This window comes from Triticum urartu, chromosome 7A, assembly GCF_056163025.1.
Source record: "Triticum urartu cultivar PI428250 chromosome 7A, HENAU_Tu73, whole genome shotgun sequence".
In the NCBI taxonomy this organism is placed as follows: Eukaryota; Viridiplantae; Streptophyta; class Magnoliopsida; order Poales; family Poaceae; genus Triticum; species Triticum urartu.
Window position 1 is genome coordinate 405,484,917 of NC_141879.1, and position 72,089 is coordinate 405,557,005.

The 72,089-nt window shown below is 46.9% G+C and overlaps 1 long non-coding RNA gene across 1 annotated transcript; it reads right to left on the reverse strand.

Annotated features, from left to right (window-relative positions):
• Positions 1-14,842: 14,842 nt before the first annotated feature.
• On the reverse strand, positions 14,843-44,537 carry LOC147959760 (uncharacterized). Its single transcript, XR_015609653.1, has 2 exons — positions 44,195-44,537; positions 14,843-15,460 (listed from the first exon to the last, which is right to left on the reverse strand). It is a non-coding gene; the product is annotated as an uncharacterized LOC147959760 (long non-coding RNA).
• Positions 44,538-72,089: the final 27,552 nt, after the last annotated feature.

Here is a 72,089-nt window from a genome sequence, read left to right on the forward strand (position 1 = left end):
TCAACACTAAAGAAAGTTATCCCTAGCCCATCTAGCCCAATCATTGATCCATTCACAGAACACACTCGCATATTAGCTATATCCAATGCTCAAGTATGATCACAGTGCTCCCTAGTTGGTGCTTCATAAGAGAAGATGGAGACTGAAATAAAAATAAAAATTGCATGAAGGTAAATAGGTAGGCCCTTCGTAGAGGGAAGCAGAGATTTGTTGAGGTGCCAGAGCTCAAAGCTAAAATTGAGAGATAAAAATATTTTGAGAGGCATACTTTTCCCGTCAATGAAAACGACCGAGTAGTTCCCAATACTTTCCATGCTAGATACATCATAGGCGGTTGCCAAACAAGAAAAAAAATCAAATTTATTCCTTTTTCCACCATTCTTTCACATTCCACGGCTAGTCGTATCCACAGGTATCGTCCATACCAACACTTTCCTAGGATTTTATTATTTGACAACATAAAGTATTTTTTTTATTTCGGGACTGGGCATCCTATTACCACCACACTCTCGTGCAATGACAAGTGAATAAACACTCATCTTGAGAATAACACATCTAGCATCAAAATATTTGTCACTCCCTACCGCTGTATGAGCGGTATGAGCACACAACACTACTAGGAAAAGGGCTATAGATGAAATTGACACTAATGGCGCACCAGAGAAGTGGTGCGCCACTACTATATACTAATGGCGCACCATGTGGTGATGCGCCATTAGTGTGGAAGACACTAATGGCGCACCAGGCACAAGGTGCACCACAAGTAACAATTTTTTTTTCATTTTTCCAAACATACTAATGGCGCATCCGGGCAAAGTGCGCCATTAGTAGTTCTAACTAGTAATGGCGCACCAGCCATAGAGTGCGCCACTACTGTATTTTTTTATTCTGTTTTTTGCAAAACTACTAATGGTGCACCATTGCAAAGTGCGCCATTACTAGTTTAAACTAGTAATGGCGCACTCTACCATGGTGCGCCATTACTAGTTTAAACTAGTAATGGCGCACTCTGCCATGGTGCGCCATTAGTATATATATTTTTTACTTTTTTGCAAAACTGCTAATGGTGCACGGCCAGCAGGTGCGCCATTAGTATGTTGGGTTACTAATGGCGCATGGTTGTATGGTGCGCCATTATTAACCTGGGACCAGCTAGATATTTTGGACAGCCACACCTACACACTCACTTTGCCCACTTCATTTCCTCCACCTCCTTCTCCAAGCTTGTCGGCTGCCTCCTCCTCCTCACCTCATTTGCACCATAGATTCATCAAAATTAAGTGGTGAAATAACCTTTTTTGATAGGTAAGTAAGGGGAAAGCTATCTTCATGTTGTAGATCTACTTTTTTCTCCCTAGCTCGCTCCAACAACGTGCACATTCACTTTTTGTGGCCTAGCTAGATCTATGTATGTTTGTGGTGTTGCATATATGTTTGTGTTTGCCAGTACCGGTATTTCAAATGCGATAGTTGCCAATATCTTCATTTCCATTTCGGCGAGAATTTTGGCACTATGCATTCTTTTTGGTCCTATTTTTAGGGAAAGTCATGCCAAATTTTTTCTTGGTTCTAAAATATCGTTTTGCTCTACCACGCAGACGACCATGGTCCACACGATGACCGAAGGCATCGTGCATAGGTTTTTGAGCTCCATGAAGGCCGATATGCTTCAAAAGAACGAGACGGAGATAAGATATCTGTGTCGAAGATGCAAGCTGAAGAGCCTTTGGCAAGGTGATGAAGATGACTATGAAGTCGTCCATGGGGGCCGGGCAAGAAATGAGGAAGGGCTGCAAGACAACCACCGCGGCTCGGGCGGGCGAGAAGACGAAGAGTCTCCAGGACATGATCACGACGGTGATGCTGTACATAGTCATCATGTAGAAGATGCCGGACATGATGATGAGGAAGATGTCGGAGCAGACGAAGGGCATGATCGTGAAGATGAAGATGCCGGCGGAGCAGACGATGATGGACCATCGATGGGCTAGGTGCAGGACCCTCATATTCAAGAGCTGCTTCTCAAGAAGACGGATAACGCAAGATCTGCCGCCCGAGAGAAAGCCAAGCTGGATCAACTGGAGATAGACGCGGTTACTCCATTGTATGCAGGATGCAGACCCGAGGATACCCGCCTGAAAGTAACACTCATGGCTTTGGAGATGAAGGTAAAACACAAAATGACCGACGCATGCTTCGACGAGAACATGCCATTCTGGCACGAATGTCTTCCCAAGGGGAACAAGTGCCCAACCAGTTTCGAGGAGGTGAAGAAAGTCGTGTGTCCTCTGGATTTACCGCACGTGAAATACGATGTGTGCATGAACTATTGCATCATTTATCGGGGAGAGCACGCGGAGTCTACCATATGTCCGGTGTGCGGCGTCACTCGATACAAGAAGAGGAAGAAAGCTCCTCAAAAAGTGGTGTGGTACTTTCCGATCACTCCTCGTCTGCGGCGGTATTTCGCGGGCCCTAAGGTAGCAAAGCTCCTACGTTAGCACGCGGATAGGGAGGAGAAGAAGCGAGAAGATGACGCAAATGATCCGGAGATAAATAAAAAAGACAAGATGCTAAGTCACCCTAAGGATGGGAGCCAGTGGCAACCGTTGAACTTCGAACACCCAGAATTTGGGAAGGATCCAAGGAACATCGTGCTGGGCGCGAGCACCGATGGAGTCAATCCGTTTGGCAGCCAGAGAAGCACACATAGCACCTGGCCTGTGTTTGTGTGGATGTACAACCTTCCCCCTGGTTGTGCATGAAGAGGAAGTACATTCACATGAGTATGCTAATTGAAGGGCCGAAACAACCAGGGAAAGACATCAATCTGTATCTGGGGCTGCTGAAAGAGGAGTTAGACACACTGTGGAAAACGCCAGCCAATACGTGGGACGCCGCAGAAAAAGAATATTTCCCTATGAGAGCCGCACTGCTCACGACGGTGCACGACTATCTCGGTTTCACGCATTTCACAACTCATGTTTCACGCTTTGGTTCAAGCAGAAGCTTCTATCGTACCCTTTACATGAGGATTCTTCCGCGGAAGAACAACTCATATTCGCCTTGTCACAGGGCGCCGAGCGCAACCTAATGACCTATGAGGCGTACGATATCAACGGCTACACATTCTACACCGAGGACAAGGACATGAAGAGCGATGGTTATCAGAACTCCGGGGTAACGATGGAATCCTACACCAGTAACGACAAGGACAGATACTACGGAAGGATCGAGGAGATCTGGGAGCTGAGCTACGCTGGAGAGAAGGTCTCGATGTTCCGTGTCAGATGGGCCAAGAGCGTCCTAAAAGAAGACCGGTATTTCACCACCATGGTTATACCCGAAGCCAAATACAAGACCGCAGGCGCAAACGTCACCACGAAAAATGAGCCATGGGTACTAGCTTCCCAAGTGGGCCAATGCTTCTTCATTACCGACCCGTCAAAGCCCAGTCGTGTTGTCGTGAGGAGAGGCAAAAGGAAGATCATCAGAATGGATGGAGTAGACAATGAGCAAGACTTTGACAAGTACGGCGACCTGAAGATCGAACATGACGACGACGATCAAGTAGCAGCATACACCACAAGAAGAAGCAGGACCACCCTACCTAAAGGACGTCCATTCCACAGAAGAACTCCATTTGCGAAAAAGAAGGGCAAGAAGATTGTGAACAGATAGCTAGCTAAGATCGATTGTATTTAAATCGTAGTCTTCATTTCTCGATTGTATTTCATGGGCACTTTTTGATATCATGAATTTTTTAAATTTCATGGGCACTTTTTGAATTCATGAGGACACTCGATCTCGATCCCCCTCCATCTCGATCTCGATTCCACCCGCACCCTCCCCCGCTAGCTCCACCGCCGCCGACGACCCACCGCACCCTCCCCCGCTCCACCTCCGCCGACGAGCACCCCCCACACCCTCCATCTCGATCTCGATTCCACCCGCACCCTCCCCCGCTAGCTCCACCGCCACCGACGACCCACCACACCCTCCCCCGCTCCACCGCCGCCGACGAGCACCCCCCGCACCCTCCCCCGCTCCACCGCCGCCGCCGATGATATTTTCAAATAACAAATTTGATGATATTTTTAAAAAAATTATTACTGTTTTTTAAAAAATTATTACTGTTTCATATTCATATTCATTTTCTAAAAAAAATTGTAGACTACAATTGTTGTTAAACAACAATTATTACTGTTTTTATAAAAAATATTACTGTTTCATATTCATATTCATTTATTAAAAAATAATAATAATAATAAATATACTAATGGCGCACCGGCCTGGTGGTGCGCCATTGCTATCTAAAAAAAGATTTCTAATGGCGCACCGGCGGTGGGTGCGCCATTGCTATCTAAAAAACGATTTCTAATGGCGCACCGACAGGTGGTGCGCCATTAGTAAGCTTCCCCCCTATAGCTAAGTCCTCCCTCTCCCTCGCCAGATCCCATTCGTCCCTCTCTCCCTCGCCAGACCCACGACGTCGCCGCCCCGACCCTCGCTGGACTCCACCCCCGCCGCCCCCACGCCCCCGCGCCCCCACCCCCGCCGCCCCCGCACCCCCGCGCCCCCCACCACCGAACTCCACCCCCGCCGGACTCCACCCCCGCCGCCCCCGCGCCCCCACCCTCGCCACCCCGACCCTAAAAGTCTTCGCCTTCCTCCTCGCCGTCGGCGTCGAGCAGCGACGCAGCACCGTATGCCCCCCCGACCCTCCTCCTCCCCTTCCCCCTCCTCCTCTTCCCCTTGCCCCGCGCCTGCGCTGGGCTGACGGCCCCTTCTCTGTCTCACAGGGCAAGGTCTCCGGCGCCTCTACGACACCGACGCCTCACCGTCGATCCGCGTCACCTCATCAACCCCGGCCCCGCACGAGCTCGCCATTGTCTTCCTCTCGGTGAGCTGCACCGGTTCCCCTCCCCCCCTTTCTGTTAACTGAACATTGTCAGGTGGTCCTTTTCATTTTGGTCAAAGAGGCCCCGAGTTCTCTCTTCACTTGTGTGGTGATTGTCTTGGTCCTTTTCATTTTTGTCATGGCATTCTTGAGGTGCTGATGTGTCTGAGGGCATGAACCATGATCAGGTTGAGTTCAGATTTCATTAGATTAGGTCGATTATCATGCCTTGTGTCCTGATAGTTGGATATTTGAGTAGTATTGTCAACAGTAATAACTTTTACATGTTTGCATTGCTTCCAAGAGTAACAGTAGGTGCTTAGGACACCTTTAGGAGATCTACTCATCTCTAATCATGCTACTCAAGGATAGGAACCGTAGGCTTCTCTATATATTTTTTCAGTGTCCTTTATTAGTGGTTCTATGATGTAGTCCAGATGAAACGAATTGCATGCATTGAGAAATAGAGTATTAAAACAGAACTTGACGTGGTTTTCCACTTAGCTATCTGAATTGAGAAAAAACATAGCGTTTGCGGTCTCTGAGGCAAAACTTGCTACTCCATATACAACTAATACTACTACTAGACAAGATACTACTCCATATACTACTAATACTACTACTGTATTTCATTTCAAAGGTCAAAATGCTGGTACTGAGATTTTCATTTCCAATGAGTGATGTTTTTCCTAGCAGTAGAAAAAACATAGCAACTTCTCTGATTTTATAAAGTTGTTCTTATATGGGTGAAACTTCACTTGTTTTTAGGCTAGTGCAGGGTGTTGCTTCTTCTGTATGGGCCAACTATGTCACAAATAAATTGTTCCTTCTTCTGTATTTGACAAGTAATGACTTGCAAAGATGATGATCATCTTGCTAGTTTGCTGGGTTTTGTCTCCGACCATTGTGTCGTGATGAATTTGCAGGTACCCCGAGAGGCCCTTGAGTTTGCCGGAATGTCGATTAATTTCTGTTCCGGCAAATTCGGGTACTCCATATGTCCTATTTTCACCAAAGGTCATGCCGAAATTTTCCGTGAATTTTAGCATGACTTTGCTAAAAATAGGACATATGGGGTTCTTGCGACTAATGCATGGGCAGGGGTATCTTAGTACTTAGTTAAGTAGGATCAACTGCCCCGCCATTCTTGCTGCATTAAACCATAGGTGGCAATAGAGCCAAGTGATTAGGCCCAACTTAGAATTCTCCTTAGCATCGATAAACCCTAGATGATAAACCCAACATAGGTGGCAATAGAGCCAAGTGATTAGTGCCAAGTGATTAGGCCCAACGTAGGGTGCCTCGGCATCGATAAACCCTAAATGATGAAAACATAACTTGGCTTCTATAGGGTGCCTCGGTGTCGATGAGAACCTAAATGATGTACTCTAAGGCTTTTAGGGTGCCTCGGCATCGACAAACCCTAAATGATAAAAGCTTAGCTTTTAGGATGCCTCGGTGTCGACAAACCCTATATGATGAGACCATGATCTTGTTCCTTGACAATAACCAACTTTTTGACCAAACTTTTTTCCTATTTAGAGCAAAACATGGCCCACAATGATGAGGCTGGCGATTCAGGCGGCAAGCAATTCTGGGAGCTGTCCCAGGAGTTGGAGGAAGAACCTCGCCGCTATGAGGACGCCGCGGAAGACACCGATCCTGACTACACAACCCCTAGTGGTGTCGGGGATGACACCATTGATGATGGCACCACGGATGCCACCATTGATGATGGTGGCGCACGCACAGATGGAAGCCAACCGAAGAGGCAACAGAAGGACCGGCGCCCGAGCGTGCTCGGCACCATCAGGGAGGAATTTACTGAAGTGAACTCCGACAGGAATCCGATGGCGCCCAAACACGTAGTCAAGGGGTACTCGGTTCAGCTCGGGTGCATTCTCCCGAGCACCGTCTCGATCAACACCGAGAACCTAAGGCATAAGGACCGAGGGGATTTGCGCAGCCTCCTCTTCACGAAGCTGCACGAACGATATAAGTTCCCCGCTGAGTTTGCAAACACACGCCTCTCAGGGAATAAAGTGAACGGTGCCGCCCTCACGAGGATGAGCACGACCCTGTCTACTTGGAAAAGCACGGTGAAGGCAATGATTGAAAAAGGTGATAGTTACGAGAAGATCAAGGCGAAATATCCTTTGATGAGCGAAGATGACTACAAGGAGTTCAAGATCAAGTGCGAGAGCCCTGCAACCTCCGAATCAAGTCAGTGTGGGAAAGAAATGCGGCAGTTGAACTTAGGGGTCCACCAACTCGGTCCCGGCGGTTACAGAGTGGCGGAGCCTATATGGGACAAGGAGGACGCGGAGCGTGCCGAGCAAGGCCTACCGCCCCGCTTCGAGAAACACCGTGACAAGCAGACCAGGAACTTTCTCAGGGCCCGGTACAAGGAGGACCCAGTAACAAAGGAGCTTACCACGGATCCGAAGACCAAGGCGCTTGAGCTTGTTTTGGTAAGGAATACACCCCCGCGTAATTAGCTCCATATGGTTGCATTCTAATTAATCCCCAATATTTCTAAATGGTTCACGTTCCTTCCGCAGGACAAAGAAAGCAGTAGCGCGGGGTCGTCTCAGAGCTCCCCTTTCGACACCCCTTTGAATAGGGCGTTGAACGTAATGAAAAACAAGGATAAGCTTAGTAAGCCGACATCAGCTGGTCGTGTGGCCGGCAAAGGCTTGTCCACAAAATGGTCGTCATACTATACCGCTGGTGGGCGAAAGGAGAAAAAGACCAGCTCGGAAAGCTAGCCGCGCGAGGTTGAAGCACTCAAGGCACAAGTGGCGCGGATTCCGGAGCTTGTCCAAGAGCAAGTGGAACAACAACTGGGAACGAAGCTCAACGCCATGGTGCCTACATTGATTCATGGGCTGGCGACATGGATTGCGGGCGACCAATAGGGGCCTCCCCCAGTTCCCAGCTTCATGGCCAGCAACTCGCACAGCGCGCAGGCGGCGCCATTGGTGTCTCCAGTGGCGCCATTGGTGTCTCTGGCGGAGGCAGTATTCGTGTCTCCGGCGCCGCCACGGGCATTGGAGCTTAATGCACCCGGGTGTACGCCGGCCAGCACCTCGCCAGCAAGCGGCCCCTCCGTCAGTTGCACGTATGCCGTTGGCGGTGCCTCGACATTAGCCGAGCTCGACGACATCATGGTAACTAAGACTCTCGGCCGATGACTTCATCTCCTTGCCTTTGACTGGGCATCCCTGACGCCCTACATGTTTTCGCAGGGCGCCGCCGACGTTCCTTGCACTCTCCTGCACTTCGTGGGTGGCGAGTTGGTCGATGTCGCCAAGGGCAGAATCGTTCAACCGGGCAACCCCGTGTTCCACGGTAATTCGATGCCACCCACAGTGTATATGGTTGAAGTGGTTCGGGTGCTGCCAGGCTGTGACGAGCTGTTACCTCCGCAACGCTACCGGACAGGCCGAACATCCCTATGGCACAGGATCCGGACATGCATATGGCACAGGATCCGGACGACGACGACGACAACAACGACGGTACATTTACCAACGTCGATAAGTACTTTGCCAAACATGGGTACGGTGACGAGTTCTGCAGGCCTCCTTCTTAAGAACCCAACCAAGACGACCGCGATCTAGCTGGTACGGCAGAGAAACCCAGTTGCAACAGGCGTCGTCTGGCGTTCAGTTCTTAGGAGACGCCTCCAGCTGCCGCCTTCACCGAGCCTTAGATAGCTGAGGTGTGAAATATTATCAGCCCCAACACGCTCAAGAAGGCGGTCTGTGAGCAGAACTCGGTCCCATTACAGTAGATCAAGAAGAAGAGCCGGAAACGGAAGACTAAAAAGGGCGCCGGTGCAAGCCAGCCGACACCGAGTACGATCCGTGCTCAGGACGGGCCACCTTCACCTAAGGATATCTCGAGGAGGCTGCATGTGGCGGGTAGGGTGATGCTACCGACAAATATGCTCAATGCTGCAACCGGTGCTATGCGGAGTCTGCACGACAGTGTTCTTTCTTTGGAGAAGCGGCGTCTCACAGAGAGTGATGTGGCATACCCAGTTTTCGTGGCCAAGGTGCCAGAGGGCAAGGGCTTTATGGATGGTGACAGGGGGTACGATCGTCCTGCGGTTTGATGACATCTTTGCTATGTTTAACCTTCATCCGCTGCACTACACCTTCGTTCGGCTGTTTTCGCTGAGTATGGAGATGCGGATCATTAGAGACAAGACCCCGGACATCGTGATAGTCGACCCCTTCTACATGCGTGCCAAGCTCTTGAGCAGCACTAGGGACCGCCAAGTCGTGAGTTCACACCTCGAAGGCGTCATTCTGGCAAACCCAGATAAGGATAACTTCGTTGTGGCTTACTTTCCCAAGTAAGTCATCCCCTAACCGCCCCGTAACATATGATTTCTTAGATTTTGATCGTTCTTTTTTTTCTAACATTCCTTGTTCTGTGCAGTGACACACATTGCACACTCATCCTCTTAAGCCTGAAATATTCCATGGCCACGTATTTCGACCCGAACCGTGACTCCAAGATAGACTACACAAATATCAAGAAAGTTCTTGATGATGTTCTCCCCGGCTACGCCAAATCTGGAGGCACCTTCACGAGGGCAGTTCGTAAGTACGGCAAGCACGTGTTCGCCCACAATACGACGTTCTGCTGCGTCAAGCAGCCGCTTGGCGGTCAGAAGGATGCCTACTACGCCCTCCATCACATGCGGGCGATTGTAAGGGACCTTCATCACCTTCTGCTACCAGATAATCTCAAAGATTGGGCCGGGAGCTTGTCGGCAATCCAGGACGCGGACATCAGACAAGAATTCTTTCGCATCTAGTCGGAGTTTGCAGACATCATCCATCAAGATGTCCTTCATACCTCGGGGCAGTTCTTCCTCAGATATCAACCGTCCAACAGTGAGATAGACGGAACGCTACAAATGCAGGCTGACAACGCCCGCGATTTCATGACCATCACGACATACAGCGGCTTCATCCACGCTCCTGTCCCATGAGTCGAGTCGAAAGTAGTGATGTGTAGTTCTGAAACATTGATTGGCTCATGTTGTAATTAAACTTTAATGAATTGTATGTCTCTTTGGTTTGGACAGTCATTCAACATAGATGTAATCGATGCTATTTATTAGTAGGACCATGAATCGTGCTATTAATGTCTTGCTTTTCTCTTCCGATCCTTTTGTTGCATACTAATATATTGCTTATGTATGTATTGTCTGTTGTTTGGCTTGTGCATAGACATGCCGTCGTATGTTGTGTACAAGGGTAAGGTTCCCAGAGTCTACGACGACTGGGAGGAGTGTCGGAGACAGGTTCATCGTTTCAGCAGTAATAGTTACAAAGGGTACACCACAAGGGCGGAGGCGGAATCTAGATATGCCCGCTATCTAGTGGGAGAGAGGAGGGAGCGTTGGAGGAACCGGATGAAGACCAGTTTCATCGCGATGATGCTCATGGTGATGACCGCAGCTCTCTTCTATGTGATGGTAGTTTAGATGACCGATATCGACTTGTAATGTGAATAAAAACTCGATACTCACGGTCTCGAGACTTGTAATGTTTTATCTTTGTTCGGTATTTTGAATTCGGAGACTAATATGATGAATTGTATTCGGAGACTAATCTTCTATTGTATTTGATGAATCTGCTGTTGCTATGTGTTGTTGTCTATATTCTGTCAAATAATATATTTTGTAACCTGTGCAAAAATCAGAAAAGTAAAAAAATAAATTAAACCTAATATTCATACTAATGGTGCATCACTACAGAGTGCGCCATTAGTATGCCAAAGTATACTAATGGCGCATCACCCAACATTGCGCCATTAGTATGCCAAAGCACATGGTTAAATGTGGCCCCCTGGGAGGCATACTAATGGCACATGGTGTTCTATACTAATGGCGCACTGCGTGGTGCGCCATTAGTAAGAAATACTAGTGGCGTGATACTAATGGCGCACCAGTAGTGCGCCATTAGTAGGCAAAACTGGTGCGCCATTAGTAGCCCTTTTCCTAGTAGTGCAAAAAGGAAATTCATTTTGAAAATTAGATATGGCACATATAAATTTAGTTAGAACGGCACGGAAATACCGCATATAGGTAGGTATGTTGGACTCATATGGCAAAACTGGGTTTAATGATTTTGGATGCACAAGTAGTATTCCCACTTAGTACAAATGGAGGCTAGAAAATAGATTGAGAAGCAACCAACCAAGAAACGGAAGTTCACGTAACCAAGCATTGAGCATAACTAACACCGAATAATGCACCACAAGTAAGATGTTGCATAACTATTGACTTTTGTGCTTGCATAGGGAATCACAAACCTTAACACCAATATTCTTACTAAAGCATAATTACTCACCAACATAACTCACATATTACAATCATTATATCTCAAAACTATTACAAAGAATCAAGTTTATTTTGTCCAATGATCTTCATGGAAGTTTTTATTATATCCCTCTTGAATATCCATCACTTTGGGACTAATTTCATATGTTGCAATTGCTTTTGATAAGCTCGAACAAATTTAAGTGAAGAACATGAGCATAAAAATTTTCATCCCTCAAAATAATTTAAGTGAAGCATGAGGGAATTTCTTAAAAAAATTACTAAGGCTCAAATAAATCTAAGTGAAGCATGAGAGTAGTTCTTCAAAAATATTAAAGCAGACCGTGCTAAAAAATATATAAGTGAAGCATTAGAGCAATTCCATAGCTCAAAAAATTAAGTGAAGCATATAGAGCAATTCTAACAAATCATGGCATAATTTGGCTCTCTCAAATAGGTGTGTCCAGCAAGGATCATTGGGACAAACTAAAAAGAAAAACAATCAAAGACTATAATAATACAAGACGCTCCAAGCAAAACTCATGATATGTGACGAATAAAATTATAGCTCCAAGTAAAATTGCCGATGGTTGTTAGAAGAAAGAGGGGATGCCTTTCGGGGCATCCCCAGACTTAGTTGCTTGGTTCTCCTTGAATATTTACTTGGGGTGCCATGGGCATCGCCAAGCTTAGGCTATTTTCACTCCTTATTCTTTCATCCATCATGATCTCCCCCAAAACTTGAAAACTTCAATCACATAAAACTTAACAAAACCTTCGTGAGATCCGTTAGTATAATAAAGAAAATCACCACTCTAAGTGTTGTCGCAAACCCATTCATGTTTTATTCTTGCATTATACCTACTATATTCCACCTTTTCCATGGCTTATACCCACCAATACAATCCATAAATTCATCAAAATAAGCACACAATGCAAATAAAATAGAATCTGTCAAAACAGAACAATCTGTAGTAATCTTGACTTTGTCCATACTTCTATAATTCCAAAAATTGTGAGACATTAGGACAATGTATGCAATTTGTATATCAATCTTGTGTAAAAAAATCAGAAATTTTTGTCGCTTCTGTAAATTTCAACAATTCTATTACTGGATGCAAAAGTGTCTGTTTTCAACAAGATCAAATCAACTATCACCCAAAGCTATCCCAAGGGCTTTACTTGGAAGAAACACTAATTAAAACATAAAAAACACAATCATAACAGTAACATAATTTTGCAAACACTCAGGAATAGAAAGAAAAAGGCAAAAATAAATTTTATTCATTGGGTTGCCTCCCAACAAGCGCTATAGTTTTATGCCCCTAGCTAGGCATAATGCAAAGATTCAAGTATTGTCATCTTTAGTTTCATTTTCTACATATGTGTTTTTGTCAGGAGGTTTTGCAAATATGACTTGAAACACATTATCCATAGAAATTTTAGCATTATCAATTTGTCCATTTTTGTATCCCCTTTGATTCCCGGCTACAATCCAAGAGTATTGTTGATTAACATCAATAATAACTTGTTGGATGACATCTAAAACTAGGATTTCTTTTTAAAGGATCTCATAATTTTTTTAATTATTTCCAAGAAAATTTCTGAACTTATAGTCACTATTGTAATGGATCTCATCTATTACCGGTTTTCACAGTGCATACCATAAAAATCAAAAAATTCTCTAGCTTCCCGTACTATGTGATCAAATTCATTCATAAGAACAAGGGTAGCTAGCTTTTCAGCTTCCGGTTCCTTTAGAATGGGTAGCTCATAAAACAATATTTACAAGGTAGGATGAGTACGGATAAATCTATCCTGAAGTTTCAGAACTAGCGCTGAAATAGCTTTAGTTCTTTTAGTTCTTTTAAGTATAGGAGCATCATCACAAGTCAAAGTTCCAACACAATTGAAGAATTCTTGGATAGTTTCTTTTCCTATAACGTTCCCTTGCCCCAAAACAGAAGTTTTAGCATCCAGATTGCTAGATCATCCAATTTTAGGAGTCAAGCCATCATCTATTTCTGCCATACCAAAGTCACTCATGATGATAAGTTCAAGCAAACAAGAGATCTGAGAAGGAAAAGGCGAACGAAAAATAAGGCGAATAAATAGGCAAATTTTTGTGAAGTGGGGGAGATGAAAAAGGGAGGAAAATGGCAAATAATGTAAATTGCAAGGAGATGAGATTTGTGATTAGGAACCCGATAGATGTTGATGATATCTCTCCAGCAACGGAGCTAGAAATTCCTTTGACGTGGCTAGAGTGCATCATATTTCCCCAAGGAGGAAGGGGTGATGAAACACAGCTACGGTAAGTATTTCCCTCAGTTGTGAAACCAAGGTATCAATCCAGTAGGAGAACCAAGCAACACTATGTAAACGGTACCTACACAAAAGAACAAATACTTGCAACCTGACGTGTAAGAGGGATTGTCAATCCCTCCTCGGGAAAAAGACTGATTAGTTTGTATGAGTTTGGGTAAATAGATCTCACAAAAACACAAAAGAAAATAAGTAAAGAAAAAGCACAACAAGGTATTTTTGGGGTTTTGGAATAATAGATCTGAAAACAAATGCGGCAAAAAATATATCGGAAAGCAAATATGATAAAAGATAGATCCGGGGGGCGTAGATTTCACTAGTGCTTTCTCTAGAGATAATAGCACATGATGGGCAAACAAATTACTATTGGGAAATCGATAGAAGAACAAATAATTATGACTATATCCAAGGAAATGATTATGAACATTGGCATCACGTCCAAGATTAGTAGACCGACTCCTACATGCATCTACTACTATTACTCCACACATTGACTACCCACTCAATTTTTCAGAAAAGTATGCAAGAGGTTGGCCATCTTGTAATAACACACCTCCTAATCCAATTCCACTAGGATCACATTCAAGCTCAAAAGTATTATTAAAATCTGGAAGTTGGAGTAAAGGAGCATGTGTCAACTTATCTGTCAATACCATGAAGGCTTTTTCCTCTGTTGTACCCCAAACAAAAGGCACATCCTTCTTAGTAAGCTCATTGAGAGGTGCAGCAATGGTGCTGAAATCTCTCACAAAATGCCTATAGAAACCTGCGAGGCCAAGGAAACTCCTCACTTTTGTGACCGTTTTGGGCTACAGCCAACTCTCAGTAGCTTCAATCTTGGCTTTATCAACTTCAATTCCCTGTGGAGTAACAACATAGCCAAGAAAAGATACTCGGTCGGGGCAAAAGGTGCACTTCCCAAAGTTACCAAAAAAATGTGCATCACGTAGAGCAATAAAAGCAACACGTAAATGCTCCAAATGTTCCTCCCAAGATCCACTATAAATCAGTATATCATCAAAGTAAACTACCACAAATCGTCCAATGAAACACGTAAAACTTCGTTCATTAATCTCCTGAAAGTACTAGGCGCATTAGTTAACCCAAAAGTCATGACTAACCACTCATATAATCCAAACATAATTTTAAATTTCTTTTTCCATTCATCCACCAATTTCATACAAATTTGATGGTTTCCATTATGCAAATCAACTTTGGAGAATATTGTAGAGCCACTCAATTTATCAAGCATATCATCTAGCCTAGGAATAGGATGACGATAATGAATAGCAATATTATTAATGCCTCTATAATCAACAAGCATACACAATGTACCATCCTTTTTTGGCACCAGTATAATAGGAACAACACAAGGACTAAGAGATTCATGTATATAACCCTTGTCGAGTAGCTCATGTACTTGACGCATAATCTTCTTCGTCTCCTCAGGATTGGTACGGTATGACGCACGGTTTGGCAGTGACGCACCGGGAATTAACTTGTGACGCCCCCGATTCAATCATACACTAATCATACACGCAAACGTGTACGATCAAGATCAGGGAGTCACGAGATGATATCACAACACAACTCTAGACACAAATAAAATAATACAAGCTTCATATTACAAGCCAGAGGGCTCGAATACATAGCTCGATACACAAGAGTCAGCGAAAGCAAGAATATCTGAGTACAGACATAAGTTAAACAAGTTTGGCCTTAAGAAGGCTAGCACAAAAGCAACAACGATCGAAGAGGCAAGGCCTCCTGCCTGGGACCTCCTAACTACTCCTGGCCGTCGACGGTCTCCATGTAGTAGTAGGCACCCTCGAGGAGTAGTAGACGTCAGTGGTGGCATCTAGCTCATGGGATCCACCATCTGGTTGCAACAACTGGAAAGAAGAAAGCATGGGGAAAAGGGGTAGCAAAGCAACCGTGAGTACTCATCCAAAGCACTCGCAAGCATCAGATCTACACTAAGTATGCATTGGTATCAAATGGAAGGGTTGTATCTGTGGACTGAACTGCAGAATGCCAGAATAGAAGGGAAGGCCTAGCCAATCACAAACTAGCATCTTCAAGCATCTTGCAGCATGTAGAAGAGTAAAGAATAGCATTTTAATATTAAACAAGCATGTTGTTACATTAATGCCCAGAGATCCTTCCACGACTCCCTATGAGAAAGCAATCCTGGAGCCAACATATCCATCACATGTCTCAAGTAATTAGTTCTAGTTGTGATAGATCAGGATACAAGTCTGAACGTCCATTACCAAGGACACGATATTTGAATAGATAAATTCCCTGCAGGGGTGCACCATGTTACCCAACACGCTTGATTACTCTGGTCGGACACACTTTTCTGAGTCAATGCCTAGCCTCGGAAGATCAACATGTCACAGCCCTACCGGGGTTCAATAGAGAGGTCCCCGCCGGTCTACATCCTAAGCACTCCGGGGTCTTGGGCCCATCGCCTATTGCACTCTGGGTCGTTGTGTGTAGGGTGGATACCACCACCGCCTCGGATGGCCAGCACGATCCGACCGTGCCACAATGCTGAACTCGACGTCTGACAAAGCCTCGGCTGATACTACGATGTCGAGGCCCATAACTATTCCCGCATGGTGGTTAGTGCGTAAAGGCCAAAGGCCAACTTAGAACTAATACCCAAACCTATTAGCGCACTGGGGACTCGCGAAGACGAGTAGAGACTCATGATAATGTGACCCCGTCGCCCTGTCTCGTGGACTTACAGCAAGGGCCTAGAATGCACAGGCGTGCCTCATTGAAAACTCACGGGTGATCTACGGGCCCTCCCCACTTTCACATCAACTCGCGAGTACCCCTCCGGGCCGAGCCGACTTCAACAATGGTCTCAAGTAAAGTCCAGGTAACCGTGTGTCCAAAACATCAAGGGGAAAACATGAGGAATCACCCTCGATGGATTCCACTAGATGTAATCATCAAGGTGAACATAGGAGGAATCACCCTCGAGGTCCACACTTGAGGGGTTGCACGACAGAGTCGTATCGGGAGTGCTGAAGGAGGAATTACCCTCAATGATCACGACCGAATAGCTACACTATAGAGTTATCATCAGGAATGTGTTACTAGGTATCACCCTCGGCACTCGATAGTATCTCTGTAGAGTCGAGCAACAAAGGGGGTGTGATGTGATGTGAGGTGTCGGTTGTGGTCGTCGATCACGTTGATCGAGTCGTCGATGATGAAGCAGGGGCAACAAGGACAAGGTGGGGGTCACTGATGGATCACTAACCAACCTGTACTAAGCAGATTAGGATAAGAAGGTAAGGTACAACAACAGGTACAAAAGCAGGCTATGAATCATAATAGGAGCAATCAATTACAGTAGAAAAATCTAATGCAAGCATGAGAAAATGGAATGGGCAATATCGGGATGATCAAAGGGGGGGTTTGCCTGGAAGCTCCACTGAAACGGAAGAAGGGGTAGTCGATGATGTAGCCGATCACAGCGGCATCAACAACGGTCTCGGGGTCTACCGGAGAGAAGAGCGGAAGAAACAATAAATACAGAGCAAACAAGATGCATGACATGACAATAAGCGATGCTAGGGGTGACCTATCATAGTAATACACGATACCGGCGAAGGGGATAACATCCGGGAATGTTTTCCCGAAGTTTAGCATTTTTAGGCAAACGAACCGGAGAGGGACAGTTGCATGTTCGCCATGCTAGGGATGTGTAACAGACGAACGGAGGGGATATTCGGATTCATCTCGTCTTTCTGAGCAACTTTCATGTATAAAACTTTTTCATCCGAGTTACCGATAATTTTCTATGAATTTTCAAAGAGTTAAACAATATTCTGGGATTAATATTAAATCTAAAATGGAGTTATTGCATGAGCATGATGTCATCATGACATCGTTGGTCAAGACTAACCGTTGACTGGTCAAACAAGGCAGTGGGGTCCATCTGTCATTGACCTAACTAAACTGACAGTTTTAATTAACTAAGTTTAGTTAATTAGGGTAATTAAATAGGTCAATTAAGTTAATTAATTAATGTTTTCCTATTATTATATTTTTTACTCTCTTTTATTAAAGAAAAGGGGGCTGGGCCCCACGGCCCAGTGGCACAAGGCCATAGCGGGCACACGGGTGTTGGATCCAGGCACGGTTAGCGGGCGGGGCACTCCCCTCCTAGCCTGGAACATCACGATGCAGGAGGGCGCCGGCGGCCATGGCAAGCAACGGCCCGGGTGGCGGTGGGCATGGGGAGGCGCAGGGCGTGTGAGGCGCAGCGGGCAGGGCAGACCCGGGCATGGTCGTGGCTGCTGCGAGGCCTGTCGGACGGTGACCGACACGAGGGCCGGCGAGGCCGGTCGGGGCTAGACGCGGCGGTGTGCAGGGTCTGGGGCGGAGCGGTGGTGGCTAGGAGCGAGGGATGCGGAGCGCGGCAGGGGGAAGTGGCGAGTGCGAGAAGCGCGCGAGCTGCACGTGGCTGGCGTGGCATGGGACGGCTGTGCACGAGTGGTGATGGGGCGAGGGTGGCCAACGGCAGGGGCGATCCAAGAACGGTGTGGCGGAGGCAGCGGCAATAGGCCGTGGTGGGTGAGGGAAGATGGCCACGGCGGCCTCAGCGTAGAGAGCAAATTGCAGCACAGGGCAATGGCCGTTGCGGGCGGCGCAAACAACGTCAGTTGGGTGAGGGCGTGCATCGGGCGCGGCAGACGCACGCGCAAGGTAAGGCCAGAGCGCGGCCAGGGAGCGCAAGGCACGCGGGAAACACGTCCACGGGTACGAAGACTGTGAGCTCACTCGGAGCTCATGCGCGACATCTAGTGATGAGGAACAAGAGCATGGCAGCGGGGAATCGGCGCAGGTGCTCACAGCGGGGTGACAGAGTAGACTAGCGGGCTCGGTGGAGGCTCGGTGCAGCGGAACGATGGCGGCAGCCTTCGGTGGAGAGAGGTGGAAGAAGAGGGCCGACTCGGTGATGGAGGGGGTCCCTACTGCAAGATCGTTTGACCTCTTGAAATCTGGCAGGTAAGATCGATAATTTCCCCCCTCCCTAGCGCCGGCGGCCACTCCGGCCCCGGCGGCCACCCAGCTCCTACCAGTGGCCACTCCGGCCCTGGCAGCCACCCTTCCCTCAAGATGGCGCCGTTTTCACTCAACTTTGACCATGGGAAGAAGTTTCAAGTGGAGATGAGGACCAAGTTTGGTCATCCAGTGGTGTTCTCTCTGGGCTTTCATCAAAAGGAGTTCACCATGGTGGTCTCGTTTTCCCGTGCATCTTTCAAGCTTGATGTTCACATGGTCAGTGTCTCTCTTCTTGCCATGTTCGGGGGCTATGCCCAAGGTTTTCATGTCCGTTTACTTCGAGATAGATCCTACAAGTTCTCAGTAGCCTCAAAGTCCGTAGGGTTTGAGATTTATAATGCGGGTAGAATCAATGAAAAGGATTTTGAGATGGTTTTTAGTCTATGGAATTTTGGTGGCCCGAACTGGCGCCGGGAAGAATCTCTTTACTATGAAGAGCTCGATAAAGAATGGACTTTGGTGGGTAGGGCTGGCAAGGCCATTGTTCCTCACTCCGGTGATCACCGGAGCTACTCTGCGGTGGTCAGAGACGATAGATCAGTTTTCGAATGGTTATCGGGGCTCAATCATGAGGGCAATACTCAGAGCATTAACCACAATTCAACGCAGCATAATTCTATCCCGGTCAGGCCACAATTGGTGCACAATAAAGTCCAACGTACCGCTACACGTCATCATGTGGTCTGTCATGCATGCGGGGCCAATGGCCACTTTGCTCGTTTTTGCACCGTTCCGAACTTGACTGGGCTTTGGCCTTTTATACCTATTAGTACTTTCCCGAGCCCACCAGAAAATGCTTGGGCTGAGGGCGAGGTTGAGTCTTGGTTTCAATGTATTGGGCTGGCGGCACAGATTCGGCAGGTGACATCATTTAAGGAGCTAGTCAAGGATTTTTTTACCAAACTTCCAGCCGAGACCGTCGCCTGCCTCCTCGCATTCCACTTCACCTGCCTACTCTTTCTCCTACACTGCTACCACCTCCACCTCCGCCCACGCCTCAACAAGCTCGCCTGCGGTGCCATTGCTGCCGGAGAGGGCTCTGGTTGCCTCCCTACCAGAGCCGATCGAGATGGCCAATATCCCCATCGATCCTCAGCCGTTCGTCCCGCATGGTTTTCAAGTTCAGGCGATTGAGGGAAGAACTAGGGTTTCTCGTGCTATTCTGCCTCATAGTCCCAGAAGGCACGAGGACTGGGCGATTCCTAATATTCATCCGCACCCTGACGAGGTATTTTTTCCCAATGTACGTGATGTGCTGGAAGAGTTTCTTCAAGGAGATGCTCACATTGGATTTAGAGAAATTCAGCCATGTCCGTTTGGAGAGGCATATGTGCAGTTTAGGCATGTCAGGGATAGGGATAGGCTCATCTAGCAGGGGCCGCATGCTTTCGAAGATGTTTTCATCTCCTTTACCAAACACAATGAGGGTAGAAATTGGCGCAGGGTTCATTTCAACAGGACCTGTTGGTTGCTCATTGTGGGTGTTCCGTTTGATTTTTGCAACACTGAAGATATTGCGTCTGCTATTGCCACATGGGGAAAGATCATTAGTTGGGAGAAAGAAGATGCGCTCAAGGGGAAAATCCTAGTAAAAGCCAGAGTAACAGAGTTGGATGAGATCCCTAAGAGCATAAGATGGTCTGAAGGAGAGAGGTTTGAGGAAGACTCCTGGACTTGATCTGTTGAAGTGCTATTGGAGGAAATGATGGGTGGTGGACCTGCTGATGAAGACCCCATTCCACCTGATGGTGTTGACCAACACCCCATTCCACAACATGCCAATGATTTTCCAGGGTTTCAACCTCTGCCAAACCACAATATTCATGCCCAGAATGAGGACTGGGATGCTTGGGAAGAGGAAGCAGACCAGGAGCAGCACTGGGCTTTCCCTCAACCTGAGCCTGTTCAGCCTCCACAGCAGCAAGTTGTCATCCCTGCATTGCCAGAAGAGGGGGCACCCAATAGTAGCATTACAACAACTGTCTCACTGTCTGATGGTTTGCTTTCCCTAACTCATTCTACTAGTGAAGAGGTCAATCAGGGAGTTCAGGTTCCCCAATTTGGTAAAGGACTGTTAAACATTGCATTGGCCTATAATGCAATTGAAGAAGAGGAAGATCAAGTGCCTCAGCACAATGTGGATAATGTTCAGCAACAGAACCTAGTATTAGATCCAGCTTTGATACCTCAGATTCAGGATACTGAACCTCACCTGGATTTGCAGATGGAACACATGTCTGATAAGCTCAACGATGGTAGAGAAAATGAAGTTACTAACAATTCTATGCCTGAAATGAACACAGTCAGTCAGGGGGAGGCAATGAGAGATCTTTCTGCTACTGATGCACTTGCTGCTGCCAGAACTTTGTCTAGAGCAACTGTCATTGCACCACACACTCTGCTTCCTGATGAGAAGGGCAAGGAAGATGTCCCAATCCCACATGTTGGCACATCTACAGATCCTAATAATAAAGGTAACTATGGTACTTTCTCATTGCCAAGCTCTCCTTCTATGTTTGATTTACATGAACTGGCCCAGAACCATGCTTTGGAAATTATTGATGGTTCTCATTAAATGTCTGAAGAAGGACTTGACCTCTGGATTAAGCATTTTGCACCAGCAACACAAGGAGCTGCAAACACTTTCAAAATTGAAATACCAGCAAGTTGGTTCAACTTCATACTACATTTGTTGTTGACTCCTGATAAGTTTGGTTGGACAATGCACTTGCTAAAGTCTGATGTGTGGAAAATATTGACTGCCAATTGTAAACAAGAGGAAACTATGCCCTTTCATATACCTGATGGATGTTCTACTTCCCAGGCACCAACTTGCAAAGATTTCGTCCTGGGGCAGGGTAAGGAAAATGAAGGTGTTAGTCCAGGAGCTCACTCTTCCAGTGGGGTAGGTAGTCCTCTACAACAAGTCTCCCCAAACAAATATCTTCCACTTGGGGAGGCTATTTCAAGGAAGAGAATGGAGAAGGAGCCTCTGGTTGAAACTGAGGTAAGAAGGAGTGACAGGATTAAGAAAGATAATATGGGTTATAAAATAAAATCTTGTGATGCTAAAACCTATTTGGCATGTAATGCAATCCCACCAGTTATTCAGAATTTTGTGGTGAAAAACCTAACTAAGTATTTCTGTAAGGTTGCTGGGGATGAACTTCAAGGCAAGTTGTCCAAGAAGCCTAAAAAGAAGGGGCAGGAGGAGGTGGCCAAGGTGTCCAAGGCCACTGGGCAGGACTGCAATACAAAGATTATCTAATGATGACAAGACCACACCAGAAAAGCTGGAATAGAAGAGTGTCTTGATGTTCTCTTTTGGAATGTGCTTTCATTATGTTTGCAGAAAATCCTAAGTTCAGAACTTGTTCCATAGTGCATGATTATCCAGAAAGACATCTTTTGTTCCTTGTCTGTAATGGATTGGTGTGTAAACCGTGGTACCCTTTTGTGGGAATGACATGTGATATTCCTCCTGTAATTAATGCTCTGCTTATGCATTACTTGTTGCTCTGGAATGGGCTTCAATTAAATCTTGTGCAATGCTTGTATGCTGGGACTACTTGTTTTGCAACTGCTTTAGTTGTGATTCAAAGTAAAATCAACTATTGGGATAGACACCAGGGATTGGACCTGGGTGTACAAGGACACACACTTCTGGGTTTTAATGAATAACAACAGAACCTGGAATATACTGAACTGGAATGTGAGAGGTATTGATTCTTCAGATAAGTGGCTAGCTATAAGGCAAAAAGTGGAAGAGAGTGCTGCTGGTATTGTGTGTTTGTAGGAAACAAAGAGAGAGTTCTTTGATTTAACATATATACATAAAGTATGCCCACAGAGATTCAATAAATTTGAATACTTACCCTCCAGTGGGGCATCTGGTGGTATCCTCACTGCTTGGAATGGAGCTTTATTTACTGGAGAGTTTATGTTTCAAAATAAATTTTCACTATCCATTCAGTTCACTTGCAACACATCCTCCAAGTCTTGGATTCTCACAAACATCTATGGGCCTTGCAATCATGAAGACAAGATTGAGTTCATTGAATGGTTTGGAAGTATTCTGCCTAGTGATGTGGACTTGATTATCATGGGTGATTTTAACTTCATTAGAAAACCTGAAGACAGAAATAAACCTGGAGGTGATGTTAATGAAATGCTCATGTTTAATGAAGCTATCAGTGAACTGGGATTGATTGAACTACCCCTCAAAGGCAGACAATTCAGTTGGAGTAACATGCAGGACAGCCCCCTTCTTGAGAAGTTAGATTGGATTTTCACATCTGCTGCTTGGATGACTAGCTATCCAGATTCTATTGCTCTACCCATGGCTAAACCTGTTTCTGACCACCTTCCCTATATGATAAAAATTGGCACAAATATTCCAAAGTCAAAAGTGTTCAGGTTTGAAAATTATTGACTAAACCACAGCTCCTTCAAGCAAGTGGTTCATGATGCTCGGAACATCCCAGTGGGCCACACTGATTGTGCAAAGAAGATTAATGCAAAGTTCAAGAATGTTAGAAGAGCACTAAAGCTATGGGCTAAATCCCTATCTTGTCACAAGAAGCAGATTGCAGAGTTGAATGATGTTATTTTCCTTTGGGACTTAATTGAGGAATACAGGGATTTGTCAGTGTTTGAAACAAATTGCAGAAACATGCTGAAGGAATTCTTATTAACAGAGCCCAACAATCAGAAAATCTATTGGAAACAAAGAGGGAAAATTAAAGGGGTAAAGTTTGGGGATGAGAACACAAAATTTTTTCACACAAAAACCTCTATTAACCACAGACACAATCAAATTGCTATGCTGGTAAACAAGGACCAAGTTGAACTCACTGATCATGAAGGAAAGGCAGCAATACTATGGGATGCATTTAAGAGTAGATTGGGACAGTCCAATGGGCATTCTATGCACTTTAATTTGAATGACTTGTATGAAAACACAATGGACCCACACTTATTCAATGATTTGGAGAAACCTTTTGATCCGTAAGAAATTGAGGATGTGGTCAACAATTTGCCAAATGATAAATCACCAGGCCCAGATGGTTTTAATAATGAGTTCCTCAAGAATTGTTGGGATATAATCAAATCAGATGTCATTGAACTTATTATGGCTTTCCATGCTGGGAATGTCAATCTTGAGACTATCAATTCATCTTTCATAACTCTAATCCCTAAAAAAGAAGTGCCACTTACTCCAAATGACTTTAGACCAATTTCTCTGCTTAATTAGTTCTCAAAATCATTACAAAACTTCTTGCCAATAGATTGCAAAGGGTTATTCTGCAGATGGTGCATATCAATCAATATGGCTTCCTCAAGGACAGGGTGATACAGGACTGCTTAGGATGGGCTTATGAATATATTCACCAATGCCACAAGTCCAGGGAGGAAATTTTAGTTATTAAACTAGATTTTGCAAAGGCTTTTGATACAATTGAACATGAAGCAATATTTGACATTTCTAAAGCCAAAGGTTCTGGTGACAGATGGATTTCCTGGAGGAAAGTTCTTTTTTCAACAGCATCTTCTTCTATCTTGCTGAATGGAGTCCCAGGGAAAAAAAATTACATCAAAAGAGGAGTAAGACAGGGAGACCCTTACTCTCCTCTGATTTTTGTACTTGCAGCTGACCTATTGCAATCTATTCTTAACAAAGCAATGAGGCTAAACTTACTCTCTGCACCACTTCAAGTGAACTCCTGCCCCCATTTCCCAATTGTGCAGTATGCAGATGACACTCTGGTGATTATGCAAGCAGAAACTAGGCAACTCTTCTGTCTGAAGGCCTTAGTAAACACTTTTGCTTCTGCACTAGGGCTTAAAGTGAATTTAGGGAAGTCATTTCTAGTTCCTCTAAACATCAATGAAGATAGGATTGAATTATTCACAAACACACTACAATGTGCCAGAGGACATTTCCCTTTCATTTACCTTGGCCTTCCATTGGGAATATACAAACCCACTGTGGCACAATGCTTACCTCTGGTCAACAAGATTGCAAAAAGATTGGTAGGTATTTCTATTTTCATGACCCATGCAGGAAAGTTGCTGCTGGTCAAATTAGTGCTCACTTCTTTGTTAGTATTTTTCAGGAGCTTTCTGGATATCCCTATCACAATAAAGAAACCGATAATAAAATACCTAAGACACTATCTTTGGAGAGGCCCTGACATGGCAGACCGCAGTCCTGCTTTGGTAGCTTGGCACACTATGTGCAGACCTAAAGATCAGGGAGGTCTAGGTATTTTGGATATATATACCCATAACAAAACCCTACCTATGAAGAATTTGCATAAATTTTTCAACAGACATGATATACCATGGGTAAACATGATATGGGAAAGTTACTACAGTGATGAGAGATTGCCAGGTGACAGCATGGTGGGTTCTTTTTGGTGGAAATCCAACTTAGATCTTATTGATCACTACAAAGCTATTGCTAGATGCAATGTGGGAGATGGGGTCAGTGCTTCTTTTTGGGATGATCTATGGCAGCAGGCAGTACTCAAACACAAGTTCCATCATCTATACTCATTTGTGAGAAATCCACAGTTGAACGTACAACAGGTATTACAGACACAATACCTTCATGATCTTTTCTTCCTTCCATTGACAACAGAGGCATATGAGGAGTTCTTAGAAATGGAGGATATTTGCATCTCTATGAGGCAATCTGAATTCCTGGGATCTTTAGACACATGGAGTTACATTTGGGGAAATGAAACATACTCATCCATTAAAGCATATAAAGTGTTAATAGGTCACAAGCAAACTCCTCCTCACATCAACTGGATTTGGCAAAGCCCATGTCAGCCAAAATATAAAGTATTTTTTTGGCAACTGCTTCATGACAGAGTTAATACAAGAAACCTGCTTAGAAGGAAGAATTTTGTGTTGGAAGCATACAACTGTGCAGTTAGTGACTGTCAACAGGAAGAAACACTTCATCATCTTTTTTGGGGATGTCCCTTTGTACAACAATGTTGGTACACCAAACCTGCCAGTGCTGGAAGCATTCCAAGATCTAAAGGACAAACTAAATTACCCCTTTTACATGGAGATCATCATTCTTGGAGCTTGGGCCATCTGGATAACCAGAAACAATAAAAATTTTGAAAGCATTGCACCATCTTTTCAAGGATGGAAGTTCATTTTCCTGGAGGAGCTCAAGCTTTTAAGGTTCAGAATGAAGAAAAAGCATGAGAGACAATTCACTCTTTGGCTAGAGGCCCTGTTGTAATTTTCTTGTTTTCTTAGCCTAGTTCTTTCTTTCTTTCTCTTTCTTTCTTTTCTTTTCTTTCTTTTTCTCTTCCCTATTTCTTTCCTTTTATTAGTTTTTTTAGTTTTTCTTTTCTTTTCTTTTCTTTCTTGCTTTCTCTTTCTCTGGGCTTATCTCAAGCCTTTAAGACCACTTGTTACTATGCTCTATAATTATAAAAATTGAAGTGGGGTTTTACCCTACTGTTTATAGTCAAAAAAGGGGGTCCCGGCTCCCACTAGTTGGCATGGACGACCAAGTCGGTGGTGGTGGAGCTCTAGGACGTGCGGGAGAGGGTCGGGATGCCGGTCGCCGCGGCAGAGCGAGATGCACGGTGATGATGAGGCACGACCAGGGAGGATCTCTAGCAGGGGGAGAGGAGAGTGTGGGGGAAGGGGGACTAGATGAGAGGGAGCGCGACGGCAACTGGGAGAGGATGAGGGGAGACCAAGGCGTCAGGGGATCTTATCCCCTCGCCCACGACGCTGGCGAGCTGGTCGGGTGGTGACCGAGATCGAGCGGTCGGTCGAACAGGGAGAAGTCGACTGCGAGGGGGAAGTGGGCTGTCTGGGACATTGGGCCGGCTGGGTGGGCTAAGGCCCAGGGGGAGTCAGGGGAGTTTTCATTTTTTTTCTTTTTATTTAGCTTTTCTTTGATGTCTTTTATGTTTTCCTTTTATTTTTATTTTATTTTTCATTTTATATAACACAATTCTTGCACTTAAAATAGTGTCACAAATTAGGCCTCTGCCACATTTAAGTTTGGCACTTAAATAAGCTAGTTAGTATTTTTATAATTTTAAAAAGCATTTAATAATTGTTTTTAGCCACTATTATATTCACAAAAGAGCATTTAAATACTTTTACGAAAATATTGGGTCAGCACCTAACTTAATCCACCTGCCATATATATACTAGGTCCAACCCTAATAATCAGGAGCCTTGTCCCATCCTCCCAGCAGCCGCCGCCGCTCCTACATCCACCTTGGAATCCCCTTCACTCGAACCCATTCCATCCCCTCCTCATGTTCACCGCCACACCAACCGAAAGCCTCCACCTCCTCCCTTCGATTCGTCATCGTGCCCGCCTACAGATCGAGCAGGAGGCTCGATCCCCAGCCACCTCTCCGTCTGAACCTCTCCTCTGCTCCTTCCCGCCCGTGCATCGCCGTCCGCTTGGCTGGAGGCCACCATGAGCAGCAACCAGGCGCATGAGCACCACCCTGCGCCACGTAGGGCGTCGCCGTCATCAACCAGGCCAGTCGCGCCTCGTGCCTCTTCTCTTTTCCTTGCTCCCTTTTCCTCACCCTCATCCCGCAGCTCTCTCCGACCTTTCTCTGTGTGTAGAGATTCTGGGCGACGGAGCCGAGCTCCCCGATGCCAGGAGACCGCCGTGGCCGCCGTTTGTCCTCGTCGCTGCCTTTCGGATCCCCGCCGGATCAGCCTCCTCTGCAAGTCCCTTCCGCCGGAGCCCCGCAGTCCCGCGCCGTCACCTCCTTTGCATCGTGCGGGAGGACGAAGAGCAGTGCCTCCCCTTCCCGACACCATGGACTAGCGCCGCCATTCAAGTTCGCGCCCCGTTCTGGACCGGATTCTCCCTCTCCGCCGTCAGGAACGAGCTTCCCGCACCAGGCCCTGCCTCGCCGCAGATCCTCGCCTTCCGCCTAGATCCGTTGCACCGCCGCGGTTCCCCCTCGCCCTCGACCTCCATGCCTCGCCGCCCCGTCTGCTCGTTCTTGCTGTCGCCGCCGCCAAGACCTTGCCTCGCCAGATCCGCCGCCCACTGCCGGAAATCGGTCCCCGACGACCTCGCCTCGCATCCGGTGGCCGTCCCGTCATTTTGTGTCACCGGAAGCACCAGCACCGCCGCCCCTTGACTTCCTGGAACGGGTGCAACCCCAAATCCCACTCGCTGTGTCCGTTGACTTCATCGCCGACCACGCGGGGGCCACGTGAGCACCAGGCCCAGCTCGCCCGCGCGAAGACCCCCAACCCCTACCGCTTTGCCTGGGCCGCCTTCTCCCATCGCTGCTCGTTGTGGGCCGCGCGCCTGCCGGCCCAGCTGCGCCTTCTCCCATTCTACTCCATCACCGAGCCGGCCCAAGTGCCGTGGTGAGCAGCTCAGTTCAACCCAATGCAGCCCGTCCTATTTTTTTTTCCTACTGCTGCGAATTTAGCTATTTTTTCCACAGACAATAGTTTTGAAGGAAACCCCCTAGTCAACATGCATATAATAACTCTCAATTGGTGCATCGGATTAAAATGAATTATATATGAAAATGCTTAGATTTAGGTGTAGGTTAATTTTTTGCAACTTTCATGCATGTTTAAAATGTCTAAAATGTTGTTTGTGTTTATTTTGCCTAATGCCATGCTAAAACGGTTTAATTCATAACTAATTAACCGTAGCTCGGTTTTAATTAATCTTTATATGTAAATGGGGTAGAATTTTGCCTAGTTTAGCATGGTGGCTTTACTTTGCATGTTTAAGAACTATAAAATATGGTTTAGGGTAGAACAGTACCAAATCCTTAAATTGCACATGGGGATTTTTCCGGACTTGTTGTTTGTTGTTCTGGCCTCATTTAAACTTGCCTAGTTAGGTAGTTTTTCATATGCTTCACCTCTTGCCATGCTAATCAACATTTAATCTTGTTGGGTACATAAACGAGAGAGAACTAAATAAGTCATGTGGTGTTTTCTTCAATATGTAACTCCGTTGCATAATGAGCTCCACTTAATTTGTAGTATTGTTTGTGCACTTTGCCTTGCCATGCTTCATTAAACCGGACATGCATCATACTCGATTGGCATCATGCCATGTTGATGTGTTGGTTGTTTACTATGTTGTTTGCTTCTTTTCGGTGTTGCTTCTTCGGGTTGGTTCCGATAACGTCGTGTGTGTGAGGATCCGTTCGACTACGTCCGTTTATCTTCTTCATGGACGCGTTCTTCTTCCTTGCGGGATTTCAGGCAAGATGACCATACCCTCGAAATCACTTCTATCTTTGCTTGCTAGTTGCTCGCTCTTTTTCTATGCCTATGCTGCGATACCTACCACTTGCTTATCACGCCTCCCATATTGTTGAACCAAGCCTCTAACCCACCTTGTCCTAGCAAACCGTTGTTTGGCTATGTTACCGCTTTGCTCAGCCCCTCTTATAGCGTTGTTAGTTGCAGGTGAAGATTGAAGTTTGTTCCTTGTTGGAACATGGAGATGTTGTTCCTTGTTGGAACATGTTTACTTGTTGGGATATCACAATATCTCTTATTTAATTAATGCATCTATATACTTGGTAAAGGGTGGAAGGCTCGTCCTTAAGCCTGGTGTTTTCTTCCACTCTTGCCACCCTAGTTTCCGTCATATCGGTGTTATGTTCCCGGATTTTGCGTTCCTTACGCGGTTGGGTTATAATGGGAACCCCTTGACAGTTCGCCTTGAATAAAACTCCTCCAGCAAGGCCCAACATTGGTTTTACCATTTGCCACCTAGCCTTTTCTTTCCCTTGGGTCGGCCAGCCCAAGGGTCATCTTTATTAAACCCCTCGGGCCAGTGCTTCTTAAAGTGTTGATCCAATCCAGAGCACTGTGCGGGGCCGTCCCTTGGCAACTTGGGTTACGTTGGCTCCCGTATGCTTAGCTTATTCGGTGTGCCCTGAGAACGAGATATGTGCAGCTCCTATCAGGATTTGTCGGCACAGCGGGTGGTCTTGCTGGACTTGTTTTACCATTGTCGAGGATGTCTTGTAACCGGGATTCTGAGTTTGTTCGGGTTTTTCCCGCTAGAAGGAATATCCTTCGTTGACCGTGAGAGCTTGTGATGGGCTAAGTTGGGACACCCCTGCAGGGTATTGAACTTTCGAAAGCCGTGCCCACGGTTATGGGCAGATGGGAATTTGTTAACGTCCGGTTGTAGAAAACCTAAAGTTAACCTTCATTAAAATACATCAACCGCGTGTGTAACCGTGATGGTCTCTTCTCGGTAGAGTCTGGGAAGTGAACATGGTGTTGGAGTTATGCTTGACGTAGGTTGTTCTAGGATCACTTCTTGATCATAGTTTCTCAATCGTGCTTTGCCTTCTCTTCTCGCTCTCTTTTGCAACTAGATTAGCCACCATATATGCTAGTCGCTTGCTGCAGCTCCACCTCATACCTTTTACCGTTCCTATAAGCTTAAATAGTTTTGATCGCGAGGGTGTGAGATTGTTGAGTCCCCATGACTCACAGATACTTCCAAAACCAGTTTGCAGGTGCTGATGTTACCGAGCAGGTGACGCAACCAAGCTCAAGGAGGAGCTCGATGAAGATCTTGTGCTTTGTGTTGTTTCGTTCTAGTTGATCAGTAGTGGAGCCCAGTTGGGGTCGATCGGATTTCTGTGTAGCATTTGGGGTAGTCTTCTTTCATTTTGATTTCGTAGTCGGACCTTGATTGTATCTGGATCATGTAATGCTTTATTCATGTAATTGTGTGACGTGGCGAGTGTAAGCCAACTATGTATCTCTTTCCCTTATGTATTACATGGGTTGTGTGAAGATTACCTCACTTGCGACATTGCTTTCAATGTTGTTATGCCTCTAAGTCGTGCTTCGACACGTGGGAGATATAGCCGCATCGAGGGCATTACAAGTTGGTATCAGTGCCTTCCCCGACCTTAGGAGCCCCCTGCTTGATCGAATCGCTGGCGTTATTGAGTCTAGAAATGTTTTGAGTCATTTAGGAATTATATGTATCGGAGAGTTAGGATTTCTTTTTACTCCTCAATCCCTTCGTCGCTCTGGTGAGGGATCCTGACGTAGAGTTTTGACTCTTCTCTTCTCAAATTTCACTAAAAAAATTTTAGGATCACGCGGGTATCTTGGAATCATTCCGATGGTTTTGTGACGAGAACATTGTTCTTGGTGCCTCCTGACATTTAGGGGTTGTGGCAGTGTCTCGGGGAGTTGAGCTCCGAGGTGTTGTCGTCACAATTTTATCGTTGCAGTTCTGGAATACCTGAGATTAGTTTCGCCGACATCGAAAATCTCTTTTATGCAGTTGTTGGTGAGATAACCTCGACGCCACCCAGTACTGGGGCAAGAGTTCGGGAGTATTGCCATAACTTGTATAACGGATGCTTTTCGAAGGTTGAGGTAGACGATTTTCGAAGGTTTCTTGGTTATGTGTTGAAGGATGGATACAGCTGGATGTAGGATTTGTTAGTTTTGGGTGAGATATTATGCTTCCCCTGTATCCCCAACACCTGATTGCATAACCGGAAAATTTCGGGAGTTTATTAGTGGGAATTCAAGTAGCTCCTAGGATATCTTTCCGACAAATGTATGATACGAAATTGGGGTTCGACGCCTAGTGGTCCGCCTATCCACGGTTGGTTTTACAATAGTCTCGTTGTGTCTTAAAGAGTCCTTGGCTATGCTAACTCAGGGACGCTTCGTATGTCATGTGCACTGCCATGTACATGATGGTGCTGTACGATCGAGCCCGTGTAGGCCCCACCACGAAAACTTCGGACAAAATCTCTATCATATGTTTGTTCCGGCTTATTCTGCAAGCCAACCCTTTGGTTTTGTTTTGAGTTGTGGTATTCGAGTTGCTTCGAAGTCAAGTGTTGATTCCATACCTTTCCTAAATGGTGTTCTTATACTCCGATGTGAATACTAATCCTTCTCGATCATTGAGATTGTCATGTCAATCCTTTTCAACCGGTGAGTTTCTCTTCAAGTGGATCCGATCATTCCAACATCCGCAAGATCAACTCAAGTCTTCTCAACGGTGTTGATTAATCCGCCCCAAATTGCCTTTGTTTTCCTGCCCACCCACCTTTTTCTTCAAGGATTTAGATTTCTTGATCAAGTATCCATCTTATGGATGTGAAGTCTATTTTTTTCATTGTTCGTATCCGGTGATTCTCATGAAGATTCTAACGAACCTTCAAGTTCGTCACTCTTCACTCATTTTTCTTCTCCGGTGGAACCAAATTCAAACTTTGTTGATCATATCCTTTTTCCTCGTTTCAATGTTTTCACATGCCGGTGCACCTCTTAATCTGTTACCCCTCACTATTCAATTGTTCCGGAGTGCTCAAGATATCTCGATGACTCGTGTTTTCCACTCTGCTTTCGTTCAAGCTCTTTCGAGGATGTTATCTCATTCAAGTCATTTAATTCAACCGGTGGATTCTTTTTTTTAAATCATCAAGGTGTTTCTTTTGAGTGGGCCCTAACCCACATGTCTTTTCCCAGGATCTTACCTGACTCTTCTTACTTTCCTGGAGCTATCCTCAAATCTCTTTTCGAAGTTTGACGTAAGAATGAATTATCATCAGTCAAATGTCTTTCACCAAGATCTTTCAAATTATTTTCATCATTGGTTCAACCTTTCCAATTTTAATTCCGGAGTACCTCAATAATTCTTGGTGGTGTTTCTCATCGTCATTCTCTGCATTTGAAGACCGAAGAAGAGTTTTTCCTCCATTTCTTGCTCCATTCTCTTCAAGATTCATGGTTCTAGCTTGTTGCCATCCTTTCGGTTGTTTTCGATCGTGAGAATTCTTTTCACCCATCCGGAGTAATTCAGGAGTCTTTTCAGTTTGATTCTTCGAATCCCATCATCTCAGAATTATTCATTCTTAGCTTTCAGCTCTCTTTCTCTAAATCTTACCGGTGCATCATTCAATATTCTCTAATCAGTTCGTGATCTCTTCGTTCTCTTTTATCTAAATTCCCCTCAAGTATCTTCATTTGTTCTCTAATTCTTCCCGGTGCTTCTTTATTTTTCTTCTTCGTTCATTTTCAATTCTTACGGTGGTTCGTTCAAGATTCTTCTTACCTTGTTATCATATCAATTCATTTGTTGTTTTCAATCCTACCGGTGGATTCGTCGAAGACGTTCTCAAGTTTATGTTATATCTCTCTTAATGTTTTCCACGAGAATAAGTAATATGTCAAATCCGTTGATTGTCATCAATTTAATTGATGAAGGATAAGCATAATGTAATTCTTATTCTTGTTTCATCGAGTAAATTCAATTCCTTATTCCGGAGCCTCATCAAAACTCTCGGTTTCACTTGTTTAATCTTTCTTTCCGGAGGTCAAAGTTATTTCAATTATATCATTCCAAAGATATATCTAATCATTGCAAGGATTCACCTTGTGTTCCAACCTCTATTTCTTCCGTTTGATCATTCTTTTTGTTACCGGAGTTCTTCATGAAGGTTCTACATGATGGTTCATAAAGGATTTATTTCCTTCTCGAAGTTGTCATCGAGATTCTTTTCTAAGGAGTTCAAGCATTCTTCATCTGTAACGCCCCGAGACCGTTATGCCAGGTGTCCTCCAGTTATTCGCTGTTGTTGCCTTATTTTTGCTTGCGTGTCATGCATTGCATATCATGTCATCATGTTTTCAAAACTTGCATCCGTCCAGGTCTCCCCGTTCCTTCCGTTGTCCGTTCTGAGTCCAACCACACTTGCACGCGTCCGCGGAATGTCCGAAGTAGTATTGTATAAGTGGCCAGAAAATGTTCTCAGAATGGGTTGGAAGTTGGCGTGTGGTCTTGTTTTAGTGTAGATAGACTGCCTGTCAAGTTTCATCGCATTCGGAGTTCGTTTGATAGTCCAACCGTTAAATATAGCGGCAATAGTAGTCGGTCTAACGTCGGACGTTTTCGGTCTCCGGAAACAGTTGCCGGGCTGCACTCCTCTCCTCTCATCTCAGCCCAACCTCTCTTCACAGCCCACTAGCCCCCCTATCTAACCCCCCTCTGCTCCGGGTCGTCCGATCGAGATCGAACGGCTCCGGAACGGACTAAAACCCCCAACCCTAGCTCCTCCTGCTATATATAGCAGCCCCCCCTTTCCATTTTGGGCCTTCTCCTTCCTCCTCCTCGAAATCTGCGCCCCCAATCATCAGCCATCGCCTCCCACCTCAATTTCCGGCGCCGGCCACCCCTGCATCGCCACTTGGCGCGCCCTGTGTGGTCAGCCGCCATCTGAGCGTCGCCCGCAGCCAACGGGAAGCCGCCACGTCGCCTCCCTGCGCCCCACATCGCCCCGCGCCGCCAGGCCCGCTCCAGGCCCGCCCGAGCCCCGATCTGGGCTCTGAGGCCCGCACCGCGTCGCCCCTGCTCCCCGAGCTCCAGATCAGGAGAGGGAGATCCCGATCCGAGCTCCTCCGCCGCTCTGCACTCGTCGGTAACCGGAGCCTCGCCGCCGGCGAGCACTTCGACAGCAGGCCAGTGCCGCCCTCGCCTCCCTCTCTCTCCCTTTCCGCTCTCCTTCCTCTCCTCACCAGCTCTCTCCCTCCCTCTGTTGCCACAGGAAAAGCCGCCGCCTCCATGGACGAGCTCCACCTCGCCGGATCCCGCATCCCCGAGTGCCGCCGGCCACCTCCGCCACCGGATCTGGGAACCCCTTCGCCGGATCCATCCATTCCTGACCTCGCCGGAGTTCTTCCATCCACCGTCGTTGTCTTCTTCGTAGAGCCAGGGACGAGCTCGCCCGCTCGCAGTGCCTCCCCATGTGGGCCCCATCTCCAGCGCCACCGGCCTCGTGGGCTTCCCCATGGCGCAGATCCCGCCGACCCGATCCACCACCGACCTGGGCCGAGCCCAGCTAGGTGAGCCCCGGCCCACCTCCTGTTTGCTCCTGTGCAGCCTAGTTCGGGCCAGATTCGGCCCATTGTGTCTTTTTCCTGGTCCTGCGAATTTTGCTAATTTCCCGAGACTGCAGTTTTACAGAAAAGACCCTCATGTTCATGCATATAATAACTCACAATTCATGCATCGGTTTAAAATGATTTATATATGAAAGTTGCTTAGAATTTCATCTAGTTTCATAATATGCAACTTTCATCTATGTTTAAAATGTTTAAAATGCTGTTTGATTAAATTTGCTATATGGCATGTTAAAATGATTTAATTCATAACTAAATAACCGTAGCTCGGTTTTAAACAAACTTTATATGTATATGGGGTAGAATTTTGCCTAGTTTAACATGGTCTACTTGTTTTGCATGTTTAACAACTCTAAAATTATGTTTAGGGCAGAGCAGTACCAAATCTAATTTATGCACATGAGGAGTTTCCGGAATTGTTGTTCGTTGCTTCCGGCCTCATTCAAACTTGCCTAGATAGATAGTTTCATTATGCTTCACCTCTTGCCATGCTAACAACATTTAATATTGTTGAGTACCTAAACGAGAGAGAACTAAATAAGCCATGTGGTGTTTTCTTCAATATGCAACGGAGTTGCATATTGAGCTCCACTTAATTTGTAGGATTGTTTGTGCACTTTGCCATGCCATGCTTCATTAAACCGGACATGCATCATATTTGATTGTGCATCATGCCATGTTTATGTGATGGTTGTTTACCATGATTGTTTGCTTCTTTCCGGTGTTGCTTCTTCGGGTTGGTTCCGTTAACGTCGCGTTTGTGAGGACCCGTTTGACTACGTCCGTTTGTCTTCTTCATGGACTCGTTCTTCTTCCTTGCGGGATTTCAGGCAAGATGATCATACCCTCGAAATCACTTCTATCTTTGCTTTGCTAGATGCTCGCTCTTTTGCTATGCCTATGCTGCGATACCTACCACTTGCTTATCATGCCACCCATATTGTTGAACCAAGCCTCTAACCCACCTTGTCCTAGCAAACCGTTGATTGGCTATGTTACCGCTTTGCTCAGCCCCTCTTATAGCGTTGTTAGTTGCAGGTGAAGATTGAAGTTTGTTCCTTGTTGGAACATGGAGATGTTGTTCTTTGTTGGAACATGTTTACTTGTTGGGATATCACAATATATCTTATTTAATTAATGCACCTATATACTGGGTAAAGGGTGGAAGGCTCGGCCTTATGCCTGGTGTTTTGTTCCACTCTTGCCGCCCTAGTTTCCGTCATATCGGTGTTATGTTCCCGGATTTTTTGCGTTCCTTACGCGGTTGGATAATAATGGGAACCCCTTGACAGTTCGCCTTATGTAAAGCTCTTCCAGCAATGCCCAACATTGGTTTTACCATTTGCCACCTAGCCTTTTCTTTTTGCTTGGGAGTCGCGCTCCTGAGGGTCATCATTATTTTAACCCCCCCCCCCCGGGCCAGTGCTCCTCTGAGTGTTGGGCCAACTTATCAGCCGCCGGTGGCCACCAGGGGCAACTCTGGGCTATCCTACCAGAAGTTTGGACGATCCGGTGTGCCCTGAGAAAGAGATATGTGCAGCTCCTATCGGGATTTGTCGGCACATTCGGGTGGTGTTGCTGGTTTAGTTTTACCCTGTCGAAATGTCTTGTTGTACCGGGATACCGAGTCTGATCGGAACGTCTCAGGAGGAGGTCTATTCCTTCGTTGACCGTGAGAGCTTGTCATGGGCTAAGTTGGGACTCCCCTGCAGGGATTTGAACTTTCAAAAGCCGTGCCCGCGGTTATGGGCAGATGGGAATTTTTTAATGTCCGGTTGTAGATAACTTGAACCTTAACTCAATTAAAATACATCAACCGCATGTGTAACCGTGATGGTCTCTTTCCGGCGGAGTCCGGGAAGTGAACACGGTGTTGGAGTTATGCTTGACGTAGGTTGTTCTAGGATCACTTCTTGATCATAGTTTCTCGATCATGCTTTGCCTTCTCTTCTCGCTCTCTTTTGCGAATAGATTAGCCACCATATATGCTAGTCGCTTGCTGCAGCTCCACCTCATACCTTTTACCCTTCCTATAAGCTTAAATAGTTTTGATCATGAGGGTGTGAGATTGCTGAGTCCCCGTGACTCACGGATACTTCCAAAACCAGTTTGTAGGTGCCGATGTTACCGAGCAGATGACGCAACCAAGCTCAGGAGGAGCTCGATGAAGATCTTGTCCTTTGTGTTGTTTCGATCTAGTTGATCAGTAGTGGAGCCCAGTTGGGGTCGATCGGGAATCTGTGTAGCATTTGGGGTAGTCTTCTTTCATTGTGGTTCCGTAGTTGGACCTTGATTGTATCTGGATGATGTAATGCTTTATTCATGTAATTGTGTGAAGTGGCGAGTGTAAGCCAACTATGTATCTCTTTCTCTTATGTATTACATGGGTTGTGTGAAGATTACCTCACTTGCGACATTGCTTTCAATGCGGTTATGCCTCTAAGTCGTGCTTCGACACGTGGGAGATATAGCCGCATCGAGGGCGTTACAGCACCATAATTGGTTATGGAATATTTTCCACGCTTTGAGCATTTTATTTTGCAAGTTTGAGAAATTTGAATTTTGGACTTTAATTTGAATTTGAATTTGGATTGCGATTTGGATCAACTGAAGATTAGCAACAGTAAGAGTGGTGACATGGCACCATTAACTTGGGATTACTCTAGCTTAATTATCCGGGCGTCACAATTCTCCTCCACTACAAGAAATCTCATCCTGAGACTTTAGGAGGTAGAAGGAAACAAAGCGAGGTATTCCTCACGAAGACGATCGTCGCGTTCCCAAGTGGCTTCATCTTCAGAATGATTCAACCACTAGACCTTGAGAAATTGGATAGCCCTCTTACGGGTGCGATGTTCAGTTTGAACGAGAATGCGGATCGGATGCTCTTTGTAAGTGAGATCATCTTGCAGGGGTTGAGCTTTATAAGCCATGTGGTTGATGCAATAAGACTTGTGACTTAGGTCATCGGCCATGATTAACCTTGTCAGGGGTATAAGAAATACCATGGTTTAGTCTGCGATTGTTTCCATACGCTCCTGACTGAGATCCAAATCTAGCTAAGTAACAGATACTTCATACTTTGATGGTCGGTGAAGATCTCGCAATGATTACCAAAAAGGAAATGTCGCCACAACTTTAGTGCAAATTTAACTACAACAAGTTCAAGGTCATGGACTGGGTAGACATCTTGGAATTCACAAATGACTGGAGCGTGTTCAATTCTCACAAGAGGAGAAACATTTAACACATTCAACAAATAAATCTGTGCTTTAGCATTTCGAACAAGATCAGCATGGTATCTTAATATCTCACTTAAAGGATATAGTAGATGGACGGTTTTAGTGGTGAAAATGATAGAAGAGGTATGTGTTTTCAGCCATTCCATGCCCAGAATGAGGTCAATATTGGATGACTTCGAAAGAATGGGGGAAACATGGAATTCCAAACCTTCAAGTTCAACGGAGACGTTGAGACTAACCATGGTGGTTCGACATCGGCCCGCGGAATGCAGCTTGAAATTCCGGCAAATTGATGGCGGTCTCAATAGGTAAGGAACGCCTATGGCTGTCCCACCATTGAGTTGTCGGACCTTTCAGGTAATACGCCACGAAGGTAACACAGTTGGCAGGTGCTACATCAGCAGACTTCAACTCAGAAGTGATGTCATGGAGCCAATCATTAGCATCAAGGGCCTGAGTTAGGCTGTGGTAGATGACAGGGTTGTGACGTGCAAAGTCTTGCAGGGTTACTGGAGCTTGTTGCTGATTCATATTGGGATACAGGAACTGAGCCATGACTCCTTCCATGAACTGGCGATTTAGCACCAAATCTGTTGTATCATTCCGGCCATGAATTCGGGCGATGGTGGATTGTCGCCACCACGACCATGACCAGCGGTCTAAGCATCCTGCTTTAATGCAACATGGGGTAGTATAGCAAGGGGTGGAGCAAGTGTACGGAGTCATTCATGATGTGATCAGAACAATGAGCAAAGGCGCAATATGTACAAAGCAGTAGTCATTGAAGACATACAGATACATATGTGGGGCCAATTACACATTGTTTGTATGAGTTCCGACAAGAGAGACACCATAGACATACTAGGTGGAACGTTTGCACGCGATGGAGGGATACAACAACGGGACATAGAAAAGGCTACATCAACGTCGAAGAAAACCACTAGAGCGAGGAATCTGCAGGGGACGACGCAGGGTGCCCTCGATAAAAGGATCCTGTGACCCGTGAACAATGTGAAGTAGATCCTGGCCCTCAATTCAAGAAAGGCGTAATACAACTCTCCAGGTGGATGTGATCACGAGAACCTAGGATAGAGTTAGCAAAATCATTTAACCTGAATAGAAGAGTGATCAGAGTCCCAGAGTATAGACGAGGAATAAAAGATCCTAATACCACCCAATTGGCGACGTGGGCCCGTAAGCCACACAGCCATCTTAGTCAAACATTTTTTCAAAGACTAGACTCAAATTCGGCCAAGGAGTTGGAATGGGGGATCCTACAGGCAGTCGGCTTTGATACCAACTTGTGACGCCCCCGATTGAATCGTACACTAATCATACACGCAAACATGCATGATCAAGATCAGGGACTCACTAGAAGATATCACAACACAACTCTAGACACAAACAAAATAATACAAGCTTCATATTACAAGTCAGGGGCCTCGAGGAATCGAATACATAGCTCGATACACAAGAGTCAGTGCAAGCAACAATATCTGAGTACAGACATACACTACAGGAAACAGCTAATTTGCCATCAGGCTTCTACAAACGGCAAAGGTAGTATTACAGACGGCAAAGATTTTGCCATCAGCAGGTTGACGGCAAAGTGAGTCGGCAAAGTCAAAATCGGCAAAGAATTCTTTGCCGTCAGCTTTTCTTCGGGCAGACGGGAAAGATTTTGCCGTCAGCCAAGTATAGATTTGCCGTATCCCATAAATATTACAGCCAGCAAAGAAAGATGTCTTTGCTGTCAGGAAGAATCTATCTTTGCCGTCATCCTCAAAAATTACAGACGACAAAGAATTTTTTATATTAAAATAACCCGAACCATAGTCCAAGTGCAGAGGACAACAATTAACACCACACCACAGTATACATTAGCACTTTGTTCCAAGAATCTACGAGGAACAGCAAATTTCACAATACAAGACTACACAGAATATATATCACTTAATGATCCAAGGAAAAAACTACTCTATTTCATTAGATTACGAAAGAGCAATAGCTAATGTAGCAGCCCGAGATCTTGCGCGCGCAACCATCTTGAGTTTGATCTGCACGACCGCGCCAACCTGCAATCATCCATCTTGAGTTTGATCTGCATGCCCGCGCCAACCTGCAACCATCCCCTGTGCCCTTGCTCGTCGGAGCAGCAGCAACCAGCAGCCGCACCCCTCTCCCTTCCCCTTCCATTCTCAAAGGACAGAGCACACTAATGGCCGCGGAGCTGTCACCGCTCCTCGAGGCGGGAGGTGGTGCAGCATCGAGGGATGGGGTCGGGGCCGATGGAGGCACGCGGCGGTGACTTGGCCGGGGCCGGCAGAGGCCGGCGGGGCGACGGGGCCGGCGGTGCCCAGGGCGAAGCAGAGGCCCGTGGGGGCGATGGGGTCGGCGGTGCCCAGGGCGAAGAAGAGGCCGGTGGGGAGAGCCAGCGAGGTCGGGGCCGGCAAGCGAGGTGGTGGCGAGCGCCGTCGGGCTTGGGGGGCGACAGTGGCGGGGGCGGTAGCGCCAGGGCCAAAGGAGGAAGTGGGTGCGACCGGCGGCGAGGTGGTGGCCGGTGAGGCCGAGCGAGGTGGTGGCGGGCGCCGGCCTGCTCGATTTGGATCGAGACCAGAGAGAGAAACGAGATGGAGAGAGAGAGAGAGAGAACGTGGTGGGGATGGGGTACCGGTCAGGTGGATAAGGAGAGAGCAGTGGGGGCGTGGGGCGCGTGGGTGCGTGGGGCTGGGGATCACGTGGGGATGTGTGGCACAGATCCTGCCATGTCATCGATCCATGTGATCGATCCGTGTGTTGTGTTTCTTTCTTTGCCGTCTGCGCTTTTTGTTATAGACGGTAAAGTATGCTCTTTGCCGTCTGTAAAACAAGCACAGACGGCAAAGAGCTCACTTTGCCGTCTGCTAGAAAAACCACAGATGGCAAAGTATCTTTGCCGTCTACCAAAACGAATACAGACGGCAAAGAATCTTTGCCGTCTGTGTATTTTTTGCCAGACGGCAAAATGAGCTCTTTGTCGTCTGTGTTTTTTTCTGTAGACGGCAAAGTTTATTTTGCCGTTAGTTTTTCTTTGTCGTCTTGTGATGACGGCAAACCCTTTCTTTGCCGTCTTACCCGACAAAAAATTGACGGCAAAGACGTGCTAGATGGCAAATTAGCTCTTTCCTGTAGTGATAAGGTCAACAAGTTTTGCCTTAAGAAGGCTAGCACAAAAGCAACAACGATCGAAGAACCAAGGCCTCCTGCCTGGAACCTCCTAACTACTCCTGGCTGTTGACGGTCTCCATGTAGTAGTAGGCATCCTGGGGGAGTAGTAGACGTCGGCGGTGGCATTTGGCCCCTGGGTCCACTATCTGGTTGCATCAACCGGAAGGAAGAAACAATGGGGAGAAGGGGTAGCAAAGCAACCGTGAGTACTCATCCAAAGTACTCGCAAGCATCAGATCTATACTAAGTATGCATTGGTATCAAATGGAAGGGTTGTATATGTGGACTGAACTATAGAATGTCAGAATAGAAGGGAAGGCCTAGCCTATTGAAGAGTAGCATCTTCAAGCATCTTCAAGAATCTTGCAGGATGTAGAAGAGTAAAGAATAGCATTTTAATATTAAACAAACATGTTCTAACAATAATACCCAGAGATCCTTCCTCGACTCCCTACGAGAAAGCAATCCCGGAGCCAACATATCCATCACATGTCTCATGTAACCAGTTCTATTTGTAATAGATTAGGATACAAGTCTGAACGTCCATTACCACGGACACGGTATTCGAATAGATAACTTCCCTGTAGGGGTGCACCACGTTACCCAACACGCTTGATTACTCTGGCCGGACACATTATTCTGAGTCAATGCCCAGCCTCGGAAGATCAACATGTCGCAGCCCTACCTAGGCTCAGCAGAGAGGTCCCCGCGGGTCTACATCCTACGGACCACGGGGTCTTGGGCCCACTGCCTATTGCACTCCGGGTCATCGTGTGCAGGGTGGATACCAGCACCACCTCGGATGGTTGGCATGATCCGACCGTGCCATAATGCCGAACTGGACATTTGATAAAACTTTGGCTGATACTACGACGTCGAGGCCCATAACTATTCCCGCGTGGTGGTTAGTGCGTAAAGGCCAAAGGCCAACTCAAAACAAATACCCAAACCTATTAGTGCATTGGGGACTTGCGGAGACAAGCAGAGGCTCACGATAATGTGACCCCGTCGCCCTGTCTCGTGGACTTACGGCAAGGGCCCGGAATGTCCGGCCGTGCCTCGTAGAAAACTCGCGGGTGCTCTACGGGCCCGATCGACTTTCACATCAACTCGCGGGTACCCCTCCGGGCTGACCCGACTTCGACAATGGTCTCAAGTAAAGTCTGGGAAACTGTGTGTCCAAAACATCAAGGGGAAAACCCAAGGAATCACCCTCGCTGGATTCCACTTGATGTAATCATCAAGGTGAATGTAGGAGGAATCACCTTCGAGGTCCAAACTTGAGGGGTTGCACGACAGAGTCGTATCGGGAGTGGTGAATGAGGAATCACCCTCGATGACCACGACTGAATAGCTACATTACAGAATTATCATGAGGAGTGCGTTACGATGTATCACTCTCGGCACTCGATATTATCTCTGCAGAGTCAAGCAAGAAAGGGGGTGTGATGTGATGTGAGGTATCGAGCTCTGGTCGTCGACCATGTTGATCGAGTCATCGATGATGAAGCAGGGGCAACTAGTTCAAGGTGGGGGTCACTGATGGATCTCTAACCAACCTATACTAAGCAGTTCAGGATAAGCAGGTAAGGTACAACAACAAGTACAAAAGCAGGCTATGCATCAGAATAGGAGCAATCAATTACATTAGCAAAATCTATGAAAGCATGAGAGAATGGAAGCTCCGCTGAAAGGAAAGAAGGGGTAGCCGACGATGTAGTCAATCACAGCGGCATCATCAGCGGTCTCGGGATCTACCGGAGAGAAGAGGGGGAAGACACAATAAACACAGAGCAAACAAGATGCATCAGATGACATTAAGAGGTGCTAGGGGTGACCTATCATTGTAATACATGATACCGGCGAAGGGGGATAACATCCGGGAATGTTTTCCCGAAGTTTGGCATTTTCAGGCAGAGGAACCGGAGAGGGACGGTTGCATGTTCGCCACACTAGGGATGTGTAACAGATGAACGGAGGTCATATTCAGAATCGTCTCGTCTTTCTAAGCAACTTTCATGTATAAAACTTTTTTATCCGAGTTACGAATAATTTTCTATGATTTTTCAAAGAGTTAAACAATATTCTAGGATTAATATTAAATCTAAAACAGAGTTATTGCATGAGCATGACGTCATCATGACATTGGTGGTCAAGACTGACCGTTGACTGGTTAAACAGGGAAGTGGGGTCCATCTATCATTGACCTAACTAAACTAACTGTTTTAATTAACTAAGTTTAGTTAATTAGGGTAATTAAACAGGGTCAAATAAGTTAATTATTTAATCAGTTAACTAATTAATTAAATTATAATTTTTTCCTTTTATTATATATTTTTACTCTCTTTTTTAAAAGAAAAGGGGACTGGGCCCCATGGTCCAGTGGCACAAGGCCATAGCGGGCGCGCTAGTGCTGGATAAGGGCACGGTCAGCAGGCGGGGCACTCCCCTCCTGGCCCGGATCAGCACGACGCAGGAGGGCACCGGCGGGCACGGTGAGCAACGGCCTGGGGCGGCGGCGAGCACGGGAAGGCGCTGAGTGTGCACGTTACAGCGGGTGGGGCAAACCGGGGCACGGTCGCGGCCGCTGCGAGCGACATGAGGGCCGGCGAGGCCGGTCGGGGCCAGATGCGGCGGCGTGCAGGGTCTGGGGTGGAGCGGTGGTGGTCGCGAGCGAGGGATGCGGGGCGTGGTAGGGGAAGTGGTGAGTGCGAGCAACGCGTGGGCAACGTGTCGCTGGCGCGGGATGGGGACGGCGGTGCGCGAGTGATGACGGGGCGAGGGTGGCCAGCGGCAGGGCGATGCGAGCGCGACGCAGTGGAGGCAGCGGCAGCAGGCCGTGGTGGGTGAGGGAAGCAGGCAGTGGTAGGTGAGGGAAGCAGGCCTCGGCGCAGAGAGCAACAGCAGCACAGGTCAATGGCCGCTGCGAGCGACGCAAACAACAGCAGCTGGGTGTGGGAGGGCGTCGGGCACGGCGGACGCACGCGCGAGGTAAGGCCAGAGAGCGGCCAGGGAGCCCAAGGCACGCGGGAAATGCGGCCACGGGCATGGCGACTACGAGGTCACTTGGAGCTCGGGCGTGGCGTCTAGCGACAAGGAACGAGAGCAGGGGAGCAAGGAATCGGCGCAGGTGCTCACAGCGGGGTGGCAGAGTAGACTAGCGGGCTCGAGGGAGGCTCGGTGCAGCGAAACGACGGCGGCGGTGTTCGGTGGCCGAAGGTGGAAGAAGAGGGCCGGCTCGACGATGGAGGGGGTGCCGGCTCCCTCTAGTGGGCGTGGACGACCATGTCGGTGGTGGTGGAGCTCCGGCACGCGCCGGAGAGGGACGATATGCCGGTCGCCGCGGCGGAGTGAGGTGCACGGCGATGACGAGGCACGTCCTGGGTGGATCTGGGGCAGGGGGAGAGGAGAGTGTGGGGGAAGAGTTTGTGGTTGAGGGGGAGCACGAGGGCAAGTGGGAGGGGACGAGGGGGGCCGTGGCGTTGGGGGATCTTATCCCCTTGTCCACGACGTCGGCAAGCTAGTCGGGTGGCGACCATGACCGAGCGGTTGGTCGAACAGGGAGAAGACAACCGCGAGGTGGGAGTGGGCTGGCTGGGACGTTCGGCCGACTGGGTGGGCTAAGGCCAAGGGGCAGTTAGGGGCATTTTCCTTTGTTCTTTTTATTTAGGTTTTCTTTTATGTCTTTTATATTTTCCTTTTATTTTGATTTTATTTTAATTTTATATAATACAATTCTTGCACTTAAAATAGTGTCACAAATTAGGCCTCTGCCACATTTAAGTTTGGCACTTAAATAAGCTAGTTAGTATTTTTATAATTTTAAAAAACATTTAATAATTGTTTTTAGCCACTGTTATATTCACAAAAGAACATTTAAATACTTTTACAAAAATGTTGGGTCAGCACCATAATTGGCTATGGAATATTTGCCACACTTTCAACATTTTATTTTGCAGGTTTGAGAAATTTGAATTTTTTACTTTAATTTGAATTTGAATTTGGATTGCGATTTGGATCAACCGAGGATTAGCAATAGTAAGAGTGGTGATGTGGCACAATTAACTTGGAATTACTATAGCTTAATTATCTAGTTGTCACATAAGACAATTTGATGGTCAATCCCTCTAATAGGTGGTAATCCCGGTGGGACATCTTGTGGAAATACATCAGTGAACTCCTGCAAAATGTTAGTGACAGCAGGAGGCAAATAGGAAGGCACGTCCTCGAATGAAAATAATGCCTCTTTGCACACAAAAGCATAGCAAACAGATTTGCTGAAATCTAGATCATCAATATCAAACTTGGTGGCAAGTAAACATGCACTTTTCAATTTAATTTCAGAAGCAACACTAGATGGTTTATTATGAGGCTTCATTTGTTGCTCAAATTCTTTTGCTACAATCTGATTTTCACTTATTTTTCTCCTGTTTTGCTTTATTAGCTCTATTAATATCATCTTTCAAAAATGGAATCAGGAGACATAGGAAGAAAAGTAATATGTGTATCCTTATGAACAATAGTATACTGATTGTTTCTACCATGGTGTACATAATTTTTATCAAATTGCCATGGTCTACCAAGTAATAAGGAACAAGTTTGCATGGGTACCACATCACAGTCAACATAATCAGCATATGTAGCTATACTAAAATGCACACGAACAGTACGTGTTACCTTAAACATGCCATTGTTGTTGAACTATTGAATGTAGTACGATGCGGATGTGATCTTGTGGTGAGAGACAGCTTCTCCACCATCTCCATGCTAGCCAAATTGTTGCATCTCCCTCAATCTATGATGACGCAAACAAAACGTTCCCTCACAACTCCCTTTGTATGGAACAAATTTGTGCCTATGATTTTGCTCAGCTTGCGTGACCTACACACTCAAAACATGTTGAGCAACTAAACTTTCATACCCGTCAGCGTCGTCAGCAGCCATGTATTGCATCTCTTGTTCACAATCATATCCACCGTGTTCTTCACTTGTAGTAAGAGCCAAAGTCTCTTAATCATAGTCACTAGCGGACTCATATCCACCATCCTTAGTAGCAATCATCACATTCTTAGATGGGCATTCTCTCGCATAATGACCTCCACCCTTGCAACGACGACAAATAATATCATGTGTTTGCCCTGCTGTTGCCATGGATGAAGGAGAGCTCTGTGCAGGCCCAGAAGGTGTGCTCTTGGCAGGTAGTGGTGGTTGTGCTTGCTTTCGTGTATCACGGCTACAGGTGGCAGCTGATGGAGGTGTCGGTGCAGCAGAATGTGTGGAAGTAGAGGATGCATGCGGCGTCCATGATGAAGGTCGACCTACAGAAAAGTTAGTCCGCGCCAATGTCTGTCGATCGTGCACTTCACGTTCACCTTTGCAAGGAAGAAGGAATAAATGAGTGATATTATTACACTCCATATACTCTAAAATGGTATGATGAATCTCTCTATTTAGACCACCCATAAAATGTGCAAGCATAGCTTCGTTATCCTCAACAATACCACATCTAATAATGCCAGTTCGCAATTCCTGGTAATATTCCTCTACAGAATTTTTTCCTTGTCTTAAACGCTGAAATTTCGGAAGTAATTCATGTTGATAATATGGTCGAACCCAACGAGTATGCATAGCAGTTTTCAAAGCAGCCCAAGTAACTAGAATAGGATATAATCTACAATGTTCAGACCACCAAACACATGCAAAACTAGTGATAGCAACAACACGTCTTTCCTCGGGATATTGTAAACATGTAAAACATTGTTCAGTTAACTCCCAAGTAAGATATATATCAGGAACGTATCTACCCACAAATGCTAGAATATTCAATTTTAGTTTATGAAGATGGTAATGATCTCATACCAAAGGTGGTGGTGCAGGCGTACCATTGCAATTATTTGCATGTGGACGACCTGGTGGTGGAGTTGGTGGTTGCACGTACCATTCACGCAGGAGCCATAGACGCATCAACAGCAGTAGTAGTGGCACCAGAAGTTTGGCTAGGCTCAAGAGGAACACGGCTCGCTCGGCGGAGGGTTGTTTCGCGCCATGGAGGTGGTTGTTGATGTTGTTGCAATGGTGTAGCAGATGCAGGTGGTGGTTGTGGTAGACACGTGAGTACTTTAGCAAACTTTGCATCCAACTTGTTGTGAATTGTCTTCTCAATGTCATCAATCTTCGGTAATGCCTTGCCAAAACTGGCCATCACGTCTTCTACATATTGACCCAACATTTGTTGGAATTTATCATGGAGCTCCTTGTTCGTCATGTTCTCCCACTCTAGCTCATCCGCTTGTGATCCTGGCATGGTTAGCAGCAAGAGAAAAACACAAGAATATGATCCTAGAGACTACTCTGAAGTGGCGGTGGTGCTGTGGAAAGTCACAAATCTATCATGCGAATCACAAATTCTTACCAGTTCTTACCAAGCAGCAGGTGGTGATTGACAACCGTTGTACAAAACTCTCAAAGCTTGGATAGAGCGATTACCAGGGAGAGTCAAATGCACGACATAGATATATGTGGAGCTGGGAAGCCTTATAATATGGTAGCAAAAAGGCTAAGCAATAATCAATTTAGAGATGCAAAGTTCAAAAATGCTCAACAACGGCACTGTGCTGGTCCTAGGTTAGACCGTAGTAGAGACGCGAGCCTAGAACACTAACAAAATCACAAGGCGACATGTAAACAAGGGAAAAGCACTGGAATTTTTTTGGCGCTTTTTTTGTTTTGCGCTCCTTTTTTGCCAAAAATCACTATAATGGCGAGTGTCTCAAAACTCTTCCCAAGTCAAAATAACAGGATAGGAACGAAAAAAAATTCCTATTTGTTCTTCGGAGATCAAGGCAGCGATGACCAAAAAGTGCGATAAAAATCAGTATGATGACACATGTCTCAAAAGACTCAGAAAAGCCTAAAAATAGGATAGGGAAAATTTTACCTGCTGAAATTTTTGCCTAAAAACTGTCCGGGGGTCTCCAGACTTCTTTTCGAAACCTACTCAGGCAAGGAAACACGAAGCAGAAAATAGATGGTCTTGAAAACAAAACTAATATAGAATGAACTCGGATTGTTGGTGGATATATGGTGGTAGGATATGGCAGAAGTGGTGGTATATGGCAGCGGTGGTGGGATATGGCAGTGGTGGTATATGCCAGCGGTGGTAGGATATGGCAGCGGTGGTGGTATATGTAGTAGCGATGAAGATGGTGCAGCGGCGGCGTGACAAACTATGATAGAACTCAAAACTCTAAAGGACTAGATGCTAAGACCATCAATTAGACACGATGATGCAACCACAAATTCAACAAAGCAAAACCCTAAAAAGATTATGCAAAGGCTTAGATTGGTTCAGATATGATGAACTAACCCTAAATCTTTTTGTGGCTTTTCGGGGACTGTAGGTATGAAGAACAGACTTGATCTAAACTATGAAAAGCTGGAAAATCTCACTGAGCAACCTGGAAATCTGATAACACTTGATAGAGGCAAAGGTGTCCCGTCTTTCGATGAGATGGTGGCTATCGTCTTTAGTGGAGTAGACTTTGACGAACTGACTACAAATGTGCGAGGACGTCGCGCCTTAGCAATCACTAAACAACTCCTAGAGGTTATTGACCACGTCGGGGCATGATCAACCTGACCACGAAGGTCTATTTCCTGCAAGCAAATGAAGAACAAGCAAGAAACTGAAATTGCAATCTGGATATTGCGAATAAAAGAGGAAAGCTTTATTGATCAAGTGGGGTTCTATGATGTCCTGGTCTGGTCATTGAACACAAACGAAGTACGCGAAGTTGCAGCTATTGTAAACTTTTAATCTAAACAAAACCCAAACTCTAAATGACGCCCTAAGGGCTCTATATATGGAGGAGGGGGAAATTTCGTGGCCCTTGGAGGAGGGGTCCGAAACCAACCCTAACTCTTGTTTCCCCATACATACGAACTCTAAAAATAACATATACTCAATATTTTGAAATTACATGGGCCTTGCCCAATAATAAGGCGACGCAACACCTATAATAGCCTCTTGATGAAATTTAGGAAGTGGCATCTTGTATATTTCTTCCAAGCCTTCATGCATTCATTATGGTGGCTTCAAAGTCCTAACATCATCACTTGAAACTTCATTCTTATTCCCCTTGCGCATGCCATCATCTCCATGCTTGAACTTGCTCCAAGGTTCATCTTTCTTGTCCAAGCTAGGCCACCATGCCATCTAGGTGGCTGTCCCGCAAAAACGGGGGCATGGTACTATCACCACTGGCACCTTCAGGAGCCGAGCGACGGTACGATCTACATCATCTTCACCCATGCCAAGCACGGCTATGGAGGCCATGGCGCGGGCTCAGCTGCTACTAAGGTTCCCACTAGCTGCCTAGCAGATGGACGAATGGCGTGCCACCATCTAGAGTCTGCTCGGTTTCGCCGAGGCTGGGGGCTCGCAGCGAGCTGGCCCGCCACGGCCTTCCCAAGCGGCGACGGCGACTCATGCTACTGGTCGCACGAGAGAGGCCACCCCCATGGTGCAGTCCCTGCCGCGGCAGCCAGCACGAGCGCAGCAAAATCAAGAACCTGACGACGTCTTGATGGCCTCTTCCTACCCTCGAGCGCGTCTAGGCCGACGGTGAGACCTAGAGGATGGGCGGAGGGGAGACGCGCGTGTCGTCGTTGAGCGATGCCGTGACGACCACCGCCGTACTGATGGGCGTGATGGCCCTGACATCGACGAGCCTGCGCTCGGTATTGGCGGGTACCTACCTCTCGAGGTTGGGTGCCCTGCCTTTACTCATGAGTTGCGGCAAGCTAGAGTACCCGAGAAGTATGATGGAAGACTGAACCGGGCAGAGTTCCTGAGCAACTACAACATCGCTGTTCAGGCTGCCGGGGGAAGAGATGAGAAGGTGATGTAGGGTGGAACCCTATGTGGCCGATCTTTCACGAAAGGAGCGGATCCCACGATGAACACGAGTGAAATCACGAGGGTCAACGCGAGGGGAAACACGAGAGAAACACTAAAACCAACAAGATTGATCACACATATGCTAGATCCTCGAAACACAAAAGGAGATACAAGGTCCATGATCAACAAAGGACGATACACGGTAACCGGTTCTTCTCCAAAGGTGGTCTTGATGGTCTTCTCCGCGAGGAGGTCTTGAATCCAAAGGGATCTTCTCCGAAGAGTGGTCACGGTCTCTCTCAAGGAGTAGATCCGATGTGGATGAGCAGAGCTCTATCTCTAAATGAGCTACTACTTTCCTAACCCTAGCTAGAAGGAATAGCAGGTCTATTTATAGTCTTAGTGCAAATGGGGGTGAAGTGAGGGGTACATGGGCCCCAGGCCCGAATACAGTGCGCAGACAGGTACCAGACGTCCACTGGGGACCGGTCGTCCAGTGGCTCATGGGCGTCTGGACGTCCGGTGGCTTCCGGACTTCCGCTGGATCCGTTCTGTGATGGGGGTGCCGGACATCTGGTCACTTTGGACTTCCGCTAATATGGGCTCGGGTGCGGTGGCACCGGATGTCCGGTCCCGCCCGGTCGTCCGCTTGCTGGAGGGTGTGGCCGATCGTTCGGTTCTGGCCAGACGTCCGCTAGCTATAGCTCTCGGCTGGGGCTTCAGGCTCCGGACGTCCGGTCCTGGCCGGTCGTCCGGTGGCTGGGGCTTCTTCCGCAGCTCTTCTTCTTGTCCTTCACGGTTGGTGTTCTCGCCATCTTGTCCATTGGGTGTAGTCGCTCCATGGCTCTCCTCCAAGTGCCTAATCACACATAGTTTCCGCTTGAGGTAGTAGCCATGTCTCATGTATAGGAAATGCTAGTTCAGAGAGGAGGGAGTCCACCTTATCTTCGATAGCCTTTTCTCGTGCCCTTATCATTGGTCTAAGTGGTGTCGTGGGAGATGTAGGTAGGTCCATGGGGATGATCTTGGGCTGCTCCGCATCATCTCCCCTCCCTTCGGAAAGATTCGTCCCCGGATCAAATTCTTCATCACCATGGTAGGGTGATAGATCCTTGACATGGAAGATGTCGCTCACGTTGTACTTGTCGTGTGGGAGGTCGATCTTGTAAGCGTTGTTGTTGTAGCATGCAAGCACCTTGAAGGGTCCATCCGCTCGTGGTAGAAGTTTGGACTTGCGTTCGGTGCGGAAGCGGTCCTTGCGAAGGTGTATGTAACACCCTCGATGCGACTATAGCTCCCACGTGTCGAGGCACGACTTAGAGACATAATCGCGTTGAAGGCATATGTCGCAAGTTAGGCAATCTTCACAACATCCCATGTAATATGAATAAAGGGGAGAATACATAGTTGGCTTACACTCGCCACGTCAATCAAGTACATAAATAACATTACATCATCCAAACACTCATGGCCCGACTACGGCGCCAAAATAAAAGAGAACCCAACATGCGACACGGTCCCAATCACCCCCAACTGGGCACCACTACAGATCATTGGGAAAGGAAACGTAGTAACGTTGAGAGTCTTCGTCGAACTCCCACTTGAGCTCGTACGCGTCTCCTGGAGCGGAAACATTAGGCCCTGCATCTGGTGTAATAGTAATTTGTGAGCCACAGGGACTCAGCAATCTCGCACCCTCGCGATCAAGACTATTTAAGCTTATAGGTAAGGCAAGGTAAAATATGAGTGGAGCTGCAGCAAGCGACTAGCAAGTATGGTGGCTAACTTATTCGCGAAGGAGAGCGAGAAGAGGAGGCAAAGCGCGACCGAGAAACTAGAGAGCAACCTGCGCAAACATTACTCCAACACCATGTCCACTTCCCGGACTCCGCCGAGAAGAGGCCATCACGGTAACACACTCAGTTGATTCATTTTAATTAAGTTAAGGTTCAAGTTATCTACAACCGGACATTAACAAATTCCCATATTCCCATAACTGCGGGCATGGCTTTCGAAAGTTCAATCCCTGCAGGGGAGTCCCAACTTAGCCCATGACAAGCTCTCACGGTCAACGAAGGAATAGACCTCCTCCCAAGACGTTCCGATCAGACTCGGTATCTCGGTAACTCAAGACACTTCGACAGGTTAAAACAAGACCAGCAACACCGCCCGAATGTGCCGACAAATCCCTATAGGAGCTGCACATATCTCTTTCTCAGGGCACACTCAGATGAGACATCCTACGAGTAAAACCAACCCTCAAGTTGCCCCGAGGTGGCCCCGCAGTCTACTCGGTCGGACCAACACTCAGAGGAGCACTGGCCCGGGGGGGGCTTAAAATAAGATGACCCGCGGGCTCCGGAAACCCGAGGGAAAAAGAGGCTAGGTGGCAAAGGGTAAGACCAATGTTGGGCATTGCTGGAAAAGCTTTAATCAAGGCGAAATATCAAGGGGTTCCCATTATAACCCAACCGCGTAAGGAACGCAAAATCCGGGAACATAACACCGATATGACGGAAACTAGGGCGGCAAGAGTGGAACAAAACACTAGGCGAGAGGCCGATCCTTCCACCCTTTACCAACTATATAGATGCATTAAGATAACAAGGCAATATAATGATATCCCAACAAGTAAATAAAAGATGTTCCAACAAGGAACGGCCTCCAATCTTCACCTGCAACTAGCAACGCTATAAGAGGGGCTGAGCAAAGCGGTAACATAGCCAATCAACGGTTTGCTAGGACAATGGTGGGTTAGAGGTTTGACATGGCAATTTGGGAGGCTTTCAAGCAAGAGGTAGGCATCGTAGCATTGGCATAGCAAAAGAGCGAGCAAACTAGCATAGCAAAGATAGTAGTGATTTCGAGGGTGTGATCATCTTGCCTGCACAGTTGTCAGAGTTGACTGGCTCCTCGAAAGCAAACTCAACGGGCTCCTCGTTAGCGAACTCGTCTCCCGGCTCTACCCAAACAAGAAAAACAAGCAACAAGGACACAATCAACCACGTGCAAACTCAACAACACAATGCAAAGATGATATGCCATGCGGGATGCGATGCGGGATGCCAAATGCAAGATATGACAGGAAATGCATGAAACTGGCCTCAACTTGGAAATCCAAGTGTGGCACTGGAAAGATGAGATGAAATTGCTTGAAAACGATATAAAGAACGCCGGAATCGGAGTTATGGTTTGGAAATGGCAAGCGATTCAAAAAATGACACCGGTATGCGATTTACAGCAAGTAGGCATCTAAATGCAATGAGATGAACATGCTACGGCACCCAAACATGACAAAAAAATACATGGCAGGGATGCACACAAGATGCTTAACAAAAGTCTAGCACTGAACTACAGCCAAATCATCCATTAACAGGTTCAAACAAGCATGGCAAAAACGCAAATGGTAAAACAGATCTCAGACTTAGTGAAATTAACACTTGTCTGGAATTTCAGATCATATAACCCTCTTCGGAGCAACAAAACATGCTACAGGACCTAAACATGACAAAGAAAGACATGGAATGGAGCTACTCAACAAGCTTAACAAAAGTCCCTTAGTGACCTTGAGCCAAAAGGGATCACAAAAAATACTAACAAGCACACGAACATAGCAAAAACATAATCAGTTTTCAGACTTAGTGAAAACTGGGACATGCTGAAACATAACTCACGAAGGCATGTTTACGAGCTCGATGCACTCACCACGGTGCAAGTCATGGCAAGGCAAGCATACATCCCTTAAGAAGGCACAAAATTCCAGCTAGACATGGCAAGAACAATGGCATAGCATGCACGGATCAACTACAATAACATCAGCAAAATCGCAAACAAGTTGATGACCTGCCCAGATTCGCAACGAAGCAAAAGTAGAGCTCAATTGACTCAAGCTAGGGTGCTCCATAATTGCAAACAAAGACATGGATGGATAGAGAACTACAAGATTAACAAAACTCCCTTACTGAGCATCCTCAAAATAGGCACGGATCACTAGGAAACAACATGAACATATGGCATCATGAACTAAACAATCCCAGGACTTAGTGAAACTTCTAAGTCCCTGAAAACAGAGTTAGCAAGTGCACCACTTTGCAAGCTTGCACAAATCACCACACACATCCTAAAAATACATGGGTTGCACATCTGGAAAGATGAAAAAACCCTTATCAAAACACATGTAGAACTCACGGGCATATCATGCACACAATAATCATGGCAAAAATGACAAAAGTGCTAAACGGAGTAGCACATCTGACAATTAACTCAAGTAGCCCTCTTCTAACAGAATTTCGGGCATCAAGATGAGCTCAAATGAAAATTATGCAATGGAGTGAAATGATGTACTCTCTGAGATGAACATTTTGATATGCTATATGCATGAATCGGAGCTATGGATGCAAAGTTACGGGGCCTCGAACAGGAGCATATGGACTGAAATTTTAGGGACTTCGACAAAAAAATTAGGTCAACCCTGATATTTTCAGATCTGGATCGGGGCGGCGCGGAACCGAGGTGGCCGGGCTCTCGCCGGAGCTTCTCGCCAGAGGAGGGCGCGGGGTGGCGCCAGGGAGGTCGGAGGAGCCAGGCAGCGGGGCGGCGAGCACCGCGGCGGGGCGGCGAGCACCGCGGTGATGAGGCGCGGCTCCGGCCGGCCGGCGTCGAGCGGCGCGCGGCGGCTCCGGGCGCCGGCGCGGAAGAAGGCCGCGGCGGGGCGACCGAACGCGGGCGGCAGGGCGATGGGCTTGCGGGGGCCGGGGATGGGCCTCAGCGGGCCGGCTGGGGCGGCGAAGTGGGCGGCGGTGCGAGCCAATGGTGGAGCGCCACGTGGCGGCAGACGGGCGCGGCAGACGTGTCCGTCGGCGGGGCAGTTGTCCGGCGCGCGCGAAGACGAATGGAGCTAGGGTTTCGGGGGAGGAGAAGATCCGCATTTCAGGGGTTCTTTAAATAGACATAGAGGGAGCTAGGAGAGTCCAAATGAGGTGCGGTTTTCGGCCACGCGATCGTGATCGAACGCTCTAGGACATGGAGCAGAGTTTGGTGGGTTTGGGGCCAAATTGAAGGGGTGTTGGGCTGCAACACACACGAGGCCTTTTCGGTCCCTCGGTTAACCGTTGGAGTATCAAACGAAGTCCAAATGATACGAAACTTGACAGGCGGTCTACCGGTAGTAAACCAAGGCCGCTTGGCAAGTCTCGGTCCAATCCGGAAATGTTTAATCCCCACACACGAAAGAAAGCTAGAAATGGCCACCGGAGGAGAACGAAGCGCCGGAATGCAAAACGGACAACGGGAAAAATGCTCGAATGTATGAGACGAACACGTATGCAAATGCAATGCACATGATGACATGATATGAGATGCATGACAACGATAACAACACACGGAGACAAAACCCGAACCCGAGGAAATAAATATAACTTAATGCCGGAAACGGCAAGAGTTGGAGTACATATAGGGAAAGTTACATCCGGGTTGTTACAGTGTAGCCATACAAGATCACCAATGTTGAATACCATGGGGTGCTTGTTGATGTTGAGCTTGGTCGCAAGACGTTGTACTTGGTGCTCGATGGTGTGCCTTGTATATTCATGCACCTTCTTCAGATGGTTCACACGTGCACTTGCGTCCATATTGATGCGCTCTTGGAGTGGTAGAGGAAGAATGTCCAGTGGTGACAATGGGTTGAATTCATAGACGACCTCGAAGGGGGACTTGCCGGTAGTTGAGTGTCTTGCGCGGTTGTAGGCAAACTCGGCGATAGGTAGACACTCCTCCCACTCCTTGATGTTCTTCTTGATGAGCACGCGAAGTAGAGCGGAGAGTGTGCGGTTGGTCACCTTCGTTTGGCCGCCGGTTTGTGGATGGTACATCGTGGAGAAGAGTAGCTTTATTCCGAGCTTGGCGCATAGGGTCTTCCAGAAGTAGCTTAGAAACTTGACGTCGCGGTCTGAGACAATCGTCTGGCACTCCATGTAGACGCAATTTCCCTACAAAAGAGAGTGGCAACATGTAAAGCATCGTCCATCTTGTGCCATGGTATGAAATGTGCCATCTTAGAGAATCGGTCCACAACAACAAATACTGAATCCTTTCCATTTCTAGTCCTAGGCAATCCAAGTACAAAATCCATGCTAATATGTTCCCATGGTTGATATGGAATTCAGAGAGGCACATAAAGGCCATGGGATTGAGCTTTAGACTTAGCTTTGCGACATGTAGAGCATCGGTTGGTGAAGCGGTTGACGTCACGAAACATCTTGGGCCAATAATAGTTCTTGGAGAGCATAACGAAAGTCTTGTCGCGTCCAAAATGTCCCATTAGTCCTCCTCCATGAGATTCCTGCAAAAGCAACAAACGAAGAGCAGACTCTGGCATAAGATATCCATTTTTGATGCAAAGCTTGTTAGCTCTCATAAGATATCCATTTTTGATGTAATAGCGTTCCCAAGAGGTATGCGTGAAACATTTGGCATAAGGAATTGCAAAAGTAGGATCATGCTCATACAAGTCTTTTATGTGCTCAAAGCCAATGACATCCAATTCAAGTTGAGTAAGAAGTATGCATATGCCGGAAAGAGCGTCCGCCACACCATTTTCCTTACCTTTGATGTACTTGATGACATATGGAAAATACTCAATGAATGCACTCCATTTAGCATGACGCTTGTTCAACTTGGTTTGACCCTTAAGGTATTTAAGCATTTCATGATCGGTATGAATGATGAATTCATGAGGGCAAAGATAATGTTCCCATTCATGCAAAACTCGCACTAAAGCATATAACTCTTTGTCATAGATGGGGTAATGGAGTTGTGCTTTGGAAAGTTTCTCACTAAAGTAAGCGATGGGGCGCTTCTCTTAGGTTAACAAACCTCCTATGCTTCTCAAAGGGTTTGTCAAAATTGGGTAAAGCAAGCACGGGAGCATGAGTAGGAAAATTCTTAAGCTCATTGAAAGCGGTATCTTGGGATGGTCCCCAAACAAAAGGCGCATTTTTCTTGCTCAAGGCATGCAAAGGTGAAGCAATGGTACTAAAGTCCTTCACAAATCTACGGTAGAAACCGGCTAAACTAAGGAAGCTATGCACTTGATGCAAGTTGATTGGTTGTGGAGAAGTTCTAATAGCATTGATCTTAGAGTCATCAACATGAACACCCTTAGAGAAAACAACAAAACCCAAGAAAACGAGCATATCAATGCCAAAAAGGCACTTTTCCATGTTAGCATAGAGACACTCTTTTCGAAGAGTTTGCAAAACGGTTCGAACATGGGTGACATGGTCTTTAAGAGATTTTCTATAAACAAGGATATCATCGAAGTAGACCACAACAAACGTACCAATGTAAGGGAGAAACACATAATTCATAAGACGCATGAAAGTGCTCGGTGCTTCCGATAAACCCATAGGCATGACTAACCACTCATACAAACCAAACTTTTTTTTGAATGCGGCCTTCCATTCATCACCCTCTTGTATGCAGATTTGATAGTAACCACTTTTAAGATCAATTTTGGAAAATATAGTGGCACTGCTAAGTTCCTCAAGCATATCATCAAGGCGTGGAATGGAATACCTATAGCGAACGGTGATAGCCTTGATAGTTCTACAATCGGAACACATGCAAAAGCTACCTCTCTTTTTGGCACAAGAAAGACCGAAACGTCACAAGGACTCAAACTTTCACGCACATGTCCATGGTCTATGAGATGCTTTACTTGCCTTTGTATTTCTTTGGTTTCTTAGGGGTTGACGCGGTAGGGAGCTTTGTTCGGAAGAGGTGCTCCTGGGATGAGGTCGATGCAGTGCTCGATGCCTCGTAGTAGAGGTAGTCCCAAAGGTAGCTCGTCGGGGAAAACATCTTGGAATTCCTGCAAAAGAGAAGACAACACTAAAGGTAGAGTGTGAGAGGTGTTAGCTTTTGGTGTGTCGTCCTTGCACAAAAGGACATAGTGTAGGACCCTAGATGGGTTCTCACACACTTCTCTTATCTCACGTTTAGTGGCAAGAAAACTAGGTTCTTCTTTTCGCTCATCGAGGAGGCACTTGATTTGGGCTTGTGGCGCTCACTCTCTTTTTGGTGGTTGGCTCTCTCACTATTCTCTCCGCGATGGGTGGCTTGCTTGTCGGCGATCACTTGGCTTGGAGACATAGGGTGAAGTACGTACTCCTTTCCTTTCATCTTGAAGATGTAGTGGTTCATTCGGCCGTTGTGGATGACACCTCTATCAAATTGCCATGGTCGACCAAGAAGAAGGTGGCAAACGATCATTGGAACGACATCACACTCCAAAGTGTCTTTGTAAGCGCCGATTTTGAAGAAGACTTGCACTCTATGCTCGACTTGGATAGTGCTGGAGTCGCTTAGCCATTGAACTTTGTAGGGATGTGGGTGCTTCGTCTTGGGCAATTGGAGCTTGGAGCAAAGTTCTTCACTTGCTAGGATATGACAACTCCCTCCATCGATGATGACCTTGACGGACCTTCCATTGATGCCGGCCTTGGTATGGAATATGTGGCATCTTTGGTCTTCTTCTTGGTGATGTTGAAGGGTCAAGACATTGGAGACAAAAAGAGCGGCACTTGAATCTTCATCACAAAATATTTGTTCCTCTTCATCGTTCACTTGCCGGTGCATGGCGACTTGCTGAAGTGCTTCTGTTTCTCCTTCACTCATGGAGTCATATGTACCATCGTCATTGAGGATCATGGTTTGCTTGTTTGTACACTCAAAGGACTTGTGGCCTCGGCCTCTGCATGTGAAGCATTTGAAGGAACTTGTCTTAACATTCTGATCGGTTGGGGTAGATGATGATGAAGCTCTCGGCTTGAAGTTGCTCGTTTTAGGAAGATGACTTGATGTTGAGGAAGTTGTCTTGTAACTTGACTTGTCGACATTGCTTGTAGAAGGCTTTGTTGATGTAGATGGTGTTGGAGTCGTTGAAGCTTGGGTGTTGGAGAAGCTGTGTGACTTGGATGAGAACTTGGCATACTTGAAATCATCTTGCACTTGACGTTACGCATTGGTAGCTTGATGCAGTAGCTCGATGAGGTTCGAGTATGGTTGGAAGTCGACGATCTTCTTGATAGGGTGATTGAGTCCATTCAAGAAACGTGCCATCGTTTGTTCATCATATTCCGTGACATTGTCTCGTATCATTGCAATCTCCATTTCCTTGTAGTACTCTTCAATGCTTTTGGTTCCTTGCTTGAGTAGTTGGAGTTTATTGAAGAGGTCGCGGTTATAGTAGGTAGGCATGAAGTGTGCTCTCATGACATCCTTCATTTGCGACCAAGTAGTGATAGGTGGTTCACCTTTTTCCTCTCGGCGCTCAATGACTTGTTCAAACCAAATCAGGACATAGTCTTGGAAATCAAGGATGCCATCACGATCTTCTTCTCTTCCTCATAGTTGTGCTAGCGGAAGATTTTGTCGACCTTCAATGCCCATGAGAGCTACTCTTCGGGATCGTTTCTTCCATTAAACTTGGGCATGGTGAACTTTAGCTTGCCGTAGCATTGCTCTTCATTGTGTTCGGGATGGGGATGACGACGTCCTTGACAAGGAGGATCTTCTCTCACAATTTGCTCTTGCCGTGGAGGATTTCCATTATCTTCTTGTTCTTGTTGAACTTGATGTTCTTGGCGATATTTTGGAGGAACTTGTCGAGCTTGATGTTGCACGCGAGCTTGATATACTTGTTCTTGAACTTCTTCGTGAAGTGCTTCTTCATGTTCACGAGCTTGTTGGCCTCGGTTGGCTATGACTCGACTTGATTCTCAGAGGGCTTGTTGCGCCTCAAGTGCTTGAGCATCTTGCAATTGTTGCTCTTGATGTTGTACCTCGGCTACTTGTGCTTCTTGGTGAAGATGCGCTCGCTCTTCCTCTTCATGTTGGCATTGTCGTTACCGTTCTCGTGCTTGTGCAAAGGTAGCTTGGTTTTGACGATGTCTTTGTTCTTGAGAGTTGTTGTTTTGTAAAGGGTTGCGGTTGGCTTGACGATCTTGGCGCGCGGCACGACGAAGAGTATTTGATGTCGGTGTACTTGAGCCGGAGCTGGTGTAGTTGGAGGGTCAACTTGAACGGCTCCGTCTTGATGAGGACGAAGTGGAAGAAGAGCGGTTGAGCAACAAAGCACGAATCTCGTCCATTCTTGCGTTATTCTCTTGCTTGTGGTCGAAGTAATCTCTTGTACGTTGCTTGGCGAGTCGCAAGTCGGTGGCGAGGATGTCGATGTGCTTGCTCATTGCTTGTTGCTCTTGATGCAAAGCACGTTGTGCACCAAAGAGGTGGCTCTTTGTGATGTAGGAGTTCATGTCATCGTCTTGCCCGATGAAGAGTGGGTTGGTAGAAGTACTTGGCCTATCCATCATTCCAAGAGAAATATGTGAGTGGGAGAAAGAGAAGAATGTATACCAAATGTACCTTGACCGATGTTGAAGGTGGATCAAAGATCACTCCAATGTGGAACAAGGAAACATCACAATTGGTACCAAGTCTTGTCGGTTTCTCACACCTACACAAGTAAAAGCTCATGGTGGAGCTTGGTTAGGATGGTGGCACAAAATTTGATGCAATTGTTAGTGAGCTTTAATAATGTTGGAAAAGATTTGCAAGTTTGCAATGCAACAAGTAGACCAAGCAAAATAAGGTACACAGAAACACACACGCAAAGACATAAGTGGGGTCGTGCAACCAAGGATGAGCGAAAATGTGGAATCCACGAAAATTCTCGTGTTGCACAACACTAGAGAGACGCTAGCACGATTGCACAATAGGCGGATACGAAGACTTGTGCACAACCTACTAAGCAAAAATGCAACGACTTCTATCCCAAGTATGCTCTATGTATGGTGTTTCGATGATATGATCCAAGATGATCTAGTATGACAATCTTAATGTTGTATGATGCTATGGTTCTTGCTTAAAAGCTCTTTGTTTATCTTTCCCTTTTTGCTTAAAAGCTTGTTTGGCTCTTTGTGTTTGAGCTCTTTTCTCATGCAATGCTTCACGAACCAAGATAGCAATTGAGTATGCGATGACACTTTGTGACACAAGAGATGATATGCACCAATGCAATACTCAAAGGCTAGTCTTGATGGGTAAGCGACGCAAAAGAGTAAGGCTATGATGGATATCAATGTAGTGGAAAGAATGATGTATCACTAAACCAAGATGACTTTACCGTTCTTGCTTACTGTATGGTGTCAAAATGGTGTAGTGCGCGTCCGTGGCGAAGATGAACGGCGGTGATGTCAATGTCGATCCGTACCTAAATAGCAGAAATCCAATAGGACACAGAACCGCAACTCAAATTCTCAAAGCACAATGTCGCAAAAATGAGTCGGAGTGCGAAATGAGTAAGCAATGGTGGTGGAGGTATGGGGATGTGTGTGCGGAGGTGGAGGTGAAGCGGTGGTGGTGACCGAACTGAAATTTTTCAATTCGTCAGGGAACGCCGGATGTCCAGTTGAGGAGCGGTCGTCCGGGCACGGGAAGAACAGCACGGGTACGTGATGGAGAGGTCAAACTTCGTCGAATCCGGGCGATTTCATGGATGGAAAAGGTGGAGATGAAGGGGAAAAGCTAGATCCACTCAAGAGAAAGCAAATCCACGGATCAAATCCAACAAAATTTCATCACACCAACAAATCACAAAAAAATTGGGGCTATTTTTGTGGGGAATTTTCGAATTAGGGACAAAATCAACAAAAACAAGGCTAGAAACACAACAGGGAGGCTCCGAAATCATGATCAACGTGGCTCTAGATACCAAGAGGATGTAGGGTGGAACCCTATCTGGCCGATCTTTGATGAAAGGAGCGGATCCCGCGATGAACACGATGAACACGAGAGAAATCACGAGGGTAAACACCAGGAAAAACACGAGAGAAACACTAAAACCAACAAGATTGATCACACATATGCTAGATCCTCGAAACACAAAAGGAGATGGAAGGCCCACGATCAACAAAGGACGATACACGGTAACCGGTTCTTGTCCAAAGGAGGTCTTGATGGTCTTCTCCGCGAGGAGGTCTTCAATCCAAAGGGATCTTCTCCGAAGAGGGGCCGCGGTCTCTCTCAGGTAGTAGATCCGATGTGGATGAGCAAAGCTCTGTCTCTAAATGAGCTACTACTTTCCTAACCCTAGCTAGGAGGAATAGGAGGTCTATTTATAGTCCTAGTGCAAATGGGGGCGAAGTGAGGGGGTACATGGGCATCAGGCCCGAATACTGTGTACAGACAGGTACCGGACATCCGCTGGCGACCGGTCATCCGGTGGCTCATGGGCGTCCGGACGTCCGGTAGCTTCCGGACTTCCACTGGATCCGTTCTGTGATGGGGGTGCCGGACGTCCGGTCACTTCGGACTTCCGATAATATTGGCTCGGGTGCGGTGGCGCCGGATGTCCGGTCCCGCCCAGTCGTCCGCTCGCTAGAGGGTGTGGTCGGTCATCCGGTCCTGGCCGGACGTCCGCTCGCTGTAGCTCTCGGCTGGGGCTTCAGGCTCCGGACGTCCAGTCCCGACCGGTCATCCAGTGGCTGGGGCTTCAGGCTCCGGACATCTGGTCCCGACCGGTCGTCCGGTGGCTGGGGCTTCTTCCGCAACTCTTCTTTTTGTCCTTCACAGTTGGTGTTCTCGCCGTCTTGTCCGTTGGGTGTAGTCGCTCCGTGGCTCTCCTCCAAGTGCTTGATCACACATATTGTTTCCGCTTGAGGTAGTAGCCATGTCTCATGTATAGGAAATGGTAGTTCGGAGAGGACCGAGTTCACCTTATCTTCGATAGCCTTTGCTCATGCCGTTGTCATTGGTCCAAGTGGTGTCGTGAGAGACGTAGGTAGGTCCATGGGGATGATCTTGGGATGCTCCTAATCAGAAGGTGTTTGCCAACTACTTCGCTTTGGCTCTCAAGTCCAATTTGAGGTCTTGGCTAATGCACCTACCGGAGAGCTCCATTTCATCGTGGGCTAACCTGTGCCATGAGTTCGTTGGTGCTTTCACCAGCGACCATCAAGAGCTAGGCAGGCCCAGCAACTTGCAGCTTCTCCAACAGAAAGAAGGTGAGACCCTCCGGAAGTATTTGCAGAGATTCAACAAGGTCCATAGGAACATCCCAAATATCCATCCGGCAGCGATGATAGTTTCCTTCCAGTCGAACGTGCGTAACCGCAGGATCCGTTCTAAGATGAACGTGTGGTTTCCCAAGACTGTGAAGGAGCTTCACACATTGGAGGAGGGATGGAGGTTGTCCAGAGAGGAGGATTGCATCAACGTTGATTCAGAGGATATGACGAATCCACCAGTCAGAAGAAGGGCAAGAAGTGTAGTAAGAAGCGCAAGGATAAGGCGGTGATGACTGTTGAATGATCGGGTATGCCTAGTACCGGTAAGAAGGCTAAGGACGAAGTCCCCAGCAAGGAACTACCATGTGCGCTGATTGCCGGGAGGCCGCGGTTTCTGAGAAAACCGGGAAGGGCGATGGGCCATATTGCAAGATCCATCGGACCAAGGGCCACGACCGTCAAGAGTGTTATCAGGTTGAGCAGCTTGCCAAGAGGGAGAGAGCAGAATATGAGAAGCGTGACAAAGAAAAGGGTCAGAATGTCACTGGCGGTAAGGGCCAGGGTGGTGAAGCAAATTGCCCCGGCAAACCCTTTCGGTACAAAGGGAAACCCGCTAGAGACAGAGAGAAGGAAGCCTGCGATGATGAGAGTGATGGAGGGGACAAAGAGGAAACCAGTGAGCAGGAGTTTCAGAAGGCTACTGACACCCTGTGCATTAAAGGGGGTGCGCATCTCTGCACGCCTCTCACCGCTAACTCAAATGGTGGGCTCGTGAGGTCAATGTTGTGGAACTAGCGCCAGGAGCCCGAAAGCCACTCAAATGGTCATGCACGCCCATCATCTTTGACGAAGAGGATCATCCCGAATGTACCACTGCGGTAGGATGTTTTCCATTGTTGGTATCTCCAACAATTCACAACCTCAAGGTCACAAAAATTTTGGTGGACGGCGTGGCCGGGTTGAATCTGATTTCCCCGGCAGTCATCAGCAAACTTCAGATAGCAGAGAAAGAATTGAAGGCCACCAGCATGATTCAAGGAGTTAATCCCAGCAGGAGTCATCCTAAGGGAAAGATCACGCTGCCGATGACGTTTGGGGGAGAGCTGAACTATCGGATTGAGAAGATTGTGTTTGATGTGGTTGACCTCCCTTTGCCGTACAATGGGATCGTTGGGCGCCCATCCCTAGCTAAATTCATGGCGGCATCCCACTATGCCTACAACACCTTGAAGATGCCTAGGCCGATAGGAGTCATTTCCATCCCATCAGATGAGAAGGATGCAATCATTTGCATGGACAAGATGTACCTGGAGCTGTCTACGTAGAGGCAGCAGCGGCAGCGGTTCCCGCCAAGGAGGTAAGAGGAAGGAAGAAGAGTAGCCAGGATGTCGGCAAGGAATCCGGGAAGCGTATCTCTTCAGAGTACGATGCACCCGTTGATGACTTGCTGGAGAGTTCCAACAGCAAAAGATCCAAGGTCGTTGCACCCCAAGTGAAGAAGGTCCCGGCAGGGCTGGCTGGCGTTCATGGTACTTTCACTATCAGTGCCACCCTCGATGACCAATAGGAAAGCACGCTCGTTTCCTTCCTGTGGGCGATGTGTTTTCCCAGCAACCATCTGATATCCCCGATGTTCCCAGGGAGGTAATCGAGCACCACCTTGTTGTCTGCCAACATGCCCGGCCCATCAAGGAGAATGTCCGGAAGCAGGCCTTGGAGTGGTAGCAGTTTATTCCAGAGGAGTTCAAGAAGCTTAAAGCAGCTCGTTTGGTCAGAGGAGTCCTATATCCCACATGGCTAGCAAATCTAGTGGTGGTTCAGAAGGCTAACGGGAAATGGAGGTTGTGCATAGATTTCATAGATCTCAACAAGGCATGCCCGAAGGACCCATTTCCCTTGCTGCGCATAGATCAGATTGTGGATTCAACTTCAGGCTACGATTTGCTTTCCTTTCTGGACGCATATTCCAGGTATCACCAGATTTTCATGACCAAGGAAGACGAAGAAAAGGCCTCATTCATCACCCCATGTGCTATGTACTGTTTTATCTGCATGCCTTTCAGATTAAAGAGTGTCGGGTCTACTTTTGCAAGGGCTATCCAGATTGGTTTTGAGCCACAGCTGCACACATTGAAGCTTATATGGATGATATTATGGTCAAGACCAAGGACATAGCAACCCTTATCCAGGATTTAGAAGAGACATTTGCCAATGTGCGCAAGATCAACTTGAAGCTCAACCTAGCGAAATGTGTGTTTGGTGTTCCCTCCGGCAAGCTACTTGGGTTCTTTATATCCCATCGGCGGATCGAAGCCAACCCCGACAAGATCAAAGTCATTGAGCAGATCATTTCCAAGTCTGGCAAGGTGTGCTGCTGCGCTAAGCAGATTCATTTCCAAGTCTGCCGAGCGCACCCTGCCATTCTTCAACATCCTGAAGAAGGCAGGACCCATGAAGTGGACCCTAGAAGCAGATTCGGCTTTGCAAGAGTTAAAGACCTACTTATCCTCTGCGCCCACCTTGGTTGCCCCCAAACCATAGGAGCCGTTGTGATGAGGACATCAATACCATTGTTACACCCACAACCCCTGCTGCTATACATACTGGACCAATTACTAGAGCTCGTGCACGCCAATTAAATTATCAGGTACTTACGTTTCTTGGTAATGATTCTAATGTTCATGAGAATATGATGCTGCCTAAATTGGATACATTTGTTTTGCTTGCAAATGAAGGGCCTAGCTTGGAGAAGGATGAACATTGGAGCAAGAACAAGCATGGAGTTGATGGCATGCGCAAGGGAAACAAGAACGGAGTTTCAAGTGATGATTTCAAGACTTTGAAGACACCATAATGAGTGCATGAAGCCTTGGATGAAATATACAATATGCCACTTCATAATTTTCGTCCAGAGGCTATTCTAGGTGTTCCGTCACATTATTATTGGGCCTGGCCCATGTATTTTCAAAATGCTTAAGTATAGGCTGTTTTTGGAGTCCGTATGTGTGGGGAAACAAGAGTTAGGGTTGGTTTCGGACCCCCCCTCCAAGGGCCACGAAATTCCCCCCTCATCCTCCATATATACAGCCCATAGGGCGTCGTTTAGACTTTGGGTTTTGTTTAGATTAAAAGTTCGCCATAGCTGCAACTTTGCGTACTTCGTTTGTGTTCAACGACCAGACCAAGACGTCACAGAACCCCACCTTAATTAATAAAGCTTTCATCTTATATCCGCAATATCCAGATTGCAATATCAGTTCCTTGCTTATTCTTCGCTTGCTCGCAGGAAACAGACCCTCGTGGTCAGGTTGATCATGGTCTGGCGTGGTCAATAACCCCTCGGAAGTTGGTTTAGCAATTCCTAAGGTGCGACATCTCGCACGTTCGTAGTAGGATCGTCAAGGTCGACTCCCATAGAAAATGATAGCCACCATCTCATCGAAACATCGGGACACCTTCGCCTCTATCAAGTGGTATCAAATTTCTAGGTTGCTCGGTGAGATTTTACAGTTTTTCATAGGTTAGGTCGAGTCTGTTCTTCATACCTATAGTCCACGAAAAAGCCAAAAAAATATTATGGTTATTTCATCATATCCGAACCAATTTGAGCCTTTGCATAGTCTTTTTAGGGTTTTTCTTTGTTGAATTTGCGGTTGCATCATCATGTCGAGTTGCTGGTCTTAGTGTCTAGTCCCTTAGAGTTTCGAGTTCTATTCACAGGTTGTCACACCGCCGCCGCACCATCTCATCATCTTTTCCATATACCACCACCCTACCATATACATCTCCGCTGCCATATACAACCACCAATCCGAGTCCACATATACCATCACCATATACAACCACTAATCCGAGTCCACATATACCATCGCCATATACCACCATCAACCCGAGTCCAGATATACCATCTTCATATACAACCACCAGTCCGAGTTCCACCAGATTCATCTCCGCCACTAGTCTGAGTCCAGTATTTGTTGCTTTGTTTTCGAGTTCCATATCACGCGATACTTCGAGTCATGACAGAGTGGGACTCCCGAAATTCCGTGCTACCCGTAGTAGAAAAATAGTTCCAATTTAAAAAAAACTAAGTCTGGAAAATTCTGGCTAGGCAGTTTTTAGACCATTTGTAGACTTTTTCAAAAAAATTGTTGCAGAGCAAAAAAGAGGGAAAAAGTGAAAAAAAGAAAAAACATCAGAGAGTGCTCCTCCTTTGTTTATGTGTCGTGCCGTGATTTTGTTCGTGTTTTAGGCTCGCGTCTCTAGTACGGTCTAGCCTAGGACTAGCACAGTACCCTTGTTGAGCGTTTATACAACTTTGCATCTCTGAATAGGTTCTCAAAAATGGCACACTTTATACCATGTCATAAAGCGATGATGCTGTTAATGTTGCTGATTTGTTCTTTCGTGAAATTATTCGTTTGCATGGTGTGCCAAATACTATTGTTTCGGATCGTGATACTACATTTCTTAGCCACTTTTGGAGATGTTTATGGGCTAAGTTGGGGACTAAACTGCTTTTTAGTACTACATGTCATCCCCAAACTGATGGACAAACCGAAGTAGTCAATAGAACATTGTCTACCACGCTTAGGGCTTTTGAAGAATAACAAGAAAATGTGGGAATAATGCTTGCCTCACAATGAATTTGCTTATAGTCGGTCGCTGCATTCTAATACTAAGATGTGCCCTTTTGAAATGGTGTATGGTTTCCTACATTGTGCACCTATTGATTTGTTGCCTCTTCCATCTTCGGAGATGGTTAATTTTGATGCTAAACAGCGTGCTGAATTGATCTTAAAAGTGCATGAGTTAACTAAGGAAAATATTGAGCGCATGAATGCTAAATATAAACTTTTTGGAGATAAGGGTAGAAAGCGTGTTGTCTTTGCACCTGGAGATCTTGTGTTGTTACATTTGCGTAAGGATAGGTTTCCTAATTTGCACAAGTCAAAGCTAATGCCACGTGCTGATGGTCCTTTTAAGGTGCTAGAAAAAATAAATGATAATGCATATAAACTTGAGTTGCCTGCAGATTTTGGGGTTAGTCCCACTTTTAACATTGCAGATTTGAAACCTTATTTGGGTGAGGAAGATGAGCTTCCATCGAGGACGACTTCATTTCAAGAAGGGGAGGATGATGAGGACTTCAATACCATTGTTACACCCACAGCCCCTCCTCCTATACATACTGGACCAATTACTAGAGCTCGCACACGCCAACTAAATTATCAGGTACTTTCGTTTCTTGGTAATGATTCTAATGTTCTTGAGAATATGATGCTGCCTAAATTGGATACATTTGTTTTGCTTACAAATGAAGGGCCTATCTTGGAGAAGGATGAACATTGGAGCAAGAACAAGCATGGAGTTGATGGCATGCACAAGGGAAACAAGAATGGAGTTTCAAGTGATGATTTCAGGACTTTGAAGCCACCATAATGGGTGCATGAAGCCTTGGACGAAATATACAAGATGCCACTTCATAATTTTCGTCGAGAGGCTATTCTAGGTGTTGCGTCACCTTATTATTGTGCCAGGCCCATGTATTTTGAAAATACATAAGTATAGGTTGTTTTTAGAGTCTGTATGTGTGGGGAAACAAGAGGTATGGTTGGTTTCGGACCCCTCCTCCATGGGCCACGAAATTCCCCCCTCTTCCTCCATATATACAGCCATTAGGATGTCGTTTAGACTTTGGGTTTTGTTTAGATTAAAAGTTCGCCATAGATACAACTTCGTGTACTTCATTTTTGTTCAACGACCAGACCAAGATGTCACAGAACCCCACCTTCATTAATAAAGCTTTCCTCTTATATTCGCAATATCCAGACTGCAATCTCGGTTTCCTGCTTGTTCTTCGTTTGCTAGCAGGAAATAGACCCTCATGGTCAGGTTGATCGTGCTCCGGCGTGGTCAATAACCCCTCGAAAGTTGGTTTAGCGGTTGCTAAGGCGCGACATCTCGCACGTTCGTAGTCGGATCGTCAAGGTCGACTCCCATAGAAAAAGATAGCCACCATCTCATCGAAACATCGGGACACCTTAGCCTCTATCACGTTGCTGCTATACTTGGCAACAACCAACCAAGTGGTCAGTGCAGCCTCGGTGGCACAGAGCAAAGTGGGCGAGGCAGAGAATGAGCAAGGACCGGCAGAACCAGAAAAACACCAGAATAGAATTGAGCACGGTAGCGAGAGCAGCCCCAAGGACATGGCAAGGAAAAAGTGGTGCAGCGCCCAGTGTACTTCGCCAGCTCCATGTTACAAGGAGGTAGATCGAGGTGCTCTGGCATGCAGAAGTTGATCTTTGGTCTCATAATGGCCTCAAGAAAACTACGCCACTACTTCCAAGCCCATGGGATCATGGTTGTCACTTGCTTCCCGTTGAAAAGGATACTCCGAAACCCTAAGGCTACCAGCAGAACAGTGGAGTGGGCTTTGAAGTTATCTAGTTTTGGTTTAAAGTTTGAGAGCACGTCAACAATCCAGAGCAGGACATTGGCAGAGTTTATTGCAGAATGGACGCCATCCCCTGACGAGGAAGTGCCAGAAACAGTTATTCACGGCAAGGAGGCTCCCCAAGAATTGATTATGTATTTCGATGGCGCTTGTTCCCTGCAAGGTGTAGGGCTAGCATGCTTCTCATCGCCCCCTTCAGGGACACTTGAAGTGTTTTGTCCAGATGCACTTTGCCCAGGAAGAGGCAACCAACAATATAGCAGAGTATGAAGGGCTCCTTGCCAGACTCAGGATTACAGCAGAATTGGAATTAAGAAGCTGGTCATTCTAGGAGACTCATAGCTTGTGGTGAGACAAGTAAACAAGGATTATCAAATCCCATTGATGGAGGCATACGTTGATTAAGTGAGGATATTGGAGGGGCGCTTTGATGGATTACAAACAGAGCACGTACCCCATGCAAAAAACAACATAGCTGATCATCTGTCAAAGTGTGCTACGCAGAAGCTCCCTATGGAACCAGGGACGTTTGTTCTCCATCTTACTCAACAATGGCCCAGAAAAGGAGAAAGATGGACTCCGGTAAGCCTCTCCCGGTAGAGCCTTCCGCTCCTGGCAAAGACCTTGCCGGAAACAACTCCTCACCACCTGTCGGACCACACCCTCCAGCCGGGCCTATGGTCCCTGCGGACAAGGAATGTGCCCTCGCAGTTCAGGAGGTGCTGCTAGTCCTCATTGCTGAGCCCAGGCTCCAACTTGGGCAAGCAACATAGTCCACTTTCTCCAAACCGGAGAACTTCCTAACGACCAAGATGAAGCTGAAAGAGTAGCCCGGAGCGCCAGTATGTACAAGTTTGATGATGACACTATGTACAGGAGGAGGCCCAATGGAGGGAAACTGAAGTGCATCTGCCGGGAAGAAGGAAAGGAACTGTTGGCTGAGATACACAAAGGCATGTGCGGCTCCCACATTGGATCAAGGGCATTGGTTGGGAAAGCATTCCCGCAAGAATTCTATTGGCCCACATGTGACGCCCCGAGACGACTGCGCCAGGTGTCTTCCATTTATGCGCCGTCGTTGCCATGTCAGTCGCTTGCCTGTTGCATCTTGCCATGTCATCATGTGCATTGCATCATCATGTTTTCAAAACATGCATCTGTCCGGGTCTCCCCGTTCTCTCTGTTGTCCGTTCTGAGCCCAACCACACTCGCACGCGCCCGCGGCATGTCCGAAATAGTATTTTATAAGTGGCCGGAAAATATTCTCAGAACGGGTTGAAAGTTGGCATGCGGTGTTGTTATTGTGTAGATAGGCCGCCTGCCAAGTTTCATCGCATTCGGAGTCCGTTTGACGCCCCAACGGATAACTATATCGACAATATAGTCGGTAAAAAAGTTGGACGTTTTCGGTCTCCGGAAACGGTTGCCGGGCTGCCTTCTTTACTCTCCTCTCAACCCAAGCCCCTCTACACAGTCCATCTAGCCCACCTACCTTCCCCCTCCACTCCATACCATCGGATGGCGATCGAATGGCTCCGAAACGGAGCAAAACCCCTAACCCTAGAACCCCCTTTCCTATTTAAACACCTTCCCCTTCCATTTTGGGTAGCCTACCCCTCCTCCTAGTTCTAGCCACCATCCCCACCATGTTTTCAGCGCCGAGCCCCTCCCTGGCTTCCACTTGTCGCCACCGCTGCCACGCCCTAGGGACAATCCCGGAGTGCCACCTCACCCCACAGCGCCTGCCACAACCTATAGGAGCCGGCCACGTCGCCTCTGTCCAGCCCCACCGTCGCAGCCCGCTAGGACCCAGATCAGGCACGAGGAAGCCCATCTGAGCCCGAACGAGTCCGCCTCGCTCCCTGTTGCTCGAGCCATCATCCTCGTCGCTTCGCTCGGCCAACGCCTCCCGCCGCCGAGCCTCGCCACGTCGTCCTCCAGCGACCCCATCTCCGCGCCGCCTTCCTCCGGTGCCCGGACCCTATTGGGACCCCCCGCCATGCCGCATCCATGCTCTTTGCTGCCCAGAAGCCCGTCGCTGTCACACGCACTCGCGACCTCGACCCCGCCTCGCGGCGTTACCACATCTGGCGACCTTTGCCCTGATCTAATCTGCCACCCTCTAGATCCGTCGTCGCCACTTGTCCCCGTCGTTCCCGCGCAGGATCCGGAGAGCCGCCGCCCGTCCCCGACCCTCCTGCGTCGCGTCGTCGCCATCGGAGAGCGCTGTCGCGCCGTTCCCTGCTTGGGATGGAGCAGGATCCCTCGCCTCGCCCGCCTGGGCCTCCTCCTGCCTCGCGGGCCTCGTGGGCCACGGCCACGCCCAACCGCATGCCCAAGGCCCAGTTCGCCACGGCCACCGTGACCTCCTTCAGCCCCGCACCCCCAGGCCCATGGTGAGACGTCCCCAGTCCTGCGCCCAATGCATTGTGCAGCCCAGTCCGCCTCAGTTTCGGCCCGTGCATGTTTTTTTTCCATTGCTTCGGATTTATCTAATTTCCAGAGTTGTCAGTTTTGTAGAAAAGACCTTCATGTTCATGCATATCCTAACTCTACAACCATGCATCGGAAATAAACAAACCTTATATGTAACTTGCTTAGAACTTT